Below are 72,089 nucleotides of genomic sequence, written 5' to 3'. Positions count from 1 at the left end.
TATAGTGAAAAAGGTTTATAACTAGGAGCCTTTGAAGAAAGGGACAAAATAGAAGTCGTTAAGTCGAAAAGCGTAACACTCCGTGTACGGTAACTTAAGCAGGATAACAATTTAAATACTAAGAGTTCCAACTCACATGTAACCAAAACCCAGGACTCGGCTCGCGAAGATAAACCGGTCTGAGCATATAGTCATACATATATAGGTATATAGGAAAACCCAAAAGAAAATCCCAAAATACAAAGTCACAAAACCTGAATCTCCAAAATCACCTCTAAGAGGAATTAATACAGCATACATATAATAGGTGGAGATAATAAGTATCTAAATAAATACAAATAACCAAATTAAGCCCAAGAGATGAAGATCTTCGCAACATCAGAAGTTTCCAGCATGCCTCAGCGAGGTGCTGCCTGACCTGCATATGAAAAACCACAAAGCCCGCATGAGTGAGAACCGGAAGTTCTCAGCATGGTAATAGTACCCACATATCTAACATGTAATGTCCTGGGAAAGCCGAAGGCAATCCTAGAACTTCCAACAGATAATTAAAGCTTAAAGCATAAATAAACCATGAGATTTAAACAGGCAACTAGCTAGGGTCTCCAGAGCTATCTACCACTCCCCCTTTTTAACTTCTCCAAACCTTTCGACCATCAACGAAACCAAATGCAACAAACACAATTATTACAAATAGAGGATTCATAAATAGGATTCAAATAGAGCAGGTAATCAAGTAGCATTTAGTTATGCAATCACTTAGACAATCCAAACAAGACATATAGATGCATATAATGCATGCCTGTCTTAGTGGCTGATGAGTCTCATCTGTCGGTTGCAAAGCCAACCCGACATGTCCTGGTAGCTAACCATTGGATAGAACACCAAACACGGAGCAAGTGGGACAATGCCACAACCCTTGCATCTTACCCGTGTACCCGGAGCAGGGGACAACTTCACCCTGCCTCTTACCCAGACAGTGTTACATTCTCAGCTCGGAGCAAGCAGCAACAGAACACAGCCCTTGCGTCTTACCCGCAGCCTTTTTCGGAGCAAGTGGATAACACCACTACATCTTACCCGGAGTCACATACAGAAACACACTTTCATTATCATTACCATTCATTCATTCATTCATTCATTCTCAAATCATACCCAGAGCAAGTGGATAACACCACTGCCTCTTACCCGACGTTCTCACCTCTTACCCGGAGCAAGTGGTTAATACCACCGCATCTTACCCGGAGGCATATCACAATCAATCTAAGTTCATTTTCTTTATTATTCCAATTCCTTCATAATTGCTAATTCATAAATTCCTTTTCCATACATTCTCAACATCTCTACACTTCTTAATCACATACCCGGAGCGAGTAGTTATTTTCCACCGCCTCTTACCCGACACCTCTTCTATCATACGCATATACATAGTCCATTCTAACAGATAATTCTCCTCATTTCTTCACCAATAACATTCTCATTAACAATTATTAATCATCAACAATACTAACTATTCTCAACAACTATAATAATTCTCAACATTAATAATGACTTATCATAATATCCCCTTTCTTCGCCCATAAGCTAGCTTCCTCTCAATTACTAGGCATTCTATATTGATCTAAGATTTAGAGGATGAAATTGGGGGTTTATAAGCATGAAACAACATCCCGGAAGGTTACAAGCTTGTTGGAAAAGTGAAATACTTGAAAACAAAAGCTTTATAAACGAACAGGGTCGTGTGCGTGCGCACGCCCAGAAGTGTTTTCAGAAAGTGTGTGTGCGCATAGGGTTGTGCGTACGCACAGAAAGTAAAATTTCCAACGTGTGCGTACGCACAGAGCTGTGCGCACGCACAACTTGCAAAAACCTTAATGTTGTGTGCGCGCACAGGGCGTGCTGGCGCTCCCAGCCGCAACCACTTCCTTGTGTGTGCATACGCACAAGTGTGTGCGTGCGCACATGTCCAAAAATCCACAGGGTGTGCATGCGCACAGGCTTGTGCGTGCGCACACAAACCAAAAATCACAAATTCTATAGAATTTGCAGAATTTCAGATTTTTGGCCCAAACTTTCAACGATCATATCTACTTCCATAAATTCCAATTTCAACCAAATTTAAACCATTTTAAAGCTTATGAAATTATCTTTCATTTGATATAAAAATCATCAAATTCCAAAAACAATAGCTTGAGATATGATCCGTTGAAGTTCACTAAAATTTCATTTTTACCAATTTCATAAACCTCCAATTTTCCAAAATATACACTTCCCAATTTCATTCAAATCAACTAAAACTCAACCATTCCAACATTAATCATTTCCAAACCTCACTCAACTCTCAGCCCATCAATTCTTCCATAACTCATCATCATAAAGTGATTTACTTCAACAATATATATTCATCATAACAGATTATCATCATCGAATACCAACACAATCATCGTTCAACATAACCATAATTCATCAACCTATCCATATCCCCTTTCTTCGCCCATAAGCTAGCTTCCTCTCAATTACTAGGCATTCTATATTGATCTAAGATTTAGAGGATGAAATTGGGGGTTTATAAGCATGAAACAACATCCCGGAAGGTTACAAGCTTGTTGGAAAAGTGAAATACTTGAAAACAAAAGCTTTATAAACGAACAGGGTCGTGTGCGTGCGCACGCCCAGAAGTGTTTTCAGAAAGTGTGTGTGCGCATAGGGTTGTGCGTACGCACAGAAAGTAAAATTTCCAACGTGTGCGTACGCACAGAGCTGTGCGCACGCACAACTTGCAAAAACCTTAATGTTGTGTGCGCGCACAGGGCGTGCTGGCGCTCCCAGCCGCAACCACTTCCTTGTGTGTGCATACGCACAAGTGTGTGCGTGCGCACATGTCCAAAAATCCACAGGGTGTGCATGCGCACAGGCTTGTGCGTGCGCACACAAACCAAAAATCACAAATTCTATAGAATTTGCAGAATTTCAGATTTTTGGCCCAAACTTTCAACGATCATATCTACTTCCATAAATTCCAATTTCAACCAAATTTAAACCATTTTAAAGCTTATGAAATTATCTTTCATTTGATATAAAAATCATCAAATTCCAAAAACAATAGCTTGAGATATGATCCGTTGAAGTTCACTAAAATTTCATTTTTACCAATTTCATAAACCTCCAATTTTCCAAAATATACACTTCCCAATTTCATTCAAATCAGCTAAAACTCAACCATTCCAACATTAATCATTTCCAAACCTCACTCAACTCTCAGCCCATCAATTCTTCCATAACTCATCATCATAAAGTGATTTACTTCAACAATATATATTCATCATAACAGATTATCATCATCGAATACCAACACAATCATCGTTCAACATAACCATAATTCATCAACCTATCCATATCAAGCCCAATCTCAACTTCAAATCAACTTGTACATATACCAAGTATCATCATCATATAAAACTCACATACATCATCAATCAAGAACTTCAATTATACCTTCCACAAACCAATAATCACATAATCATACAACAATTTCAACAACCAATCAACTATCATCACAAATTCAATTCCTATCCTATGGGTCACTAGCCTAAGTTTTCACACCACATTACATTTTAAATACAGAAAACTGAAATCATACCTTGGCCGATTCCCCGCTTAACTCGGAACACTTTTAATTTCACTTTTCTTCAAGCCCTTGGGGCTCCAACACCACCAGGCTCAGATTTCCAGCCTCACAACTCCACTTCCAAGCTTCTAAAATCACCAACAAGCTTCAACAAGCGTCAACATTCACATACACAACACCTAACCCACAATTACCACATCCAAACACAACAACTCAATACCCAAATGCTTAAATTTAGAAATTCCATTAGGGTTTGAGATCTCTTACCTTTACCCACTGATCCTTGAGCAATACCCACAAGGAATCAAGTCTAGTGGACCCCTAAAACATGAAAATCATCAAGGAATTGAGTTTCTCAAACCTTAAACCTGAAATTCATATACCAGAAGAAATGGAGCTAGGCAAATGCGATTTACTTATTATTTTGTTTGGATAGAATTGAAGAGCTCGACAAGCCCAACGCGTGGCCACAAACGGCTCGTCAATCGGAGCACCGGATCAAAAGTTATGATCAATTGAAGATTGAAGTGAAATTTGGAAAAGGGTTTCTTACTCTTCCCCTTCCTATCAGCATGTTTCTGTTTCATGTGGGGAAGGAAGGGTTGTGCCCTTTACTTAATTGGCTATTGGGTTGGGCTAAGGGCCCAATACAGGCCCGATTTGGTCCAGTTTGGTCCGTTCGGCCCAATTTTGGGCCGATTTCTTAAAATTGGTGTCAAAATTCTCGTTTTAATGTTCTCTATCATATTAAACCATAAAAATATTATTTCTTATTTTCTAGAATATATTTTAATTTATGGGTTAATTAGTCATTAATTAACCGGATTTTACACGTCGCATATTAGGCTATTAACCCCCTTAGTCATCAAAGCATTGGAAGTTAATTCGACATCCGGGACTGGCATAGATGGGAAGTCCCTAAGACTCTTAGGCTGTGTTTGTTTTTAAGAATAGGACAGGATAAGACACTGAGAACAGGACAGGACAAGACACTGATGGACAGAGACACAAAATTTTGTGTTATTGTATTCTGTTTGGTGATAAACTAGAACAAATTATGAAAATTCAATTTATTCTCATTTTTTTTCATTCAAAAAATTTGAGATGAAAAATATAACAATAAAAAATATAATTATAAAAAATTAACAAGAATAATGAAAGAAAAATAAAAAATAAGTTGTGTCCCTTGTTAATGTCTCTGTGTCCTTCCTGTTAGGATGGACATAAAATATACTATTTCAGTGTCTCTGGATACATTGTCTCTGTCCATGTCTCCTCTGCCAAAAACGATTTTGTGTCTCAGTATCCCTGTCTCTGTAAACAAACGCAGCCTTATTGTAACTTTTCAATTTGTTCTCAACGTCAATGACAATAAAATCCTTTAACTCTTCTTCTATTAAATGTAGATCTACAAAGAATAATGAAACTCAAAAGTAAGTGACAACAGGATTGAAGCAAATGTGTTTGTTACTTACATGATATTATAAATGTGAGGGAGAGAGAAAGAAAAGGAAGGCTAAGAAAAAGAAGGCTAAGAGTTATTATAGGAAAGTTTTATTTCTATCCGTTGAAATTATAGTATATAACCACTATATAAACGTTTGTAGAATTTCAATTCAATCATCATCAACAATAACAACTACATTCACATCTTCTTTTCATATTATTATTATTATTATTATTTTATTTTATTTCCTTTTCTCTTTAGTAATTATATAGCGAGTGCATTATTGTGAGTAGTGTTCAATTTCATATTACTTTGTAGCTATTAGAAGTCAAAATTCCGCTGTAAACTCAACAATTGGTATCAAGAGCCAACGTTATATTATTCATTATTTGAGTGGTAAAATTCAATTTTAAATATAATGACTTCTACTAGTGGTAATGTCAAAGTAGGCAAATATGAAATCGAGAAGTTCAATGGGAAAAATGATTTTTTCTATTGGAGGATGCAAATGAAAAATCTGCTTATATCACAAAAGTTACACAAGGCACTGGCAGGAAAAGAGAAGAAGCCGGAAGAAATGAAAGATGAGGATTGGGAAGAATTAGATCTTGAGGCACGGGCTGCAATAATCTTATGCCTTGAGAGGGATGTTGCTTTCTTGGTGAATGAAGAAGCAACTGCAGCAGGCGTCTGGACAAAGTTAGAGAGTAACTTCATGACGAAAACTCTAACTAACAGGATCTACTTAAAATCCAAATTGTATACATGCAAGTTGGAGGAAGGCACCTCAATCCAAGAATATATCAATAAGTTTGATAGGATTATATCAAACTTAAAGGATATAGATGTCAAGGTTGATGATGAAGATCAGGCACTCATATTGTTACTTTCATTACCAAAGTCCTATGAAAATCTGGTGCAGATATTGATGCTAGTGGGTGACACTCTGACCATGGATGAGACGAGGGCATCACTTTTATCGGATGATCTACGTAAGGTTGCTACAAGTGTAATGTCATCCTCAAATGGAAGAGAGTATAATGATCAAGCACAAGGGTTGTTCGCAGTTAGAGGAAGGACTAATGAAAGAGGAAAAGGTAATAAGCGTGGAAAGTCAAGGCCAAAATCTAGACCTCACACGGAGAGAACATGCTTTAAATGTGGTGAGCCTGGACATTTCAAAGCAAATTTTCCAAATAAAAGGATAACTTTCAAGAAACAGAACAATGACAACCCAAAAGAAAAGCAAGAAGCAAGCTACGTCTCAAATGATGAGGAAGATTGTTACTCTGTGACAGAACAATCTTATGAAATTTTCGATAAGTGGATTCTTGATTCAGGAGCATCTCACCATATGTGCCCAAATAGGAAGTGGTTTACTACCTATCAAAGCATAAATGGTGGCACAGTTTTAATGGACAATGATCATGCTTGTAAAACTGTGGGGTTGGGTATTGTAAGAATCAAGATGCATGATGGTGTCATAAGAACCTTAAAGGATGTGAGACATATTCCAGACTTGTGAAAAAATCTGATCTCCATAGGTTTGTTGGAGAAAAATGGTTGCAAAATAGTTGCAAAAAATGGGGTACTGAAAGTTGTTCGTGGTTCTTTGGTAGTGATGAAAGGAGTTCGTCACGGTAATCTTTATTCTCTTTTGGGGACAACGGTTATAGGTGAGTTAGCAGTTGAAATTGGTGGAAGTAGAGATCAAACAGATTGCACGAGAAGATGGCACATGCGGCTTGGACATATGTCAGAGAAAGGTCTATCATTGCTTTGTGGACAAGGTTTGCTGAAGAATATGAAAAAACCACAAATGGAATTTTGTGAGCATTGCGTGTATGGAAAGGCACATAGGGTGAAGTTTTCTACAAGCAAGCACAAAAGCAGAGGGTTGTTAGACTACGTGCATACTGATATTTGGGGCTCAGCTAAAGTTACTTCCAAGGGTGGTTCCAGGTATTTTGTTACTTTTGTTGATGATTATTCCAGGTATGTTTGGATTTACTTCCTCAAACATAAGAATGAGGTATTCGACACTTTTAAGCGGTGGAGAGCAATGGTTGAAAATCGAACGGGTAGGAAGTTGAAAACTCTACGATCAGATAATGGCACAGAGTACACGGATGGAGCTTTCAAGGAGTTCTGTGATCGAGAAGGCATTGCAAGACACTGGAAAGTTAGAGAAACACCACAACAGAATGGAGTCGCCGAACGACTAAATCGTACGCTACTTGAGAAGGCAAGGTGTATGCGCTCTAATTCCGGGTTAGGCAGAGAATGGTGGGCGGACTCGGTTGCTACAGCTTGCTACATAGTGAACCGATCCCCACATTCTTCTCTAGATGGAGACACACCTTATAAGGTGTGGTCAGGGGAACATGCAGATTACGAGAAACTCAGAGTCTTTGGATGCACAGCCTATTATCATGTCAAAGATAATAAGCTTGATGATAGAGCTAAGAAGGAAATCTTTTTGGGGTATCCAAGAGGGGTTCAAGGCTATCGCCTTTGGAGTGTAAATGATTCTAAGTTTGTAATTAGCAGGGATGTTACCTTTGATGAACGATCTATGGTAGCTTTGTCTAAAGATGTGGTGCCAGATGATGGTGATGTTGGAAAAACTTCAAATACTCAAGTGGTGGAGATAGAGTCTAAATACCAACAAATAGACTCTAATAATATTCAGGTGGAGCATCCTAATGCTACTCGAGATGACGCAGAGGATGAACTTGATCATGAGAAAATTCAGCGAGAAAATGCACATGCATTACAACAGCAGCAGCAGGATTCTTTGGCATCTACTAGGCCAAAGAGGAATTATAAATTTGTTCAGAAGTTTGGGTCAGACAAGCCTTTGAGACATTTGGGTAGCTAAACTTGGTAGATTATGCACTCTCAGTGGAGGATGATGAGTCGGTCACCTTCAAACATGCTATCAAAGACAAAGATAGAGAGAGTTGGTTGGTCGCTATGGAGAAAGAGATGCAATCTCTTCATAAGAACAAGACATGGGATGTGGTCCCATTGCCCGTGGGAAAGACTGCAATTGGTTGTAAGTGGGTGTATAAAAGAAAAGAAGATCCTACTAAGTCAGATGGTACAATATTCAAAGCTAGGTTAGTAGCAAAGGGATTTGCACAGAAAGAAGGTGTTGATTACAATGAGATATTTTTTCCTGTGATAAAACACACTTCCATACGAGTGCTTTTAAGTCTTGTCGCTCATGGTGATCTTGAGTTGGAACAACTAGACGTGAAGACTGCATTCTTGCACGGTGATTTAGAGGAAGAAATCTACATGTATCAACCTGAGGGTTTCAAGGTTGAGGGTAAAGAAAGTCAGGTATGTCGCTTGAGGAAATCGCTATATGGATTGAAACAATCTCCTCGGCAATGGTATAAGCGATTTGACTCCTTTATGTTAAAACAAGGTTTTTCCAGAAGTAATTATGATTGTTGTGTATACATTCGTAAGCTTCCTGGAGGTGATTATATCTATCTTCTATTATATGTGGATGACATGCTTATTGCCTCTAAGAGCAAGGTAGAGATAGATATGTTAAAGGTTCAACTTGGTAAAGAATTTGAAACAAAAGACTTGGGTGCTACACGAAAAATATTAGGCATGGAAATTAAAAGAGAGAGATCAAGCCAAAAATTGTTCTTGAGCCAAAGAGGATACATTGAGCGCGTCATTGAAAGATTTGAAATGAAAAATGCTAAATCGGTGGTAACGCCGTTGGCTCCACATTTTAGGCTCTCTGGTAAATAATCTCCCACAACAGCAGAGGATAAGGCTTACATGAAAAATGTACCTTATGCTAGTGCAGTCGGTAGCCTAATGTATGCTATGGTATATACACGCCCAGATATTTCACAGGCAGTAAGTGTTGTTAGCAGGTTCATGGCAAACCCAGGTAAGGCACACTGGGAAGCAGTCAAGTGGATATTAAGATACTTGAAGGGCACCATTGACACAGATTTATGCTTTAGTGGAAAATCATGTCAAATCAGCGGCTTTGTTGATTCTGATTATGCTAGTGATCTAGATAGAAGACGTTCTACGATTGGTTATGTATATAAAATACAAGATGCTCTAGTTAGTTGGCGATCGATGTTACAAGCTACAGTGGCACTATCTACTATAGAAGCTGAGTACATGGTAGTAGCAGAAGGGGTGAAAGAAGCATTGTGGCTAAGAGGTCTTCTAGATGATTTGGGGTTGAAGCAAGATTGTGTGGATCTGAATTGTGATAGTCAAAGTGTAATTCATTTGGCTAAAAATCAGGTTCATCATGCTCGTACCAAGCATATTGATGTTAGATATCACTTCGTGCGTGATGTTATGGAGAAAGGTGACATTTCTCTTGTAAAAGTACACACGGATGAAAATCCCGTTGACATGTTGACTAAAGTGGTGTCAGGAAGCAAGTTCCAACATTGTTTGAAATTGCTCAATATTTTTCCATGTTAGGCAGTCATTTTCAAATGATGCAACCGAATACGAATACCATTCTTTGATCGTCCAAAATTTGCGTAGATTTCAAATTGTGAACGAGGTGGAGAATTGTGAGGGAGAGAGAAAGAAAAGGAAGGCTAAGAAAAAGAAGGCTAAGAGTTATTATAGGAAAGTTTTATTTCTATCCGTTGAAATTATAGCATATAACCACTATATAAACGTTTGTAGAATTTCAATTCAATCATCATCAACAATAACAACTACATTCACATCTTCTTTTCATATTATTATTATTATTTTATTTTATTTCCTTTTCTCTTTAGTAATTATATAGCGAGTGCATTATTGTGAGTAATGTTCAATTTCATATTACTTTATAGCTATTAGAAGTCAAAATTCCACTGCAGACTCAACAATAAAAATAATAAAAAGTGAATTATAAAATTATTTTATTATATTTCTCTAAAAAATTTAAAATAATTAAGTCAAGAGACATAAATATTTGTAAATGTATTCAGGCGTGTGAAAATTCTCATTCATTAACTTGACATCATTATTATAAATTAAAATTTGAAATTATCAAATTAATTTTGCTTTAATTTATCATTTTCAAAATTGAAATATTATATTTCTTAATCTTCAAGATTTCTAAGTTGATAATTTTAAATGAATATAAACTAAGGTATGTAAAAAAAGTGTTAAATTCAAATTTAAAAGCCTAATTAACTTTTTTGGCTTGAGCTAATAACTATCAACTGTAGTAGTTTTGCTTGGAAAAGTTAATCTTGAAAACATATATGAATCTAGTCAATATAACCTTGTTCTGGTGTTGGTAAGTTTATTGGTGAAGGTATAATTCATTTCTAGCAAATGGTGGAATAGGCTTTGGTTTTTCTTTCTCTCTTTTTTTATTAGATGAGGTATATAACAAGAGGAAATGATACTATAATCACCACCTTAAGTCATTACACATACTCAATTGCTTACCTAAGAATTTCAGACATTGTTATGTATCATGGATTAGTAGCTTCACAAAGTAGCTTTTGCAGCTTTGTTTTAACTTTAGGAGCGAAGAAATGTGATGTATCATTTTTAACTTTAGGAGCGAAGAAATGTGATGTATTAATGTGGATCTTGGAGATGTAAAAGTGACTCTGAACAGTGGTTTTGCCGTTCCACCGGGATGCTTTGAATAATTACAGCACAACAATAAGGGGTTCCACACTTCCTTCTTCAAGGTGTGGTCGGATTTGATCCACCATCTCCCCAAACAAAGTATACCCAATCCTGTTGTTCCTGTTGAAAACATAAGGATGCATTATGGTATTTTATAGTCTGGAAATATGTGAAAAGTCAATTTTCAAAAATAGCACATACTCTAAGTCTTCTAACACAACAGCCATACATTTGGTTTCCTTGCCTGTACTGGTAACCAAATCCCCTGGATCTTCCTTTCCAACTACTTCAGCAATCATGTCTAAAGAGCAGGAACCATCAATAAGTTATGACTATCAATCTTAAAAAATAGATTTCGAACAAAGTTCACACAACAACTTTTGAAACAGTGTAAGTAATACTCACCAAACAGATATGTATCGTCCAATCTTTCAGCATTCAACAAATCCGAAATAGACCTGAAACGGAATGCTTCAAGAGGATAGCTTGGGTTGTTTACATGTGTGACCGTTATCCGTTGGAAAAACATTAGTATCCAGTTGCTATTGGTAGTCCTTGGCTTAGTTTTGTTGCCCACAACTATGAAGTTACGCATAACGTACATTTGGAACTCAAAGATATTGCCTCTCCACCTAGCAACAACACACTTGGGTATGGATGCATGAATCCTATCGCCCTAAAATTAGCGGAGAAGGGAGAAATAAGTATCAGTAAATTAAAAAACAAATACTTGCACAATAACTGCTATATATAAAAAGATTGGCTACTTTACTGTCCTGGAGGATCATCTCTATTGATCAAATTTCCTTTTCATTGTACTTGTTTGGAACCTCCCAAATTATCACCAAATATACGTTGAAACTCCATGCCAGTTTTCTTGGGTTGACATCGAGCGAGTAGTCAAATGTTTTGGCCATTACGCTTGATTTTCGGTGTATGATTTTTCACAAAAAAACGAGACAGAGTATTTAGAGGGAGGGTTGACTCCTTTTTGTTTCTGAGATGGCTGAAGATAGAGAAAGAGTATTTAAAAGAAGACTTTAGTCTTTCTTGTTTCAAAAAATGGCTGAAGAAGATGGAGAGAGAGAGTATTTAAAGGGAGGGTTAGAAATTAGAATAAACAATTTAAAATGCCAAATAAAAGAAGAAAGCTTCGGGTGCAATAACATTATAAAGTGTAATAGTCTATTGAACCCAGATCCCTGTTGCACAATGTGTAATGTATAATAATCTATTAGATAATATAAATTATTCTCTTTTTATAATTGCCACTTGTCAAACATTGGAGTGTAACATTTGTCGTTCATTGGTAGCTCCACTTGTCGAGTAAATAACCCTAAATTTGCTCTGATGTCTCCAAATCTACTGTTCGTTGCCTCTTCCTCTTCTCCTCAAGGATAGTTCTTCTTTTTTTCCTAGCAAGTGTAGCTGATGTTCTGTCCATTACTCCTCCAAATGTTGTGACCTAGTTGTAAACTTACATTCCTATCTATGTCAATGTGGTTTTCCCTTTCTAATGTCTCTGTAGACTTACATTTCTATAACATGTATGATACAATATCTCTCTATTTCAGAGCTTACTCTAATGCTAAGCTGTGTACTAAATATAACGATGACATGTCAGTATTTTAAGTGTCTTCTTAAATTTTGTTCTTAGAAAAACTTAGAAAGCCTATGCATTGAGTATTGGACTATTGACCTAACAAATAAAAAAATCTAAACTAATTTAAATATTTCAAAAAATTCCAATTAGTGTGTCTCACATAAATATGAACTTTAATTTAACTCTTCTACAGTGTACTAATTAATAAATAAAGAGGAAAATTAAGCATTCTTAAATTATGGGACACGTAATACTTAGTTATTGAATTAAACAAAACTTCTTGCTTGTTTTAGATTATTAATATATTGTGTAAATTACAGTATTTGAATGCATAATATCATCCTTTTAGTTAAGTACCTCCAAATTATTAATTATTGGTTAAAAGAAAAAAGTAGTCTTGCTTTGTTACTATAATGTGATCTATTATTTGTAATAATATTGCTTTAATTCCTGTTATACATTACCAATTAAACGACTTTCTCAAAATTTCCTCTAAAATTTGATACCTTGCTTAGTCTTGATGTATGTTTCTATCAATGCATTCCTCAGTTTATTCATTTAATTCAACAACTTGGTTCATTCAAACATTTGTACTCACTTGAAACTGAGTTTTTACATTGTCTTTTTTTTGTGACTGTATATTTAACCAATATAATCCTAACAACTGATATCATTAAAACTTAATAAAAATATACAGAATTTGGAATAAACCCTTAATCAAAGACGCTAATGAGGACAACTCTGAAACTTGAACATTAGAGGACACATTACTTAGAATTTTATCCTTCTAAAACATATAGAACAACTGACATCTAGTTCTAATAAGACCAAAAGGACTGGAACAACACTTCTCCAAAATGAAAATACCAAAAGAGTAGAGGACAACATAGTTGATACCCTAAATAAGCACATTCAACATTCTCGTAAGCCTGCCATACTCAGAACTATGATTAAACCATGTAAAGCCCTTCGGAGTGGAGAGTAACCGTCTTGACAGATAAATCCTCATGCCAAGTACGAACCAAAAGATTTTCCCTCCTCAATGTCATGTATTTGAGCTTCGAAACCAAGATGTCGGTCATTTCAGCATCATTTGCTCTCCCATAACTATTTCTGGACTCCAACACTAAAAGGATATCATTCCCCACATATAAGGTTAGGTTAAATGGGATCCCAATACCTGATATCTTCAGCATTTTTTTCCAAAACAACACATCATCTCCAACGCAGCTAAGCTGCCAGACAGAAACAGTCCTAGTAAAGTCGATGTTCCCATAGAACAATGATAGGTTAACTTTGCTTGCTCCGGGATCTTTGCCTCATTAAAGATCCTTTGTTGTAGAGAGAAGAATAATATGCTGGTAGGCTCTGCATAACCAACTCCTTCCCACCCAATCCAATAGACAACCCCTTTGTCTACAATAGACTTAGGCCCAACCTTCAGGACATCACTGATAAATATTCCTGAATGTTTCCAGTCCGCTTCAAAGGAATTGTACAACATCGATGAAATGTGCCTCTCAGAAAAATATTTTTTGTAGACATGGACAATGTGATACTCAATGGAATCCACCAAGTATCCGAAAGCATAAAGATTAACAGCGTGACAGCAGTGCCTCTTGGCCTCATCAGATACGTAGTTCACGTATTGGGTGAAGGGAATCAGTATCATGAGGCTGGAGTTAAGACCACCCTGGCAGTACCTTATGCATAGGTTCCCATTGTCAGTCCCAACAATGGAATAGTACCCAAATTGGTTTATGTTAGCTGGAATATTTAGTTGAAGCTGATGTCCATGTTCTACATCAGCCATCACAAACCATTGAGAGTTGGAATCTGATGGAGGGTAGCCAACTCCAATAATAAGACTCTGATTCCTATCCTTGTTTTCCTTGAAATTTTGTTTCACGAACAGTGCTGTGGAGAGCTTGAACCTCCATGTTTTGTTCAATGTCCTGCACCTTCCAACAGTTTTCAGTTCTGACTTTACAAAGATCTTCCATAAAAGGTCATCAGCAAGATGTGAAAGGGGTAGTTTGGTTGGTGTGATGTCACTCATTTTTTTCAGAAAGCTAAACAATTGTTTCTCTCAATAAAAGCTATAGAAGAAGATTTTTGTGCTCCTCCATACTACCAATATGTGTATTTATATAGACGTTTTGGGCAGTTCAGTTTTTCCTCCAACTCTCCTATTAGATATCTCTTCCAATTCATATAAACTATTACAGTTGGAAGTTATTAGCTTAAGTCAAACAAATTTAATTATGACCCATCGTTAGCTCCAACAATAATTGATAATATATAATTCTAGAAAGATCCTTCAAAATATTTTGGAACATCAAAACACATTTGTTCCTAAATATTCATTATCAAAAAATATTATATTCTTCAATTTTTTTTTTTTCTTTAGGGGTGGTAGTTATAGTGTGTGTTTGGATTGTGGTTTGTCAAATTGGAGTTTGAATCAAAGTGATTTTATAGAATTGATTCTGGATAGAAGTTTGTTTCAACATGATTTATGTTTGGCAACTCTAGATCAAAATTGATTTTGATAAAATAAATATTGTTTAGATAATATTAGTTAAAATCACTTTTAGATAGATAATTACTAAAAAAAATATGATATTAAATTACAACGATATTTTTTTATACATATTTAATTTTTTTTTATACTTTTTCCTTAGATGTTTTTATATAGTATATTTTTAGTACTCTTAGTACTCTTTTTTAGTACGCTACAATTTTTTACTATTATTATTATTTATGGTTAATTTTTTGTTTAATTTATTTTACTTAATGGGATCAATAAATTATATTATAAAAAGAAAATAATAAATATAATGTACAAAAATTACAATTTTTAAAATATATAATGTGAAATAAGAAATTAATAAAAAATATAAATAATAAATAATAGAAAAAAAGAGCTCATATAAAGAGAAATAATAAGAATTCTATAAATAATACAATAATATGTATAAAGGATAAAGTTGGTAAAAGAAAAATAAATGTTGAATGTCAATAGCTAAAAGCTCGTTAGTGCAATGCAGAAGCTAGAAATCGTTACTTCTTGTAAATGTGGTGCATTTATAGAGAGAAAAATTAGTCAAACCAAAAATTGAAGCTTTCAAGAAGTCATGAAATATTAGTTTAATATCTTTACTATAATACATGGTTAGATATTAGATTGAAACTTTTTGCATTTAAAATATATAGCAATCATATTATTGAGTTTTTTTTTTATTTTTTGGTAAATAAGTATAAAGAGTTAGATGTGAAGACAACGATACTTGGAATCTACTATAGCAGTTTTGAGAATGATTATTTTTCTACATTAAATACGAAAAAGTTAACATGGTTACATGTGGTTTCATATAGTTGATTACATGGTATCTGTCCGCCGAATTTAGATTGAAATATTTAATAATTAACCATACAATTAACTTTTTTTATTGTAAATAAAATTTTACACTATATGCTAACCTAGGTTGATGTCTAAAGCCTACTAATTCAACTGCATATATCCTAGTTACATGCAAAAGAAATTTTTCATTGATCATTTTTACATAGGATATCTGACAACATTTCATAATAATGTATGTCCAACTTAGTCTTGGATTTATTACACACATTCATCAAAAAAGCTTTTACTTTTGCAAATATGATTCTGTTCTGATTTACACTTTAAATAAATGATATTGCCTTTAAATACTACTATAGTATAAATCCAACAGCTTACACTATGCTTTGTACTTTATTTCATTATATTATCTTGTTATAGCAAAATCTAGCTGCATGGCTATTCACAAAAAATACAATTAGTTGTGTAAAATAGGTTATGTTGTTCTTCACACTTTACTCTTTGATATTGTCTTTAAACACTGCTATAGCAAAATCGATGGCAACCTTTTTTGTTTTTTATCCTATATAATTATATTGTTTTATTAGACTATCATAGCAAAAAAAAAGATTTATGCTCCTTTGGGTAACATCAAATCTTTACCATTGCTGAATTTGTCTTTATTTGATTCATTTAGTTACCATAAATAATGAATTGTCAAGCATTCCATAGCAAATAAGAAAAAAAAAAAAGAGTTTTTCACATTGTCACTTGAAGTTAAAATCTTGGAATTGCATAACATAACCCGTCAACACTCTACTTCATTCCATTTTAGTTTTTAGTATATCAAAAAATATGTAATAAGAACAAACAGAGTATATGAACTCCCTCACTTGTTATCTTCTTTTTAAAGAAATATCTCCCTTTTGAATTTTATAAATCAGTCAAAAGCATACATAACCTCCTAATAATTTAAATATAAGTCTTATTATTGATAGCTTTTCTATTTGGTTGATATGATGACCTCTAATTTAGAGTTACATTGGAAATACATAAAAAAGGATCATGGAGACAAAGAAGGATTAAAAAAAATAATTTAAACCCTCTTTATTGGTTTTGAATTTTTTTTCTTCCTGAATTTATCAATCTTCGAAAGAGTGAAGGAAAATAAGTATAAAGGTATAGAGATATACAATATTAAAAAAATCATACTCAATCTCATCTAAATTTAAATATACATATTTTCTAACAGCACACTATTTTAAAACTCAATGCTATATTATATTATTATTTTTTGACTATATATAACCAACCTTATTTTCAAAGAATGCAGCTTTGGAATTGAAGATCATCTTCAAACATATTTACCTGAAATTTTCTTTATCTTCAATTACGATTTTTATTGATTTTTTTAATGAAACGCGTCTCTAAATAATTGAATCAATGGGTATTTAACACATAATCTAGGCTATAAAAATATATGATTAAGCAGAAAGTGCATGCTGATAGCATTTCAAACTGTTAAGTCTCTCGCTTTATTGTTTTCTTCATTCTTTGTCTTATTTGAAAATAAAATTGTACATTGTGTTTGTCTTAGATTAATGTGTAGAGCCCAGTAATTTAATTATATTTTTCTGTTTCAATTTTATATCAAAAGTAGTTTAGGATTTATTGCACAATGACAAAAAATGCAATTACTTCTGCAAACTTAATTCCATTCTACTTCACACTTTACTATATGATATTGTCTTTAATCACTGCTATGGCAAAATTCACTTTACTCCATGCTTTACACCTTATCCATTATATTGTTTTAGTAGGCCAAAATAAAATCCATCTTTAGGCCTCTTCTCCACACAAATACACTTAGTTGTGTAACTTTAATTACATCCTTTCTCACACTTTACTACTTAGTATTGTGTTTAAACACTGGTATAGCAAAATCTAGGGCATTACACCCTGCTTCTAACCCTACATAATTATATTGTCTTATTATTAAACTACAAAACCAAGAATCCATCTTACCACATATTTATTTGTGAAAATGACATCCCATCACTTATATTATCCAACAAACACTGCTATGGCAAAAATCAGAACCTTACTCCATGCTTTACACCCTATCTATTATATTGTTTTAGTAGGCCAAAGCAAAATCCATCTTTAGGCCTCTTCTCCCCACAAATACACTTAGTTGTGTAACTTTGGTTATATCCTGCCTCACACTTTACTACTTAGTATTGTGTTTAAACATTGGTATAGCAAAATCTAGGGTATTACACCCTGCTTCTAACCCTACATAATTATATTGTCTTATTAGACTACAAAACCAAGAATTCAGCTTACCACATATTTGTTCGTGAAAATGACATCACATCACTTATATTATCTAATGGGGTCTGTCTTCAATTTGAAAACCACAGATTGACCTAAGTGTAAATTCTTCAAGGGGACTACCTACTTGTATATAGTATGGAGAGAATTACCTATTTTTGGCAAATTCTAGTACTTTGAATGCATCCATATAGCCAACCCATTACTTTGGTATCCTTTGGTTATTATGACTATTCTAGTGATAACGCTTATAGTCCTCCAGATTATAGTCCCATGTACTTAAAAATGGAAATTATTCTAGTGATAACTCTTGTATCTCTTGAAATTACTCTGGCTTTCCAAGCTATTATAATATAATATTACGTTAACTTTTTGACATGCAGTGTAAAAAAGTTGATATCTTGGAAATTAAAAATGCATGCTTCATTTCTTCAACAGTGCAGAGCCATTATCTTGGAAGCCCTGATAATTCCATCGATCATATAGAAATTCTCTAAGACAGTCTTAAATGCAGTGGTATCCATCTTATTATTGAAGGTTGGCCTAAGAGAAGATGGCAATATATAATTAAAAATATATTGTTTATTATTCTTATAACTCTATGGTTTAAAATTATTTTTTATTATTCTTATTTTACTAACAAAAAAGTCATAATATATAATAATATCTTTATAATCTCTATATATAATAGGAGAGGACGAGGAGTAAGTTCATAACTTCATATACATTTCCAAAATTAGCTTCTTCATTAAGAACTATTACAGTTGCAAGTTATTAACTCCAGCCTGAAAAATTAGTTAGTATTTATTGTCAATCCCAACAATATTTATAACATATAGTACTGAAAAGTTAAAATATTAATCCATCTGCAATATATATATATATTCCCAGGTTAAAAATATTCTACCTATAAACCCACAATATATATTCTTCAATTATAAATACATTTCTTTCTAAATATCATTGTGGAGTACGGATATGATAAATAATTTATTCCAAACAGACTTAACAATATAGCATTGGGAATTTGGCTTAGGAGCATCCAAACAATAATATATAGATAATGAATAAGCCAACTGCATAACATTGTTGACCACTTTCAAACTAAAACTTAGGAGCATTTAAGCTTAGTAATCCAAGAAACCTTAGCTAACAATAAGGCTGTAATATGAAGTTGGCTTAACAACATCCAAAAAAGTTAACAAAATGACTCTCAACTATTTTTAGTGGCTGAGCACTTCCAAAAGGTCCTATCTCAAGAAGTTTTTCCATTCTATAAAATAAGATAAGATAACTAATACCTACGAAACAACATATGTTTTGATATCTTAAAAACATAAAATTGCTACTAAATAAAATAGATGCATATAAATGAAAATTACTAATGGCATAAACAGCTCAGTTAGCCACATCTATCAGTTGGCTCTTTTGCTTCTTGCCCCCCTTATGGCTGAACCTATTGGTTGAGAGCTGCCCTTCTTCATCATGTTCATTAATGGTTGTTGTGCTTGACTTTACACCATTGAGAGCTCTTTTAGCAGGGGTCTTGTACTTGAGGCTTGAAACATCCTTCACAAAAAGTAATAGATATCAAATAGTATTTAGGATCAACTTCACAATGAAACATATATTAAGTATTCTTAATCTTTCTTAGTATTTATTTAGAAAATATACATATTTAAATATACTTATTTTTCTTCACTCTTTCAAAAATGCATAAATTAAGGAAGAAAAAAATTTCACAACCAACAAATAGGGTTTAAATTGACTTTTTTTTTAATCTTTCTCTATTGGAAGTTGTCAAATTAGCCGAATAGAAAGGTTGCCAATAATAAGGCTTAAATTTAAATTATAATGAGATTAAGTATGCTTTTGACTGATTTATAATAAGTAAAGGAGTTCATATACTGTCTATGATGGTACTGTTCAGTAGTTAGTTTCTTTTGGTTCTGCATCTATACAAAAACTAAAGATATAACCTACATATCACTGGTTGCTAAGCTATAAAATAACACATATCTTAAATCCTAAATGCATTTATGTATGAAGAAAAACTACAGATAAAACTATCTCCATAGCATAACACACAGATTATTGCTATCAGTCTTAATATCGGCCACATTTTCTGCGATCTCGAGGGAATCATTGCATCCGATTTCCTACAGATATGGGAATGAGAATTCTAATTATATAATTAGTGAACAATTGATTTTTAAAAAACACAATGTATAATAAACATTAATAATACTTTATTAACTCACAGTGAGATTAACAGATGAATTAGTATTTGATTCTTTTGGGAGGTTCTTTTCTATGATGTCCTCATCATCACAAACTTTGCCAATAGTATAAACTTGGTCATATTGATCGATGTTGGCTGATTTTATATTAATCTTAAAGAGAAACTTTCTATCCAGCATGTTATCAAGGGTGGGGGGTATTCCACCTCACCAATAGGCTGCGATCAAATTCACAAAAAGAAATTACTTTGCATGGATACATCAACATTTTAAAGTTATGAGGTCATGATTGTGCACTTACTTCCTCTTCCTTTATTTGATCTGCCCTCTTTCTGCAAAGTTGAATTGCTTCCCTATCCCAAAGGAGCAAAGTCATACTGTCAGTACCATCATAGACAATCACCTCAACCTTGTACCTGTCATTCAACCCGTATTCATAAGTTATACCCTCCATTTGTTTTTATACAGCTAACAATAAAATTGAAGATGAAATACAATCTTCATATTATAGTGCTCTTCACTTAACAAATTTATCATCTAGTGATAAGTTTTATTATCTAGTTTAAGTGCCACACCTAATTGAGGCAGTTCCTGCTGTGTGTCCACAACCCTTACATTCATATCTTTCAATAGTAGAAGTTTCAACTTTTTTTGGGCACTTTTTACATGCTTTGTAGAACCAATCATTCTTCCCAGCATTGATAGAAACAATGGTTGTAGCAATCCAACATATAGCTACCTATTTAGAACTCGATTAGGCACTTCAATCAATTTCTAACATTAAAATATATTCCTATAAAAAATTTAATTAGTAAATGTTTCCATTAGTTTACCTCTGCAGCATTTAGGGCCTCTTCGATGGTCTTCACTCCAACAGACCCCTGCTTCAGTTCATCAGCTGCATATCAAGCTCCCTGAGATAAAAGTTGACTAATCCTAATTGAGTTTAGTGGTGCACCACTCAGGAGCCTACACAATTCAATGAAATATTGAACTTCTCAAACTTTTGACTCTCTTTAAATGTGTTGGATATAAACTGGTTAAAGTTTAAAAAAACAAACCTGTTCCTAAAACAAACCACCTCTTTTAAATCCCTCTCAATGTGGATCTTGGAGATGTAAAAGTGACTCTGAACAGTGGTTTTGCCGTTCCACTGGGATGCTTTGAATAATTGCAGCACAACAATAAGGGGTTCCACACTTCCTTCTTCAAGGTGTGGTCGGATTTGATCCACCATCTCCCCGAACAAAGTACACCCAATCCTGTTGTTCCTGTTGAAAACATAAGGATGCATTATGGTATTTTATAGTCTAAAAATATGTGAAAAGTCAATTTTCAAAAATAACACATACTCTAAGTCTTCTAACACAACAGCCATACGTTTGGTTTCCTTGCCTGTACTGGTAACCAAATCCCTTTGATCTTCCTTTCCAACTACTTCAGCAATCATGTCTAAAGAGCAAGAACCATCAATAAGTTATGACTATCAATCTTAAAAAATAGATTTCAAACAGAGTTCACATAACAACTTTTGAAACAGTGTAAGTAATACTCACCAAACAGATATGTATCGTCCAATCTTTCAGCATTCAACAAATCCAAAATAGACCTGAAACGGAATGCTTCAAGAGGGTAGCTTGGGTTGTTTACATGTGTGATCGTTGTCCGTTGGAAAAACATTAGTATCCAATTTCTATTGGTAGTCCTTGGCTTAATTTTGTTGCCCACAACTATGAAGTTACGCATAACATACTCTGGAACTCAAAGATATTGCCTCTCCACCTAGCAACAACACACTTGGGTATAGATTCATGAATCCTATCGCCCTGAAATTAGCGGAGAAGGGAGAAATAAGTATCAGTATATTAAAAAACAAATACTTGCACAATAACTACTATATATAAAAAGATTGGCTACTTTACTGTCCTGGAGGATCATCTCTATTGATCAAATTTTCTTTTCATTGTACTTGTTTGGAACCTCCCAAATTCTCACCAAATATATGTTGAAACTCCATGTCAATTTTCTTGGGTTGACATCGAGCAAGTAGTCAAATGTTTTGGCCATTATACTTGATTTTCGGTGTATGATTTTTCACAAAAAATCGAGACAGAGTATTTAGAGGGAGGGTTTACTCCTTTTTGTTTCTGAGATGGCTGAAGATAGAGAAAGAATATTTAAAAGAAGACTTTAGTCTTTCTTGTTTCAAAAAATGGCTGAAGAAGATGGAGAGACAGAGTATTTAAAGGGAGGGTAAGAAATTAGAATAAACGATTTAAAATGCCAAATAAAAGAAGAAAGCTTCGGGTGCAATAACATTATAAAGTGTAATAGTCTATTGAACCCAGATCCCTGTTGCACAATGTGTAATGTGTAATAATCTATTGGATAATATAAATGATTCTCTTTTTATAATTGCCACTTGTCAAACATTGGAGTGTAACATTTGTCGTTCATTGGCAGCTCTACTTATCGAGTAAATAACCCTGAAGTGCTCTCCTATTATATATAAAGAGATACATAGTGTTAACTCAGGAACAACAATTAGACTTACCAACTTCATGAAATTTGTCTCCACTCCAAAATTTAAGGTCCTAAGAAAGAAGAATTAAAGACTTCTTTTTATTTATACATAGACCTTTCTGTTTTGGAAAAAAAAATTTGCCAAACTTTGAGAAAAACTTTATGTGTAGCCCCTTTAATGTTTTGTTGTGAAACCATTTGATTGAGGTTACTTTGTACCTGTCTGATGGATTAATCATAGTTGTTTGACTCATTTATTTTGAATAGTAATATATTATTGTCATGGTTTCTAGTTGTTTCAATTATCATATTTGCTTTCTTATATCGAGTAAATGTTCATAATTCATGATGAAGCATATTCTTAATTCAAGAACAAACAGAAAAATATGAAATCTAGATTTTCTTTCATATTTCATTTATGAATTACATTAGTTTCAGGCTACTTATAATTTACAATACAACACCACCAATAAAACTAGCATTACTAAAATAAGCATAACTAAAAAATGGAGTATTAATTTTTGACTATTTCACATCATCCTCCAACCTCACAAGTCTCCAATTAAAATTCATCTTCACTTCATGATTGTCACTAACAGACTCTGACTTTCCAGCAGGTTCATCTTGTCCAAAATCTGCTCACACCATCTCTTTTCATTTGTCTGAAATCAACAAAAAATTAAATTATGATCAAGCCATAAAGAAGAACATTCACATCAGCACAATACTAACATGTTAACTCATGTTATAATGGAACAAGTAAAGAATGATTTGTTTGGATTTGAATTTGTGCTAGACTCCCTAAGAACTGGATAGCAATCACAACCACACCATTCCAGCACCCGCGAGTTTCTGCTCCTATTATGCGTTTTCGTCCAGTACCCACTTGATGGCGAGTGGATAAAGCTTCCAGTTGCAATGCTCACACCACCCATCATTAATATGAAGATGAATGAGAAGAAAAGGAGGAAGAAGGTACAATTCAGAAGATTTGGGAACGTTAAAGTTAAATAAAGAGGAATGGACGAAATTAGGTCCAAATTGCAATCCTCGCTAGCTAAGCTAGTCATTGCACACTCCAACGTGGGAAAGTAATGCCACCTTAGCGCTGTGACAACCGTGTCATCAACGGAAAGATGTTCAGAGATCATTATGATGCACGGAGCTCTATCTAGGGACTACAATAATAAAATTGAGATCTCGAATACCACATTGGATAATGCTGTGAATCTCAGTGATCATTATGGAGATTTACTCACCAACACATAACCTAAGGAATACAGTCTTCTCTCACAACTTTGTTGGAAGCATATCGACGGAAGCCGCTAATCTCCTCTCACCAAGGACCACTCCCGAAGGCAGTAATGATCTACTCATTTCGAGTAAGGTTTTGCTTAAATGTTTGTCCTAACTGCCAATTCGCTTCCTTGGCCGCCTCCTCCCCGCTGTTATACCCTCAGTCCTTGGTTCAAAAGCTTTCATTCTTACTCCCAATTAACGTTCCAACTCCTTCCTTCTTCAACTTATGATGCCTGATGTGCGTACTCTAAGAACATTGTGCTATGGTGACAACGCTTCAAGACCCGTACTAAAGCCTCTGCAGAATCCCAATTCCCAGATCGCCTCCTTGTCCTTGTTGTTGTTTCACTCAATCCTCACACACTCTCACTCACTGTCCTGCAATGAATTTGCAGAACTCACACTCGAACTGTTGTATGTTCAGAGAAAAAGAGAGAGAGAGTTGAACACTAGAGAACTGAAGAAGAAAAACTACATTTTAACACTATTCAATAAACTGTTAAATACAATAACAGAAAAAAAACTAACCACTCACTCCACTACCTTAAGAATAGGACTCCACTTCCTTAAAAATAGAAACTAGCTGAACAAAAAAGATTAACTTGCCTCTGAGGCCACTAATGACTTTGACCCTATTAACTGAATCATACACATAAGCATAGAACAGAAATAAATAAATATCAGGTCCTAATACATTATCTAACATTTCTCCTCCTTGGATTAGAGACCTGGACACATTCCAACTTCATGAATCAATTAACTAAATCGACTAACAGCAAGAGGCTTGGTGAAGACATCAGCTATCTGATTATCTGTCTTGCAATACTTCAGCTCCACCTCTTCCTCCTGTTGTGCTTCACGCAGATAATAGAATCTCAGCTTGAAATGTTTAGTCTTGCCATGAAAGACTGGATTCTGAGCAATTGCAATTGCAGCTTGATTGTCCACATACAACACAGTTGATCTTTTCTCTTGCAGCCCCAAATCACAGAGTAACTTCCTGAGCCATACTGCATGCTTTGCAGCTGCAGTTGCAGCCACAAATTCAGCTTCAGCTGTAGACTGTGCTACAACTTCCTGCTTCTTTGAGCTCCAGGAAAAACAACCTGATCCAAGTGAAAAACAGAAACCCGTTGTACTTTTCATGCCTTCCACCGAACCACCCCAGTCACTATCTACAAAACCAACCAGCTTCATCTCAGGAACTGCTTTGAATTTCACACCATAACTTTGAGTCCCCTTTAGATATCTCAACACCCTTTTTGCTGCAGTAAGATGTTCCTTAGCTGCACAATAAAGGAACCTCGATAGAATACTCACTGCATACTGAATGTCAGGCCTAGTAGCTGTTAAATACATTAGACAGCCTACTAGACTTCTGTACTCATTCTCATGCTCAGAATCCTGCACATTACTCTTGCTTAACTTCTCTTTCTGATTAACAGGAGTAGTGACTGTCTTGCATTCTCCCATTTCAAACCTCTTTAGGACCTCTCTGATGTACTTTCTCTGACAGATGAATATCTCACCTTCTTTTTGCTGAATCTCCATGCCAAGAAAGTAAGACATTCTCCCCAAATCTGTCATCTCAAACTGCTTCATCAGTCCTACCTTCAGCTTCACTATCTCACTCTCCTTCTCTCCTGTAACAAGCAGATCATCGACATAGATAGACACCACCACAAGGCCTCTCTCACTCTGTTTGTAGTACAGAGTGACTTCACTTAGACTCTTCTGGAACCCAAGCTGATGCAGATAACAATCAATTTTGCTATACCAAGCCCTGGGAGCTTGTTTCAGCCCATACAAGGCTTTCCTCAGCTTATACACTTTGTCTTCATGGCCTTTAACAACAAATCCTTCTGGTTGGTCTACATAGATGTCCTCAGATAGGTCACCATTTAGGAAAGCTGATTTCACATCCAGCTGATAGATGGTCCACCTTTTCTGTGCAGCAACAGCTAGTAGCAATCTGATGGTATCCATGCGAGCAACCGGAGCAAAAGTTTCAGAGTAGTCCACCCCCACTCACTTGAGCATATCCCTTCACAACCAACCTGGCTTTATACTTGTTCACAGTGCCATTTGGGTTCAATTTTGTCTTAAAAACCCATTTGACACCTATAGTCTTCTTGTGATCAGGCTTAGACACAAGTTGCCATGTGTTGTTCTTGTTGATCATGCTCAGTTCTTCTTTCATAGCTGAGGCCCACTCCACACTTCCTTTTGCTTCCTCAACTATTCCTGGTTCTAGGAGAGCCACATTACATCTGGCATAGACCTCTGCCAGTGGTCTTGTACCTCGCATAGGCAAACTATCAATCAATTCATCTTCAATCAGCTCACACTCATTCTGTAGATCTGCTTCCTCATTTAACTCATCCTCATTCTGCACATTAGCTTCAACTACAATATTGTCAGCCATTTTCTTTTCAAATACTGCCCTCTCTCAATTTTTATCTTCACAAAAAATCACATCTCTACTCACAGTAATCTTTTGTGCATCAAGACAATACACTCTATAGGCTTTAGACTGAGAACTATACCCTACAAAGATACCAGCCTCACCTCTATGATCAAGCTTGTCTCTACTGACTGAAGGAGTCAAGTAATAGCATAGACAACCAAATGTTCTTAGTCCACTAACCTTTGGTTTGTACCCGTGCCATGCCTCGAATGATGTCTGCTTGTTGAGAGCTTTGGTTGGTAACTTATTCAACAAGAAGACAGCAGTATTTACTGCTTCTGCCCAGAAGCTCTTGGGTAGTTGTTTGCCTTGTAGCATACATCTTTCCATCTCCACAATGCTTCTATTTTTCCTTTCACTCACCCCATTTTGTTGGGGAGTGTAAGGAACTGTAAACTGCTGCTTTATGCCAGAGTCCTCACAGATGGCTTTGAACCTTTTTGAGGTATACTCACCACCATTATCACTCCTCACTGTCTTTATTTTACAATTTGCTTCATTCTCCACCTCTTGTTTGAACCTCAGAAATACTTCATCAACTTCTGACTTTTGTTTGAGAAAGTAGACCCAGCAAAATCTTGTGCAGTCATCAATGAAGGTCACAAAGTACTTGCTTTTGTTCAGTGACTCCTCAGGCATAGGCCCACAAACATCTGAGTGAACCAGTTGAAGCTTCTCCTTGGCCCTCCATCTTGTTTTCTGGAATGGCTTCCTTACTAGCTTCCCTTGCAGACATACTTCACAATCAGACACTTCACTTCCCAACTGAGGCAAGTCTTCAACTAAACCATGCCTCTGCATAAACTGCAATCCCTTATAGTGAAAGTGACCCAACCTTCTATGCCACAACTCCTCCTGACCCTGCACACATGCCATAGCTTTGCTCTCTTTGCTTGCAGGATCGAATGCAAATGTTTTGTTCTGCATAGGGATCCTAAACAAGAGTTTGCCCTCCTCATCTGCAATAGCACATTCATTCTTATCAAACACAATCTTCATGCCCTTCTCAACTAACTGTCCCACACTCAGAAGATTCTGATCTATCTTGGGAACATAGTAGACATCAGACATCAGCTTCACTCCTCCAGGGCCTTCAAGTAACACATTGCCTCTTCCTTCAACCTCTAGATGATCACCGTTCCCAATTCTCACTCTAGTATTGACTGATATGTCAATATTAGTGAAAATTGCCTCATTTCCTGACATGTGATTGGAACAGCCACTGTCCACCAGCCATCCATCACGTGAGACTTGAGACACAACGCCTGAAGCAGCAAACAATTGCTCCACTTCACCTACAGCTGCTTGAGCCTCTCCTTGTTGAGAGCTCTTTTCTTTGCAGATTCTCTCTATGTGCCCTATCTTCCCACACTTCCTGCAGACTACATTTGGTCTTCTCCAACACCTAAAGAAAGGATGACCTTTCTTTCCACAGTGTTTGCAGGCTTCATCACTCCCTTTCCTCACTTGTGCATCACTTGAACTAAAACTGGTCTGTTGAGCACCAAACTGCTTGCCTTGCTTCTTCTTCTCACCACTTCCATGCTTCATCCTAGCCTGCATTGCACCTTCAACTGGCTCATCTCCTCTTCTCAGTACCCTCCTTTGTTCTTGTGCTTGAAGAGCACTAACTGCTTCAGCAAATGGCATCTCTGAGATTTCTCTTGTGTTCTCAAGAGATGCTATAGTAGCTTCAAATCTTTCAGGTACAGAACACAGGAGCTTCTCGACAAGTCTTTCCTCTCCAAGATCAGTACCCAACAGTGCCAATTTATTGGTTAAGTCTAGGAGTTTATCAGCAAATTCTTGAACTGATTCATTTTCCTTCATCTGCACTCTTTCTAGCTCCCTTTTAAGGTTCATTGCTTTCATTCCTTTAATCTTCTTATTGCCCTCATATTCTTTTTTCAAAAAATCCCAAATATCTTTTGCAGATTCTAGACTCATAATCCTATTAAAAATAATAGGAGTAACAGCAGCATAGAGACTAGATCTTGCTTTGGCTTTTCTAGTCACACGTTCTTTGTAGAGCTTTTGTTGATTTGCAGTTGGATTGGCAACCAATGGAGGCACCACGTAGTCATCCTCCACTGCCTCCCACAGATCAGCTCCTTCAAGGAATGCTTTCATCCTCACTTGCCAGACATGATAATTGCTCCCATCAAGGATTGGAGGAGCAATGCCTGCTAGCCCAATAGTTGTTGATGAAGCTTCCATCACCACAGCCCTTAAGATACTTAAGGCTCTTGATACCAATTTGTTGTTGTTTCACTCAATCCTCACACACTCTCACTCACTGTCCTGCAATGAATTTGCAGAACTCACACTCGAACTGTTGTATGTTCAGAGAAAAAGAGAGAGAGAGTTGAACACTAGAGAACTGAAGAAGAAAAACTACATTTTAACACTATTCAATAAACTGTTAAATACAATAACAGAAAAAAAAAAAACTAACCACTCACTCCACTACCTTAAGAATAGGACTCCACTTCCTTAAAAATAGAAACTAGCTGAACAAAAAAGATTAACTTGCCTCTGAGGCCACTAATAACTTTGACCCTATTAACTGAATCATACACATAAGCATAGAACAGAAATAAATAAATATCAGGTCCTAATACATTATCTAACAGTCCTGCCAACCCCTTCATGAACCATGAATCCTTCAATGAGCATCTCCACCTTCACCCAGTTCCTATTAGTTGTTCAGAAACTAAATTTGGTCCAGCCCAGTAGCATATATGAGTTAATGCCCAAAAGTTAATAAAAACATTGAGTAATAAAACCAACACGCCATGCGTCACTCTTCTTTCTTTGACATGCATCATCAGCATGCCATTCTCATAAAACCTTTTATTTATTCATGAAGAGTAGTGGTTTCTTTTTCCAACAAGTTTAGGGTTTAAACTTTAATAATGCCTTTTATAAAAGAGCATCATTTTAATAAAATGTTAATATGAGCTATATTATCTTAGAGCTACTTTTTGTTTTTCAATTTCAACGTTGTTAAGAATTTAAGAATATGCTGCTAATTCACAAACTAGATGTTAGAAATTACTCTATCCCGTCGTTATCCTAGTCTTGTGCAGAATGGAAAAAGGGCAAAATGCTAACAAGACAATATAAACTTAACTTTGCACTATATCTACAAAGTAGCATCCTCTCAACATCACGACTGAGGGATCCAGAAAGAAAAAAAGAAAAAAGGGTGGAAGAACCACATCTTTTTTATCTGCTATAAATTTGTGTTGAACACACCAAAAAAAATAATAAATAAAAAATGGAACAGTTATAGACATTCAAAAACCTTCCACACTAGCCCTCCTAGAGGCCGAGGACGACGACTTGCGGCTCTCCTGCCTATCGAGCTCCTCCAGGGAGAGGGTAGAGGAACACGCACGCGGAGGAAGGAACGGGACTCCGGACCATCTTGGAGGTGAAACAGATGGCGGGGCCACTGTTGGTGGGGGAGACGGGGAGTAACTCAGCCTAGGAGCAGGGCTGATGATGCCGTTAAGACTTGGGGATCTCGACATATGTTTTCCGGAGATTGTGGCTGGTTCTTGAAGCGGGAACCGGCAAGAATACTTTAAATCCTGTATCATTTTGAGGTGCTTGACAACAGTCCTCATGGTTGGTCTTTCGGACGGCTCCTTCTGAAGGCATCTTTGGGCAATGTCAGCTACAGTTCTCGCCGCTTTGGAGGGAAAGCGACCCTTCAGTTGAGGATCCATAATCAATGAGAGTCGATAATCATCGGCTAGGAAGGGACGGCTCCACTTGACCAAATTTCTCTCTTCCTTGGGGTGACGACTATCCAGATTCTTTCTTCCAGTAAGAAGCTCTAGAAGAAAAATTCCAAAACTCCATACGTTGCTTTTTGGTGTGAGCATTCCTTTTTCCAGTGTCTCCATTGATAGGTTGCCAACAGCCTGTAAAATAACTAAATTCATTAATACATTATACAGGAACAAATTTAAGGGAATATTTCATCCAGACCAACTGAATCAGAACAACGTTTAAGTCAAAGGACCTACGGATGAACTGCTCGATATCTCTTCCTCGGGAAGTTGTCCAACGCAACCGTACCCTGAAAGCTTGGCACTGAAATCTTTGTCTATCTGTATGTTAGCTGTTGAGAATTCATTATACATTGCCTGCAGATATATAAATTGGCATATCAGCAACCATATCAATTTGCCATTTAACTGAGAACTGTAATACACTAAAATGCCGTTAGAAAGAAAATATCAATCACAATTCATCCTAGAAATAATTCATTTCAGAAAGCAAAATTACTCAGGCACTGTGGTACTCGCGTCACGATATCTAAAATGCACATGCAGATACAAGAGGCAGACAAGACCACACAGGTTTCTTCAGTTTAATGTATTCAATTCGGCAATTACCTGAAAAGGCCCTTCTTCATGCAAGAAAGTAAGACCTTGTGCAGCACATATAGCGATTTTCATTCTTGTGTTCCAATCAAGAGACGGGCCATCAGATCTCACGTACAACAGGCGGTCCAAGCTTCCATGGTATAGCCTCTCATAAACCAGCATTCTTTGTTCCTTACCTTCACGCGCATGAAACCCTAGCAATTTACAGAGGTTTGGATGCTGCAAAGATGCTATAGTATTGACCTCACTTATGAATTCCTTTAAGCCCTGAAAGAAGAAACACACATTAAGATCACTACACAGAAACACGTTCTTTTTGTGGTAATAATGGGAATTAATAAAAAACCTCGCAATATAAACTAACACGAACTGACAATTATGTTTTCAACTAGCAAGGTATTCAGCATTTAACAAGGGTTTCTATTCAAAATTTCAAATGCATGATCAATAGAGGCCAGGATGATGAATAAGGCCAACATTGCTCAAAAACAAGTTGGATGGGTCAGCTAAACTTTGAAGAATATGAGCCTAACACATAATACAATTCATATATGGAAAAATATGGCCATTCTCAGATAATACGTAAGGCATTTTTTCTCCATAGTGTTGATTATCATGACGTTCATTCAACAATCACTATGCATAGGATAAACAACAAATGAAACTTAAGTGATACAATTTAAATAAATAAATAATTACCTGATTTGATGGGTGTAGACGCGTGACAGTGGCTTCAAACTTCTTTGAGCTTGAAGAAGAATCATCGCCAAAGGAAGCTTTATATATGGTGGAGGAAAGGCATTCCGACATGCATCGATCTAAGGAGAAATTGAGGCAAGCAGCTGCAATTTCCTCATACTGAAAGTTTCGAAGTGACCCTGTAGGTGGAAGCGGCAAAGGTCCAGAAGAATTTGGAGGAACATTAGCTGTCACTGACTTAAAGCTGCCCATTGCGTTCAATGAACTGCCACCCTTAGGAGATGGAAGCGGTAAAGGTTGTGGGCTAGACAAATGCTGCTCCTTCATTGATCCTCCTCCTCGGTGTCTCAACTCTTCTTGTTCCTCATACTCAACCGAAGCTAAAGCATCTTGTTCCGCTGTGTCAAGAGTTGATGGAGCAGATAATGCTCTTGTTCTATTGTAAGTCATTTTACTAGGTTGAATGGGTTTAACTCTTGTCCTAAAACTAGGAGGTGCAGATTGGAGCGTGCGAGTATGAGGTTCAGGCAATATTGTAGGTACATGCTCACTGTGGCTTACTCGTTTTACATATGCAATTTGGTCATGCTTTTTCTTCTTGCTTTTCAAAACAGTAAAACACCCCATCCTTTGTACAGGTACTAGGTTGTTCTATAGAACTACTTTGCTTATGTCTGCAAAAAGCAAAATAAAAAAGCAAATAAATAAAATATAACCAAAAACTAATTTAATGTGGTTCAACAGCATATTGTTTGACAATCACAAGAACCAAATCTAGTTTAACAGGATAGAGTTTGGTGCATGGATTAATCAATGAAATAGTGTTACCATCACAAACACCATTGTTCCACAACCCACAACAAATGATGCTGGCATGCATTATGCAAAGGCATAGTTTGGCACCTAATTTTGATTCTCTCAAATTAAAAGGGACTAAGCATAAAACATTTTCCGATCAACATATATTACTCCTAAATTACTAATATATATATATATATATATATATTAGTCAGTATCTAATCCTTTTTAATGTTGATTCAAGGAAAGAGAATTTCATAACATAAATTACTAATTGAATAATAATAATAATAATAATAATAATAATAATAATAATAACTTTCCAAAATTTTGAGGACCAACAAAGAATAATCAAATCCATAGATGGAGTCATCATGCACATAACAATAATTGAGAAAGTAATATTCTAATAAACCTCAGTGCCAACTTGTTTTTATCCCATTCCCTAGCCTATTTCCACAACAAAAATAAAATAAAATAAAACCATAAAATAAAATTTCAAGTATTTGGAGGTGAAAAAGCAAAAGACATTTTTGGGCAAATGAACCTAACTACCTAATTTGCTGAAACTCACTAGCTCCACAAGAACAGCTCAGATCCATAACATCAAATAAATCCAACACAAAAACAAGTTACTCCGTTTCCTTTCACAACATCAAAGTAAAATAAATTTATAATTTTTTCAAAAATGAAATACACAAATTTCCCAGATTAAAATAACTACATCCTCACCAGAAATTTCACACACAAAACTCCCCACAAAAAAAGGCAAATGATGTTAGAAAAAATGAACACGGAACTGAAACACAAATAGTTCCAAACAAGCCAAGAAACACGCACAAATTCACAAACAAATCCATTTCTTTTAAAAAATATATATACATAAAGAGGGTTAAAATTATACGAATCTAAAAGCATGTAAAGGAAATTGAACTAACCGATATGCGAGATTGGAGCTCATGCAAGATGCAACTTGGAGTGAAGAAAGGGGAAAATGGAGGTAAAAATGGGAACTTTTGTGGTTTTGATTCTACGGAGAAGAAAACCCCCTTATCGAGTCAAAGAAAGCAGATTGGAAAAGCTGGCTGGGAAGTGTGAAGATTTTAGAGAGAGAAAGTGAGACAAGAGAGAGAAGAAAGTATTCAAGGAAGAGAGAGAAAGAGAGTAGGGGAATATTATTTAGAATTTATTAGAGAGAGATAAAAAGAGAAAGAGTTTTTGAAAAAAATAACTTAGTATATTATTATTAGTTATGTATTTATAACTTATAAGATAAGATGTCATGTTTTTATTAAAAAAATCCTAAATTTTAATATATTTAATCTAATTTTAACGGTTAAAATATAAGAGAAAGTCTAGCAGATCAGCAACTTTTGTGTTTTATAGTCAGTATTTAACCATTAAAAGAAAAATAAGTAATTTTTTACTATTAGATATAATCTCACACCACTAAAAATATTATTAATAGCTAATTAATGGTTACAAAACACAAAAGTTATTATCCCCTAATACTCCTCAAAATATAATTTAGTCATATTTTTTGTTTCATCTAATTATAAAATTGTATTTGACTCTTCTTTTTTTTTCCCTTGTTCAAACATCCAATAACTCTTGATTTTACCGTCTTGCCTTAAAATAAATCTAATATACTAAAGCTTAAATTTATTATTCGGAAATCTTAATAAAAAATTGACTATGTTCTAAATATTTATTTAAAAATTTTTTTTTATATGACATAGAATAATGAGCTCCAATGAGCAGTGGTCAAACCTAACCCAGAGGGACCTCATTTATTTAATTTGAAGTGATTATTAAAGTAATATTATCATCATCATTACAATCAACACACACAAGCACAAGATGTGCTTTTCCCATATTTGCATTCTCAATTTTGCCCTTCTTCTTGCGTTTTTCTTAGGTTCATTTGGATCTCATTTTTTGGTCTTATCCACATCGAAATGACCATTATGGAGCTCTATAAAAAGGACAGGTGAAATATTTTAGAAAAGATTATCAACAATTGAATCACCTCTATTCATGGGTATTTAATCTGATCCAATTTGATCGAATAGAATTGTCAATTTGATTTGTAACGAATGAGATAGGATATGAGTTGAATTTTAATTTTATTCGATCAACCTGCACCCTTTATATGTATATATTATATATTTATAAAAATATGTTTTAAGTAAATATTAAACTAAAGATCTCTTATTAAATGTAAAAAATTTTTAACCATTAAAAATATTATTAATTGATAATTTAATATATTTTTTAATATAAAAATCAATTTTATTTTAAATTATCATTAAATTATATAATAATATTATTTTTTTTGTAACTTACCGATAAAATTGAATATTTCATAGGTTAAGAGTGAATAGGGTTAGAGTTCAACCCGTGAATAAGATAAAATTGAGTTTATATAAAAATCTTAACTCGTAAATAGAATTAGGGTTAAATTCAAATCCTATTTTACTATATCCTATTTCTTGTCACCCCTAATTATGAAGTTCCATAAAAAAAATGGGTAAAATAATTTAAAAAAGATTATCAATAACAATCGAATAAATGTCCATTTTTATTATGAACAAACTTTAGAAGTCCAATTATAACTTTTCATAACAAAAATATGTAATATGTGGTTTAAGGTTTTCACAAACTTTTTAAATTTTTTAAATTTATACTAATCTTGTAGGTAGAAACTACTAGGTTTCTCTATTTAGATCATGATAAAGGATTACAATATTTCACATTCTTAAATTAATTTTTTGCTTATAAAACGATCACTTTTATCAATTATATATATTTAGATGATGTTTTTTCTTTAGCTATCTAAAGTTTCATAACTAACCTATGAGTTCAACATCAATTGTCAATTATATTACTATTTGTGTATGTAGGTTAATTTTTGCAAAATTTGATTATATTCATAATTGATTATGTATAAATTAATTTTGAAGTTTAGTAATTTATATTTTACGAATATTATAAAAAAAGATTTGACCAAAATTTTTTAAAAAGATAAAATAATTTACAATGTATTAAATATACTAAAAACTTAAAATTTTTTATAATTATACCCTTAATATGTGTTTTTAAGATATAATTTAATTAAATTTTATTTTTAAATTCATTTTGACAAAAATTAATAATATTTGGATAGTAATACTCAAAATGATTTTTTAATATAATTACGAAAAATAAATTTACTTAAAATGTTATTTTGTCCAACTTATCCTTTAATTCTAACTAATTTTTATGGCATAATCAAATTCTAAGTGAAATTAATTCTACAAAAGTAAAACCAAATACATGGAGGGTCCATTTAAAAAATTTTAAAATAATTTTTTTGAGTTTTTTATTTATAAAAAATAGTAATATTATCAAATTGTAAATTTTTAAAAAGTTATTTAAAAATTTATAAAAAAAATTAAAAAAATAACTTCTCTCATAATATTACTACTTTTTATCATATTTTTATAAAATAAATATTTTTAAATTTAAAAATTCAAACACAAAATAACTTATTTATAAATTATTTTTAATATAATTATTTATTATTTAAATTATTTTTTTAAAAATAACTTAATTAAACTATTTTTTTAAACTGGGCCGTAGTAATAATAGTTAAAAGTAAAAGCTTATCTTTCCATTAACAAAATTAAAGCCCTACTAAAAATCCCAATCCACTTATGCGTTTACAAAGAAGAAAATGGACTAAGCATGCAATTGCTAGGAGGGAGCGTAATATATTTTGTTATATACTTGTATTCTACTTAATAGTTAATACTTCTGAAGGCATAAGTTTATAAAATAGCTTTGGATGTTAAATAGACAATTTGGGGACATCTTGGACATTTCATTTTCAGGTACAAAAAATATTTTAAAAATAAAGGTAGCAAATAAAATGGAAATGTTGGTGGGTCTGGTGACCATTTTGGTAATTCCACCAAACTCCACGACTTTCAACGAAGTTCATCTCGACTGAGGTGACAGCCCAGTCAAAGTTATGAAATATTTTATTATTTCGTTTTCTAATAATAATTGAAAAAGGAGAAAAAAGTGGCATGTGTTGGTCAAAGAGAGCCATCAAGATAGGTCTTTGACTCCAAATATCCACCGCACGATCACGCTATGCACTCAGATCGACGGCATTAATAATTTAGTGGGGCCCACCTGACATCAACATTGTTCATCTTTCCACGCGCCAGGTACGCGTGGCGAGAAGTTGCAAATTCAATTTGGAGGAGTGGGTCCCACTTGGGAAGCTCGAGTGCCCCAACACAACAACTAGCCTTTTGTTGTTTCGTGTTATCAAGAAAAATGGACCAAAGTTTGACCACCTTAAAAATACTACCAAAAAAATAAATAAATAAAATACCGAGGGATAAGTCACTAAAATACCGAGGGATAAATCATAAATCAGATAAATCTACCCAATGCAGAATTGGATTTTTTTATTTATAAATAAAATAAATATTTTGCTTAGCAATATGCTTATCACTTAATGTATTTAGGATGCATAAGATAAAAAACAATTAAATATAAATTTCCTGTATTGTATAATTAGGATGTATTACAAGTTTAAAAAATTATCTCAAGTACACTCGCCATATATTATAATATGTGAAGAGATGACGTTCAAATACTCATATCTTTTATTTAGGGTTAAGTACTGAAATCGTCCCTAAAGTTTGGGGTGAAAATCAAAATCGTTTTCGATTTTTTTTTATTATTAAAATCATCCTTAATGTTACAAAACGTTATAAAATCGTCCTTTTCCACTTTAATTTTATTTTTTATCATATTACCCTTCATTATTAATAAAAATAATTAAAAATAATATTAAAAAATTAAAAGAAACTCCCCCTCCCCTCCTGTCCCGTATGTCACAGTAAATTTTAGAAGGTTAAATTTAACAGTGTTTGTAGAGTTTTCTAGAGTATTTGAGAATGCTCTAGATGATTCTGGAACGTTCTAGAATGTCCTAGAAGTTCCTGGAATATCCTAGAAGGTTCTAGAAGACTCTAGAAGATCATAGAGTATTCTAGAAGAGTGTAAGATGTATATAGAAGTATAAAGAGTGGTATGGAATAATCTAGAAACAATTGGAAAGTTGTGGTAGGATAGATATTTGTAAAGAAGGTTCTGGAGGATTAATCTGGACCGTTGATTAGATTTGATCTTAACCATCCATTGAGGAGGTGGATGGCTATAAATAGGAGATAAGAGTTAGTGTAAGGTGTGTAAATCATTTGTAACCCACACTTGAGCAATAAAGTGTTCTTTCACCAAAGCTTCCTTTCTTGTGTTCTCTTGTGTTCTTAGCTTTCTTGCTAAGTATTGAAGATTAGGCTGACTTGGTCTTAGCTCAAGAGGTTGAGTAAGTCCGAGTGCCGGCACGGTAGCGTTGGAGTGTGTCCAAGGCCGTGACAATTTGGTATCAGAGCAAGGTTCGAGAGGGAGCACAAGTGGTTTATGGGTATGGCTTCAAATATCACCATGGAGCATGTTGAGTCTCAAAGGGGAAGGGATACTATTCCTTCTCAATGGGGAGGCAAGAAGGGTCGTTCTTCAAGTGAGCCTAGAGGTAAGGACTCTAACTTCTTAGAAGAAAGAGTTTCTATGTTGGAAAATGTTCTATCCTCTATGGATGAGCGGTTCCAAAGGATAGAACATGACAAAGAGACCCTCGAGGCTCACGTGTTAGGAGAACTAGATGCTTTCAAAGAAAGTATGCTCCAAATCGAAGAGAAGCTTGAGAATTCCTTGAAGCTATTTGAGGAAGTTCGAGTTTGGTTCGAGGAGGCAAAATCTCGACCAATCATTATAAGGGAGACGACAAAGATTGATCTCCCTAAGCCAAAGGAGTTCAAGGGCGTAAGGGATGCTCGCGAGGTGGAGAACTTCCTATGGCAAATGGAGAGGTACTTCGAAGGCCAAGGGGTGGTCGAAGAAGTAATAAAGGTACGCACTGCAGCTCTCTACCTTTCTGATAATGCTACTTTGTGGTGGAGGAGAAAGTGCGTAGATATGGAAAAGGGTACTTGCAACATAGCCACATGGGAAGATTTCAAAAAGGAATTGAAAAGACAATTCTTTCCTGAGAATGTGGTTTATGAAGCAAGGAAGAAGTTGAGGGAGTTGAAGCACAAGAGTACGATTAGCGACTACGTAAAGGAGTTCACTACTCTCACGCTTCAAATTCCCAACTTAGCATCAGAGGATGCATTGTTCTTCTTCATTGATGGACTCCAACCTTGGGCAAAGCAAGAACTACAAAGAAGGAATGTTAAGGATGTCGATGAGGCCATCGTGGTGGCTGAATCACTCACTGAGTATCATAGGGGAGACTCTAAACCCAAGTCTTCCTCCAAGCCCAGTTCTGCTAAAGGTGGGGGAGACAAGGGGAAGAGCTTCTCAACCAAGAAGGAAGGAAAATACTCTTCAAAGAAAGAGTACGAAGAAAAGAAGAAGGCTTTCGTGCCCAAAGGAGGATGCTTCGTGTGCAAGGGACCGCACCAAATGAAGGATTGTCCCAAGCTAGGGACTTTGGCATCTATCGCTGAGGAACGAGAAGCTCAAACTCAAGTAACTGAGTGTGTTGGATCTATCCAACACATAAATGCTGTGAAGACCAAAGAGGCAAGTACTGCAGAAAAGAAAGGCTTGATGTATGTCAAAGCCTTTATCAATAAAAAACCTGTCATGGCTATGATCGACACTGGTGCTACACACAACTTCATCACGCCTGATGAAGCAAGGAGGCTTGGGTTGAAGATCACCGAAAAGAATGGTTGGTTCAAACCCGTGAATACCAAGGGTGAACCCCTTAAGGGAGTAGCAAAAGGGGTTGAGATGACTCTTGGTTCTTGGAAGGGCCTTGTGGATTTCTCAGTAGCACCCATGGACGATTTTAAAATAGTCATCGGGCTTGATTTACAAAGAAAGGCAAATATAATACCTATGCCATACTACAATATAGTATGCGTCATGGAGAAAGGGTCTCCATGCATGGTCCCTACAATCTCAAAGGCTGGAGGAATTCCGATGCTCTCGACCATGCAACTCAAGAAAGGTTTCAAGAAGGAGGAGATGATGTCTTTGGCTTTACTACAAGAGGAGTCAACAGCCAAAGGAGAAGATGCTCCCCCTAAAATCAAGGAAGTCCTTGAAGAAAATAAGGATGTGATACCTCTCGAGTTGCCAAAGCAGTTACCACCTAGAAGAAAGATGGATGACAACATTGAATTGGAGTTAGGAGCGAAATCGCCTATCTCAAAACGATACAGAATGGCGGCCATTTCTATGGTTGAAGGAGATATTGTGCATACCATCAAGGAAGGGTTGCATCACGATCCATTAGCCAAGAAATTGGTGGAGTTGGCTAGAGAAGGTAAGACCAAAAGATTTTGGTTAGAAAACGACCTTCTCTACACAAAAGGGAGAAGACTATACGTTCCTAAATGGGACAATCTGAGAAGGAAGTTGGTAAGAGAATGCCACGACACCAAGTGGGCTGGTCACCAAGGTCAGCGAAGGACCTTAGCACTCATTGAATCTTCTTATTATTGGCCTCAAATGAGAGATGAAGTGGAGAGCTATGTGAAGACTTGTCTTGTGTGCCAACAAGATAAGATTGAAAACAAGACACCAAGTGGGTTGTTGGAACCTCTGCCTCTATCGGAGCGTCCGTGGGAAAGTGTCTCTCTAGATTTCATCTCTGCCTTACCGAAATCTGATGGGTTTGGATCTATTCTCGTGGTAGTGGATCGATTTTCGAAATATGCTACCTTTATACCCGCCCCTACTGACTGCACTACAGAGGAGGCAGCACGACTATTCTTCAAGAATGTGGTGAAATATTGGGGATTGCCTAAGAGCATCATTAGTGATCGAGATCCACGCTTCGCAGGACGACTATGGACAGAGTTGTTCAAACTCCTTGGGTCGGAGCTTCATTTCTCAACAAGCTTCCATCCTCAAACCGATGGGCAGACTGAGAGAGTGAATGCCTTACTCGAGTGTTACTTAAGGCATTTTGTGAGCGCTAATCAGAAGGATTGGACAAAACTCCTCGACAAAGCTGCCAAGAGGATGAAGAAATGGGCAGATAAGAAGAGGAGGCATGCAAGCTATCAAGTGGGAGACAAGGTAATGATTAAACTTCTTCCACAACAATTCAAAGCCTTTCGCAAGGTTCATAAGGGCTTAATCCGCAAATACGAAGGGCCATTTGAGATCATTGGACGTGTTGGGGAGGTTGCTTACAAAGTACAACTCCCTCCCTCTATGAAGATTCACCCGGTCTTCCATGTGAGTATGCTTAAACCATATCATGAAGACCAAGATGAACCGAGTAGAGGTAACTCGAGTCGTGCTCCACCCGTGGTAATTAGATCCTTTGATAAAGAAATTGAAGAGATCCTAGCTAATCGCATCGTGCGACGAAGAGGGGTGCCACCAAGTATCCAATACTTGATCAAGTGGAAAGGGCTCCCGATAACCGAAGCTAGCTGAGAAACTCGCGAAGATCTGTGGCAATTCCAAGAACACCTAGAACGCTATCATGAACAGAACGCGACGAGGACGTCTGCGCATTAGGTGGGGGAGAATGTCACAGTAAATTTTAGAAGGTTAAATTTAACAGTGTTTGTAGAGTTTTCTAGAGTATTTGAGAATGCTCTAGATGATTCTGGAACGTTCTAGAATGTCCTAGAAGTTCCTGGAATATCCTAGAAGGTTCTAGAAGACTCTAGAAGATCATAGAGTATTCTAGAAGAGTGTAAGATGTATATAGAAGTATAAAGAGTGGTATGGAATAATCTAGAAACAATTGGAAAGTTGTGGTAGGATAGATATTTGTAAAGAAGGTTCTGGAGGATTAATCTGGACCGTTGATTAGATTTGATCTTAACCATCCATTGAGGAGGTGGATGGCTATAAATAGGAGATAAGAGTTAGTGTAAGGTGTGTAAATCATTTGTAACCCACACTTGAGCAATAAAGTGTTCTTTCACCAAAGCTTCCTTTCTTGTGTTCTCTTGTGTTCTTAGCTTTCTTGCTAAGTATTGAGGATTAGGCTGACTTGGTCTTAGCTCAAGAGGTTGAGTAAGTCCGAGTGCCGACACGGTAGCGTTGGAGTGTGTCCAAGGCCGTGACACGTAACTCCCCCACTCCCTCCTCCAGCCCTCGCCATCCTCACTGCCACTCCCCAGTCCCCCACCCCACTAGCCCCACTCCAACCCACGTCGCCACTCACAGTCCCAACTCCACCACTTTCCACTCTTCACCCACCCTCATCGCCACCCCCATCCCCAGTCTCCAACCTCCATCGTGAAATCCAGCAACTCCCCCTACTTTCACCCACTCACCCACACCACCCCCACCGCCACCCCCTCCCGTAACCCCCTCAACCCACTCCCTCACCCCCCACCCCTCACCCCACTCTCGACTCCCGTAACTCCCTCCACCCCCTCAGCCCACTCCCTTACCCCCTCACCCCCTCACCCCACTCTCTCACCCCCTCACCCTCCCGTAACCCTCCACCCCACTCCCGCCCCCACTCCCGTAACCCTCATCCCCTTTCTGATGCCCCTATTTTGAAAACCCCAACCCCAATTTCAATTTCAATTTTTCTTAACCAAAACAGCAAACAAAATTTAGATAGAATTAATTAAGAATCTAATTGCAAACTGGGAAAGAAAACGCAGAGACAGGGAGGTAGCGACAGGGACAGCTGATGGGTCGCTAGCGGTTTGGGCATGACGGAAGGAGGAAAAGGACAGAAATGGTGGTCTGTGATTCGGTTCTATGCTTGAGAAGGAGAGGGGCTCTGTTCCGCTGCTCTGAAAGTTCCGTTTCAGTGAAAAGGAGAACGAGCTGGATGTGATGGGTCTCGCACATAGCAAAGGAGAACCGGTGGCGATGTGGGTTCTGGCGATGTGGTCGCGGCAAAGCATGATGTGATGGTGAGGACAGCAGCTGCTAGAGGCGGCTGAGGTGGTCGCCGGTGGTGGTTCGGCCATGGCGAAGGTGAGAGAAAGAGGTTGCGTGACTTGTTGGAGGGTGGTTGTGGTTCAGAGAAAAAGAAGAAAGGGATGAGGGGTGGGGGGCGAGGGAGTGGGCTGAGGAGGTTACGGGAGGGTGAGTGAGGGAGTGGGGTGAGTTACGGGAAGGGTGGGAGGGGAGGGGAGGGGAGTTGTTTTAATTTTTTAATATTATTTTTAATTATTTTTATTAATAATGAAGGCTAATATGGTAAAAAAATAAAATTAAAATGGAAAAGGACGATTTTATAACGTTTTGTAACGTTAAGGATGATATTAATAACAGAAAAAGGTCGGAGACGATTTTGATTTTCACCCCAGACCTTAGGGACGATTTCAGTACTTAACCCTTTTATTTATCATTCAATAAGTGCACGATTACGCTATAGGATGTAGCTTACAAGCTAGGTTTTTTAATAGACGATCAGTACGTCAGCAGATGTCTGACGAACTTTGAACAGTACATCGATGGAGGCCATCCGACATGAGCTTGGTTCGAGGAATTGTTGGGTGTGTTGCCGCCACTGGACTACATCGATAATTTCACTGTGAACTGCACTTGAATGCAGGAAACATTCAATAACCTTTACGGGGATGCAGATGAAAAGACAATCTGGAGGTACGCGAGAGCATGCATAAGGATGCTATTATCGACGCAGCTATTCGGTGACAAGTCTGGTACCCGCACGCATATCAGGTGGCTGTTGTACGTGGCGAAGTTAGAGGACATGGATAAATATAGTTGGAGATCTGCCACTCTATCGTAGTTATACAGGTGCCTATGCCATGTGGCCAACAAGCATGTGGTTAAGTTAGCAGGATCACTACAGCTCCTCTAGTTATGGATCTTCTGGAGGTTCCCGGATTTTAGGTCGGATGGGTTTGATGCCTTTCACTGGCTGTTGGCCACAAGGTACGCAATTATTTCTAGTTATTTTTTGGCCATTTCTTCAATTTTTTGTCACTCGTTGATAACATTTATTGGGTGGCAGATAGTCAGGTTTTCAGCTGACATCGAACGAGAAGGGACCTCGAGTCGTGCATTTCAGATTGAGGATATATTTACTGCGTCCTGGCGATGTGAGTATCAGACAGTTAAGTGTTTTATTCTTCAGTTATTTTGTGTCGTTATAGGTCATGAAGCCTTATATTGGACCGAATTTTCCTTTTCAATTCACTTGGATGCCGTACAGCTCGCTGAACATCGTGCAGATAGTGCATCCCGAGATACTAGAGCCACGACACACAACATTATGGAGGTTCGTGATGGCATTAATCTACTTTACTATCATAGAGTGGCATCAGTTGGATTGGGTCGTTCTACTTTAGCTTGGAGGAGTACAGCATCAGTCGTGACCCACACTGAACATCGATTTTCTAATGTCGAAGGATGACAGAGGTAGCGATCGATGGTTTTCCACTAGTTTATAGAGTTGGCACACTCTATGGGATAGCAGGGTGCAAAGAGTGTTATGGTTTGATGTTGTTTTAGTCAAACTCAACCTCGATCTTCGCATAAGCAGCATTCACTAGAAACCTCCTAGCATCCTTGCCCCTTAAAACTGAGGGCAAAGTTCGCCATCACGTGTCGGATACTAAATGCCATGTATGCATTAGGCGGAAGCTAACCCCCATCAGGAGCCTCTAGTGCAGCCTTGATCCCGTTGTGCCTATCCGATATGACTAGAATATCTGGTTGAGGCGTTACGTGCTGCTGAGGTGGGATAAGAAGAACGACCACGACTCTGCATTCTCACCCTCCAAAAGTGCGAATGCAACAGGAATAATATTGGAATTACCGTCCTGAGCAATCGTAATTAGTATTGTACCACCGTATTTTTCGTACAAGTGGGTACCGTCGACACTAACTAGGGGCTTGCAATGTTGGAAGGTCTCGATACACGGTGGAAATGTCCAAAAAAGATGGTGAAAATAAGCTTGCTCCTCATTGATTTGGCCACCTAGTTGCACAGGACTCATCTTCAACACTGCCACACTACCCAGCATTGTCATCTGCACACCTAGCACCCATCGCGGGAACTCATTATATGACTATTTTCAGTCTCCATAAATCTGAGCCACGGCCTTCTGCTTAGCCATCCAAACCCTCATGTAAGTTGGTCTAAAACCAAAATGGGCCTCTGTCGCATTCTGTAGTACCTTGATCGAGACGGCAGCATTGGCTCTAATCATAAGCGATATGAAAGCTGAGATCACACGGTAATCAAGCCTCTTGTGATCACTGAAAATCGAAGTGGCCAGACAAGTATGCGGTCTATTGTACCGTTTTACTTCCCAAATACTCCTGCGCTGCCGGCGACTAATATAAATCAACCAGGTGCACCTGTTGCCGAATTTCTTACACTTCCCATGGTACTTGCGATAATCGGATTCCAACACTTTATACTCAATCCCACGTCGGATGCTGTAAATCTTCAAGCTCATCACGACTTTCTTTTTATCCTGAAACTGCTAACCAACTTGAAACTCAGCTAGTCCTCATGTATCATGTGTGTCTCTTGTCCCAAAGCCTCGAGGCACGGCAGGTTCTCCCTGCTATCTCATGGCATCCAAGTCTGAAGTTGAAAAGTGCGAGGGATACTGCGGAGTTCCTAAACTAGCCGCTCCACCACTCCCAGCTGGAGTACTCCTTGCATCCTCATTATTGCTATCATCGGCAATAGTGGTGGGCTCCACATCATCATCATCCTCATCTTGAAATACATCATCTACACCATCCAGTGCTCCACTCTTTTGGAATTCTGGTACCACGTCAGGAATGCTGGCCATCGCAATCGCAACATCACTGAAGGGTCCAGTGTCACCCACTTCTCCGTCACGAGTGCGATTTATATCAGCAACAATGGATGGCGAGGCAACCAAAACTGCCTCAGGCTCAAGTACGGGCAGAGACAAAGAGGCTCTAACATGTCTCAAACTAGAGCAGGCTATCGTGGCAGAAGGCTAAGGATTCCACTTAGAACCTCCTGAACTAGAGACCACATCCACAAGCTTGGCCAACAGCTCAGGGGTCCTCACCTCCAGGAGTTGCCGGCAACAATGGAACAGAACTTGCAAATCTTCGTCACTGCCTATGACGAACGAATCATACTTCACATCATCTCACAAAACGGAAATCAGAATTTTGTAGAATAACTTCTCCACCCGTTTCACGCCTTGCAGCCCCAGTCTTCGGATTATAGTATTCTGAAACTCGGTGAAACTCGTTGAAGGTTTGAGGAAAACACTAAGTGAATCCTTATCAGTAAACTTAATTCCGGAACATATTTTTTTTATCGATCCTCTATAGTGCACCAAAACTAAAAAACTCTCATCACTAGCCATTGTGAGGCTCACTATGATGAAAAATTCACACTCAACAGCTATTTATATACGTTTGCACCATGGTAAATCAAATTAGCTTCCATCCATTTATATAAGTTTGTATGTTCATACTAAATCGACTTGAACCGTGTAGTTTTATTTATTGGCTTCCCTCCATGTAAATCGAAGTACCACCAATAGATTTACTTGTTTATTATTAGCATGAGTAAATCGAATTTGCCTTAATCGATCTACTAGGGATTTGAGTAAATTGAATCAACCTCCTTCGATTTATATTTGTACCTACTGTTTCGATTGATACTTATTCGATTTAGTACTAGCATGGCTAATTCGAGTCTATCTATATCGATTTATATAAGAATGTCCATTAGGGACATGTGCATAACTTATTTTGATTTAAGTGATCTACATAATTTTTTTAATGCCTATGGTTTATATGGGTGATTTTTCCTATATATTTAGAGTGTTATGTATTTAGAATAAAGTAAAAACCAATTTAGCTAATGTACTTAAAATTTGTTACGATTTGATTTAATTTAATTTGTTTATTTTATCTAATTTTATTTAAATAATTTAAAAATTTAAAATTATCAAAATTTTAATTTTAAATTTTGATAAATATAATTTAAATTAAATATTTAGTTCAATTTAATACAAATAAGTGTATTCGTATTATTATACTCATATAGTTAATTATCTTTATATATATATATATATATATATATATATATATATATATTCGATTTTGAAAAAAAAATGATTTAAAGTTTTTAAATTAAAAAATTAACAATTTAAAATTTTAAATGCATTCAAGATATGTGCAAAACTAATTTAGGATTTGATATGTCTATACAATATATGTTGGATCGACTCATTTAGTACGGTTTACCAAATATTCTCAACAAAATCCTGTCAAACAATAAGTCTATTTTTGAATTGACTCATTATTCACATGAAAACTTGAGAATTATACGTATTTATTACCACATATATATTTTCTATCAATTGGCCAAACATCAACCGTCCTTTAGGCCGATTAATGGTTAGGCCGATTAATGGTTGAGTAATTAAATAAAAAATAAACATAAGGTTCAATAATTTTATTATTTGGTCAAATAATAAATTTTTTTGGGCCGATTATTGTTCGCATAAATAATAAGCATTAACTTATTTTTAACTAGCTACCCAAGCATATAGTTACCATAAAAAATGCGTATGTAATTCGGCCAAATATAGATCTTTTTTTGGGCGGACTAATATTCACATGAATTACATATCACTATATTCCTAATGTTTTAAAATAAATTAATTTTCCAAAAAAAATGCTATTTTGACAGCATAATGTTCAATCAATTTATTTTAAAACTAAAACTTTATAAAAATGATGGATATAATAATTTAAATTGTTACTAATTTTCTTATGTAACAAAACTAAATGCTTATATAACACAAAAATAATAAACAAAATAATTAGGTATAATATATAACATCTATATACTATTGTGAATCTTTATTAGTTATACATATATCCAGGTACAAAAATTATTAATATCATTGTGAAATAAAATTAAATTCACAATATATTATAAAAGGAATTAAACTTGCAACAAAACAAATATGTATAATACTAAAATAATAATTTTTAAAATAAAAAAATAAACTTAATCCTTAATGTTCTTAATTTTATGCATATGGATGTACATAAATTATATATATAAAACTTAAATCCACATTCATGTACATAAATCAGTGTTGTAAGATAATCCAATACAATTTTGATGCCCTAATATAAAAACGAACGACTTGCATGCAATCCAAACTATAGAAAAGCACAATAAAAAAATTCATCGACTAAATCATGATAAGTATGGGTTAATAATCAAATTCATCTCTAAAAGATCATTTATTCTTTAAATTAGTCCTCAAATTTTATTGAAGTCAAAACTTTAACCCGATAATATCTATTTTACTAGCTGCACAAACTCCTCCTTGTTACAAAAATAACAGCCAACCCTCGATACTTCGATATGCATCATTCCCATCATCAAGGGACCAATTTTAAAAAGAATGTTATGGTTCATATGGACACTTTCTGCTCAATATAGTTATTTTTTCTCTTGCCATGAATCACCTACTTTGTGATAGGCAATTATCGAGATTATTTCTTGAGCAACTTATGACTATATTTGTCCCTATTCCATCCTGACGAGAAAAACTTTACAATGCACTTAAGACTCATGAAATATGGAATATCCCTCATAAAAAGAAGCATAAATTTTATTGCTCTTTTGTTCTGAGGAGACAGTTACATTACAAGCAAAAAATCCTCTATACAAGATGCAATATCAGCATAGTAGGGTACTCAAAGATGTAGCCCACAGATGAAAAAATTTGTCTCAACAATCTTGCCAAACATGACTCAAACTCATAGGATAATCCACCACTTTCTCATAACACTTACAATTATGAAGAAGAATGAGATGCAAGAGTTTATCCACTCTTATCTAGCCCAACACACGTGGATGCAATAATTGACGATGACACTGAAGAACCAACTGAAGAGCCATTAACTGCTTACGAACAATTTGGTGATTATTATTTTCATCAAGAAGATGAGATCATGCTTGCTCTTCATATGGAACAAATAGATGACATTACGGAGCATGAGCCCATCACTAAGTTCTGATCTTTAGTCAACAAATAATTATAAGTGTGCAATAAATGTGCAATAATGGAGTTAATAGGATCTTTATTCTTATCCTCCACGTGCCTGTATCTTAGTGGTTTGTCTAAAGTTGCTTGTCCTTATATAATGATGTAGCTGGAGATAAGATTCATTCTTATCTGCCACGTATATTGTCTTTATTAGAAGAAAACTTCTATATATAGAGGCGCGCATCCTTGTAAAAGAACAACTTAGTTCCAATAAAAAATTCATTGTGAAATACTCATCATGAATACTTGTTAAAATTCTCTCTCTCTCTCTCTAAAAGTTTGATTCTTTAATATGCCTATCTTTACTTCTTAATTTCACGTATGCTCTAGGCTTGCCTCTTATCTGAGGATCCTGCCTATCAGAAATGAAACTGATTAGATCTATGAAATTTTCTAGTATTAGAAAGGAAAAGAGTACCAGATTCTTAGATTACTTTGTTAAGAGTTCCACTGACGACCTCTGTGTTGAACATATTATAGGTCTGTCGAAAAATAATTATAAAACATTCATAGAATCTGATCTTTTCTTGAATGTGACCTTCTCTTTTATGAGTATGCTTGGATTTACCCCATAGTATTAATAATTTTATATTTAATATTATTTATAACTAAAAATACTTTTTAAAAAACTTATATATCAAAAGTTTTTTTTCTTTTTGCATGAAATTCTAATTTTTATAATATATTATTAAAGAATAAAGCATAAATAATATGTATCATTTGTTCTAATATTTCTTATACATGTATTTAAAATAAATTAGTAAATAAGATATATAAAATATTCATATTAATAAACAATTTATTTAACATATTATTTTAATATTATGAGAAAATAAACAAATATTAAAATAATTTAATTTTTATATATATACTTTTTTATTATTCAATTAGGATTTATTATAAATTATATTGAGGTATTTTTTTATTTAGTAATAGATGTAAGAATTAAGAAAAAAATTTAAAAAATGAAAGAAACAATAAAGAAAAGATTTATTGAGCAAAATGGTTAAAAACAATACAAAAAAAAATAAAAAAAAAGATGCATTGACAAAATGGTTGTCCATAAAAAAAAAACCACTTTGTTAATGTTGAAAATGCAAAACATGAGACTTGAACCCCAAGTATGTGATAGAAGTAGTGATTAACAACTAGCTACTAGGGGTGTTCGTGGTGCGGTTTGGTTCGGTTTTTTAGAGAAAAGTCATCCGATCCAATCGTTTAATTAATATATGGTTCGGTTTGGTTCGTTTTTTATCGAGACTATCCGAACCAAACCAAACTAATTAAATTCAGTTTGGTTTAGTTCGATTTTTCAATCAATTCAAAAAAAATATCACCATACTATGTCACAATGTCATCACGTTGAAATCAACAAACACAAATACAAAATAACTAACAAAGTCTTGATCCAATGAAATTAAACGACAAAAAAATTAACATTCAATAATTAAAGAAGTTTAAAAGTTCAATAGTCAACACAACAAAAAATAAATATAAATTTCCAGTGTTTCGACGAGGAGCTGGCGCAGCAGGCAATGCAGTCGGAGATCTGATGCTTGTAGATTCATTTGGAAGAGGAATTGGCGCAGCATCAATCCATCATCATAACACAAAAACTCTTTCATGACCATTTATATGCTATTTTTTATTTTTGTATCCTGTAAATTTCTACAGATTTAAATAATAGGAAAGGATCTTTCTAGCCCATAAACATCATGATTCACTGAACATTAAAAATACCTGCAGTTTGATAGGTTCTCCAAAGTTGTTCATATGAACTCTTTTCAACTGAATGCATAAAATCTGCAAACAGAGATCCAAACATTTCAAGCAATTGGGAGATCTAAAGCTAATTGTATCATTGAACAAGTATGTCTAGCTGATCGAAGAAATGGAACACATAATCTTGGTAGATTAATAAAGCTTTTCAAGTTCTACCAGATTAATAAAGCCACAAATTTACAACAAGAAAAGCAATCAATTGCAAGATTCTGACCACTGTTTATGCATCCCGCAGCTGCCTGTACCATCTCGAAACAATTACCTCACTTCGTTCCATTAATGAAAGATACTTGATCGCAACATTATGCCAACAGTAGTGGTAGTGATAGTTCTCAACATGCTCACCAACAATGAACAAATACATTGAACAATCAGAAGCAATTTTCCTAAACAAATACATTGAACAGTGAACCACAGAACCAATTTTCCTAAACAAATACATTGAATAATCAGAAGCAATTTCCCTAATCAAATACATTGAACAGTGAATTCCTATGCTCAAAGCAAATTCTAAATTAAATATACATATGTAAATTCCTTGCTACTCCATACTCCATAGTTTAATGATTAATAGTATTTTTTTCTAACATATCAATAGGTTCCCACAGAACACATGTTGCTCCTCTTTCTAACAAAAGTCATTAAACAAATTACTCAAAACAATAGAATGATCAAGCAGATTAAATTTAAATAAAATAACCATCCTCTAATATAACCATCCTCTAGTAGTTACTGCCACTCTAATGCAAGGAATCTAACATACACATACGCATTCATTTCAACAAACATAAAAAAAAAAGCAAAACAACAAAACTAGATATTAGATAATTGGATAATTCATAAAATGCATGCAACCACCCAAAGCAAGGAAGAGCTTTCTATGTTAATTGTTAAGGAAGAGCTTTCTAGGTTAATTGTTAAGGACATCCTCTGAGCTTGAATATTGAACCATGAACAGTAAACAACATAACAACAATCAGAAGCAATTCCAGGAAATCAACAACAAGTAAATTAAACCATGAACAACAATCAGAAGCAATTTCAGTAAATCAACAACAAATAAATTAAACCATGAACAAAAACCAGCAACAAATATATACTGAAACAGAAATTGAACAACAATATACAAAAATCAACAACAAATTAAACCAAGAACAAAAGTCAGCCACAAATATACACTAAAATAGAAATTTAACAACAATGAATAAATGATTATTGAACAGAAATTGAATACCTGAATTGGAGGCTCCATATCTGACTTGACTCGGTGGCTGGGTGGCAGGTGCTATCCGCGTCTCCGCGAGGCCAGAAACGATGCTGTGGGTGGCGGCGGGGGTGGTGCTGGCTCCGCGACGATGGTGTTGGCTGGTGCTGTCTGCGAGGAGGTGCTGGGATGAAGGGTTCGGCGGTGCTGTGTGAAAGACTGAAACTCTGGAAGGGTTCGGCGGCACTGGGAGGTGGTGAGAGGAAGGGGTTCGTCGGCGCAGGGAGATGGTGGAAGGAAGGGGTTCACGCAGGTTGGGAGTGGGAGGTGCTGGCTGTTGCGAGAGTGGGAGTGGGTTTTGAGAGTAGAGAGCGCAAAGCATGGGAGGGTTGGCGGCTACGTCAGGTCACATTGTGGGGGGGGGGGGGGGGGTGGGGGAGGGTTGGTTTTGTTTGAGTTTTTTTAAACCAGTTCGATTCGGTTCGGTTAGGGTTTTTAGTGTCAGAACCAAAAATCGAACTGAACCGCAATAAAAATAGCAAAACACAATTTTTTTTTGGTTTTTTTGGTTTTCGATTTATTCGATTTTCGGTTTTTTCAGTTCGGTCGATCAGTTTTGTTCGGTCCGAATTAGTTTTGAACACCCCTACTAGCTACTAGTAGGTGAATTATTAAACTCAATACATATCAATAAGTTGTTTTCCCTAAATTTGTCTCTGGTTAAAATGTATATCTTCTTCTTTGTTAACAAGTTGCCACTTTTAAACATCAATTACACGAGGAATGCAATACGTAATCCTTGACACAAATTCTCCATAAGAAAGCCCCATGTGTCTTTAAACTCTCTAGAGTGTTGGAACAAAAAAAATACTTATGATCTTTAGTTTTGGATAGTCACATAGGTAATTGTTTTCGATATTGTAATTTTAATCGGCATCCTACTATAGTAAACTAATAAGTCAAAGAAAAAAAATGAGATGATCTACCAAAACGATGGCGTATATAGATAGACAATTTCGCTAGAAAATTAACAGGGTCTAACCAATAATAAATTAACAAATATTTTTAAACTGTATTCTATACTAATTAATTATCATTAATTAATGATTATTTAATTTTTTTAAAAGATACAAAATTAATAATTATTAATTACCTCTTCTTACTCTAATTCATCTTTTATCATTTATTACACAAACCCTAATTCCTCTTTCCAAAAAAAAAAAAAAACTTCGAAACTCCAAAAAATAAAAATACCAAAACATAAGATAAAGAATTATCTAAAATCCTAAGAAAAAAACATACAAAACATAGGAAAAAGAATCATCCAAAACTAATAAAAAGAATCATCCAAATCCTAAGAAAAAAAACATACAAAACATAGTGTTCAGTTGCTCGGTTCCTGAACAGGTCAGAGGTGCTGGGTACTTTGGATTGACGGGGGATCTAGATCCCGATCGTTCGCGGGTGACTGGATCTCACAGACTGGTGTGGCGGAAAGAGGAGGAGGGCTCGAGGATCTTAACGACTGGTTGGTGTGACGTGGGGGGAAACAACCTGCAAAAGGGACTCTGACACTCAAGTCAGAATCCATACAAGGTGGCAGAAAAAGTAAAGGATAGGTGTCATACCTCTGGAAAAGGGTAGGGCCTTTCCCTTATATAGTCTGTGCTGGGGTGGGCTCCTCATGGGCAGTCCCACTTTCCAGGAAGTTTCCTTCCCCAGCTGCTAGGTGCCTCATGGAGGGATGCTTGGATTGCCCACCGGTTCGGATTTTGTTAACCCGTCGGGTCGGCCAGCCGCTCAGACCCGGCATTGGGCCAGCTGGGCTGGGCCGAAACAGTACCCCAACGTGCCAGCCATTGTCGCGTGCGCCACTTTCACCTTGGTTGAGTTCTCGCCATATCGGTCGTTCGTGATGGGGGCATGCCATTTACGCGTGAGTGGGTTTCGTCCGTTCCAGAGATGTCACTCGTTGCTTCATTCTCCGCACCTGGCATTTAATGCCATTATGACTGCTTTGAAAATCTGGATGAAAAGTCCATTTTACCCCTAACCTTCGCGCTTCTCAGTGACAATTATTCCTTTATTCCTAGTTTCTCTTTCCCATTTTCACGTTCCATTTCTTCATTTTTGAACCGCTTCTGCTTTGCTTCTTCTCATTTTCCTTTCGAGTTTCCTGGATTCCATTGCGCTGGTCCGCCTCTAATTCCTCAGAATTTTCCAATATCACTTGACAACTTCCTTTCTGGTAAGCGTCTCCTCTTTCATTGCAAATGAATGATTGTTGTTGTTACTGCTGCTGTTGTTTTATTGTTGTCATCTTATTGCGTTTCTATAGTTCTTAGGCTATGCATGCATTTTATTTGAATCACATTGCTTGTTAGTTAGGCTTTAGAGGAGGTTACCATTAGATTTCTGGTTTTTAGCCTTTGTTTGACTGTAGATAGGCTTACTGTATAGCGTTAGTTTCAGTTTTCCCGGTTTTCCGACCTACTAGCCTGACTTCGAGTGGTGCTCCCACTGTAGGTATAGCGCAACTTCCCCTTACGAGGCCCTGTGTTGACCGATACGCCTGGGTTACCTAAGACGTGAAGGATATGTCCTCTCAAATAACTCTGGAGGAGCTCACGGAGTTCTGCCAGACCGACCAACTATGCAGGGGAGGTTCCGAGGAGGAACGCTACCAAGTGTTCATCCCTATGGACCATGAGCGGATATGCCACATCAACCTAAACACTCCTCGAATCACCGACTGGATCTGGATGTATAAGGCGATGTTTACCGCCCTGGGGGTTCGCATCCCCTTCTCCCCCTTTCTGATGGCGCTTCTAAATTGGTGTGATGTGGCGCCGTCACAGCTTCATCCAAATAGTTGGGCCGCCATCCGATGCTTCGATATAGTTTGTGAGTACTTGGAGTTGCCGGCCTCCGTAGAAGTGTTTTTGTGGCTCTTCGTTTTGACAAACCCTTCCAAAGAGGGGAGGCACAAGAAGGGGTTCATGTCCTTCCGGGCTGCCCAGAACAGGCGAATCTTCGGGGTATTCAAAGATTCCTTTCATGGCTTCAAAGAGAAATTCTTTAAAGTACAGCCTGCCGAAGTTCAGCACCCCTTCTGGTTGACCTTGGAAGGGGAACGGCATATTCCGACCTACTGGAGCTTTGGGGCTGGGTCCAATGCCTTTACCAAAGTAACATACAAAGGGCTGACCCAGCAGAACAAAAATATAGCTGGCGTGTTGTTGGCTATTTTTAATAAAAACATTGTCAACCCGCACCTTTTGATGGGTGACCGGGAGATGGGTAGAAGCTATGTAGGTTAGTGGTCGGCTGGTTCTAGTGTTGCCCCCTATCTTTCTCTTCTCCTTTTTTTTTTACTAACAAGTTGTTGTGTGTCGTTACTCCAGTATCCATGGCTGCCGAGAAAATCGGACTTGAAGATTTAATGGCCCAGTTTCTTCCTGGGCATAGTGAGGACAGCTCCGCCACCCATACTGCCGACCCCCGTCCTCCCCTACTGCTGAAGTGCAATCAGCTCCACCTCCCCCTCCGGAACCTACCGGCCCCAGTGCAATGGCCACTCCTAGCAGCAGTGTGGTCCCTCCTGAGGTAGAGCCTACCGGGGAAGGTCTCGACGTGGCGAGAGTCGAGAACCCCCGTAAGCTGAAGTCAACCTCCAGCCCTGAGGGGTCGCTTACCATTATGGAGAAGAATTTCGACGCCGGGGGTTTCATTGACTCGCAGCTCATGTCGGGCACCGATGAGTTCTTCCATGAGGGGGATCTTGGTGCCTAGGATAGGTGGATCTACTAGTGCATGCTGAGAGCTGCGACCATCGCAAGGAGGGCGGAGCCCATCCTAATCCAAGCCGGGGTACTGGACGGGAAGTACCGTCAGTCCTTGCGAGAGGTCGAAAGATTGAGAGCTGAGGTGGGAGCCTTGAAGGAGAGATTAGCCACCTCGGAGGAGAAGTTAAAAACTTCCGACGAGATGGTGGCCTGACTTACTAACCGAGAGATGACATTGGAGAGTCAACTCAACTCTGCTCGCGGTGAAACTGTTGCAGCGGAGGCCGTCAAGTCGGCGAGTGATGCCAAGACTGAGGACGCGGGGCTGAAGGGGCAGGTTGCTGGTTTGAAGAAGAAGAACAAGGAGACTGTGAGGAATGCTCGCGAGGTGATTTCCGGGACCGAGGAAGCGATCAAGGCCCAGGTCAAGCTGCTTTCTCCAGAGTTCGACACCTCCGCCATTGGAGCTTTTAAGACTATCCGGGATGGTCAGATTGTTGACATCTCGAGAAAGTAATATGTAATTAGTTGTACTTTTTTTGGCCGTGCTAACCTTGTAAAGTGTTGTTTTGAAATTTTTGGTAGCTTGTGTAAACTGTTTACCGTTTTACTCGACGTTTGATATTTGCCAAGCCGACTTGTGGCTCTTTAGATATTCGGATTGTGGCCTTTATTTTCGTATCCGCTTCACAATTTCGTTGGCTCCCTGGGTGATCAGTCCCGTGATGCCGTAACCTTACTGAATTAGTTAGTTAAAAGCAGAACATCGGTAAAACGGAAATAAGCAAGAAGTGGTTTTTACTTAATCATATTTTCGGGAGCAATATTATTACTTCCTCAACCAAGCCAAGATGCATATTCTTTTCTTTGAATGGTTCCATGCTTATAGCATAAAAAATAATATAGACTACCCTTTTAAAGCAGATAGTAGTACATCTCATTCTGCGAACGTTATTTCCACCTGGAAAATCCAGGAGGGGGAATTAGTTAAGTCAGAATTTCCCCCAACAGAAAAGTTCATTCTTACAAATAACTTGGATACTAAACAAAATCCCGTCATGGCTTCACCCTTCAAAACCAAAAAATTAGATGAACCCATTGGGCCTAAAGATATCAAGAATATCATGGAACAGACCAACTATACTAACAAATATCTCCAAACCTTAGGCCAAAAGCTCAGCTTCCCAAATAACAGTACCCATGATTCTCCAAAAGCTCTAGAAAAACCCCGGTTTAAACCTTTTAAGATCAACCCAAAGATTAGACAAAACCTCAAATCTTTCATTTTCAAACAAGATTTAGGTACCTCTAAACTTGTACACAAAATAGATCATCTTCTCAGCCAAATGACCGTCCCTGACACTCCGCAAACCACCGAATCATCCACAAGAGTTACTAGGCAATCTGCTAAAACGTCCATTAATGTTCTCCATGAAGAGTCGCAAGACTCAGACAATGGATCATATTCACCTAGAATCAACCCTATCATGACCACCTCCATTACAAAATGAAAAGGTCTTACTAAACGTCATCAACACTATCATCTCCAAAATATTGCTCCTGACCTAGCTTTGGAAGACAGAGAGCTAGTGATGTGTGGAAAACGATCCAACACAAAACTCACCGGCAAGTGTACTGGGTCGCATCAAGTAATAATAACTCACATGAGTGAGGTCGATCCCACAGGATTGAAGGATTGAGCAATTTTAGTTAGGTGGTTGATTTAGTCAAGTGAACAAATTTTGATTTGAGTGATTTGTATCCAACAGAAGCTAAATTGTATGAAATTTAAAGGGAGAGGGGGAATTGACAGTAAATTAAAGAGCAAAGGAAATAAAGAAGCTGAATCTTAAATTGCAAGTAATATAAATGACAGAAACTTAGATTGCAAGAAATGTAAATGACAGAAGCTTAGAGTGCAAGAAATGTAAATTGCTTGAATTATAAAAGGGTTTGGGAGCTGGGATTTCAGAAATTAAACAAGAGAAAGTAAAAGACAACGAACAGAGAAGTAGAGGATGAATTAAAGTGCATCAGATCTAAACAGAGAAGAACAATTGCTTGAAGAAACTAAACAGAAAGTAAAATATAGTTCAATTGCAATAGCCAAAGGGAAGTTGAAGATCTCAGGGGTTGGATGAGACTAGAGAACAAGTCTAGATCTCAATTCCTTCCTTGATCCAACAAAGAACAATTGCAAAAGAAGTAGAAAATAATTGCAGAAGAAGTGGAAGATGAAAGCAGTAAAGAGAACCTGGATCCAAATCACAATTCCTTGAATTATGCAGAAAAACAAACAGAAAGAGATTTCAAGGTGAGATTGAAACAAAATTTCTTCAATTCTCCACCCAAGATCCTAAAACTAAGAGTAAAGAGTGCAGAAGTAAGAACAAGGAAGAAGAGAGATCAATTCTCCTTTCCAATTCCTAAAATAAAACTCAGAGATCCCAAAATGAAAGTAAAACTCTAAAAATTCCAAAGTGAAAAAGTACTAAAAGAAGGGTAAAGGTCCTCTCTAAATCAAACTAGCTTCTATTTATACACTTCCTATTTTTGGATTTTAGAAATTGGAGTGGGCTTTTTAATTTGGTGAAGAATTGAATTTAAATGGAATTTTGGTTGAAATTTGGCCCAGGGGTGATTGCTCCCAGTGGTGTGCTCGGTTCATGGGGAGAGCGCAGCATTGGTGCTTGTTTTCTTGGCCCTTTGTAGCGTGACAAGCTCCCTAGACAGCATCAGGATCGCGCTCAGCTCTTCCCAAGAGCACAGCATCATGCTGCTTGGGGCTTATCTTGTGCGCGCCAATGTTGCCTTGGTCCGTGTCAAATTATGCTCCCAGCCTTGTCAATGTTGCGCTCAGCTCTCCTTGAGAGCGCAGCATCCATGCTTCAAGGGTAAGGCTCCAGATTCGAATCCTTGGGGAAGCATTGCTGGCCAATTTCTTTGCAAAGAGCGCTTCTCTCCTTCCCTTAACACATGGGTTCGAACCTTGTGGAATGCATTTCAGCCAATTTTGGCTCATTTTCTTGCAAGGGTAGCGCTCCATTCTTCCTTAGGCACATGGGTTCGAAACTTGTGGCTTTCACTAGCAAACTTTTTCCTTGAATTTATTTTTCATGGAGCCCGATAATGCTCTTGGCATGAACTGAGCATTGTGCTCCTTCCCTTGCTTCCTTGGTTCATTATAGTGCTCAGTTCACAAGGAGAGCGTAGCATCCAAACCTTGCTTCCTTGGTTCATTATAATGCTCCTTTGGAGAGCATTGAGCTCTTGGAGAGAGCGCTGTGGCTTCCCTCCTTCAATGTGCCACGCTTCCTTGTTTCTTTTGCCACACTTCATAGGCCACGCTTTCTTGTTATTTTCTTTTCTTCACCTACAAATAATCAAAACAACCAATCAAAGTATCACCAAATTCACAAGGTTTAAAATTCATTCAAAAACCAATTAATTCTAGCTTAAACCTCATGATTTTGTGTTAATTAAAGGGTGGTTGATTGATTCAATAAGACCATGCAATTCCACTCCAAATTACTTACTTACAATGCAAGAAAGTGCATAAAACCTAATGAAACAAGTGAAAAATGCTTGCAAAGCTAGCATATGATGATTTGTCATCACAATACCAAACTTAAACCTTGCTTGTCCCCAAGCAAGCACTAATCATAAGAGAAAATGAAATGAAATAGAGAAGTATGCATGTCCTTATTTAGCAGATAGTTGAACTTGGTTCATGGGGTTTTATGCAGGCAATGGCAGCTCATTTATTACTTGCTGCTATATAAACAATGTTTCCTCAAAGGTTCACTAAGGTTGCTGCTACAATGCTTTACTTTTTGCTTAATCCCTTGCTAGCTTTTCCTTCTTTATTTTGCTTAGAGAGCTTACTACTTATTGAAAGCTTGGTGGCAAATGTTGCAGCAGCCTTTTGGCTTAATTTTGCTCAACATTTCTTCACCACAGACACATGGCTCACATTTTCATCCTAGGATCATTGATGCCCAGCATCTCTTTGGATTACTAAATGTTTTGTAGCTAGGTTGCTCTTGATAATGGACTTTTGGTTGGCAATCCCAAATCAGTTGATCTAAGTGGCCAAGTTTCAAAATACTCCTCAGAACCTACTTGTCCAAGCATATCCTAGTACAACAACACCACAGACATGTGTCCTAGGGTCCAAGCTATTGGTGTCTAGCCTTATTGTTTGTTTCTTTGCCAACTCTTGGCTTTTCTTTTTCTTTTTCTTTTTGTTTTGTTTTTGTTTTGATTCATTCTCAAGGAATTTTCATTAATTGAAAGATTATAGCAGCAAACTAGCTCATACTTCAAGAAACATGTCATTATGCAGCATTTATTTTATGAGCTAGCAGTTGGATCAAACACATACTACCACTAACTTTTATTCTAACTTCTGCAACATTGAACAATCACTTTTCTAAATCAAACATTTTTTCTTTTATTCAAGTAGCAGGGAAACAAAACAAAATTCAAACTAATGATGGATGACAAAAATTATGCATATCTTAACAAGGACTCTATTAAAGCATGAAAATGCAAAACATAAAAGCATTGGAGGCATGTCATGTTTCAGATATGCATCTTCCTTAATTAAAAACAATAAAAAAAAGAACTTCACCACCTCTATTTGTCAGGCATTTTCATTCTGCTGGATTTTCCCTTCTTCTTTTTCTTCTTCTTTGTGTAATCCTGAGCCTCTTCAACAGGGCACCTTCTATCCCAGATAGGATCTATCAGACCTGAGAGTCCAGCTTCTTCCAATCTCAGATGCATACTTGCTGAATGCGTCTTGGTTCTTGCTCTCTGGTGGTCCACTAACTCTCGGCATTGCTCATATGGCTTGATCTGTGTATTTAATGCTGGCATGCTGTGGGTTAAGTAATCCAACTTTGCCTGGGTGTCTTCATCATACCCTATCCTCACATAGTGCCTATGCTCTCCAATGGTATGATGTATGTTCTTCCATTGATACAAGTTGTAAGTGTACTCCCTATACTTGGCATGAGTCAGGAATATTTTGTCGTATGACTCTTGAAGATTTGTTGATTGTTCTCTTTGCCCTTCAAGAACCTTTGTTTGGAATTCTTGTGGTTGAGCCATCATTTGTTGCTGCCAGTTCTCTTGTCTCTCCTCCATTCTGTGCTGTCAAACTTCATTTTGCTCTCTATCCTTCAAATATTGCTCCCGGTGCTCTAGATATTGCTATTATTGTCTCATGTTCTGTTGGGATATTTTCTCAAAAGCTCTCTGCAACTGGCTCATGTCTATGGCACCAGGAGTTTGCTCTTCCTCCATTTGTGGTCTTCTTCTCCTTTGGGGTCTTTCTTCTTGATCATTATCTTCAGTAATGCCTTTCATACTTCTCTTTGTGATTCTCTTTCCCTTTTTACTTTCTCTGTGTCCTCATCTTCAAAGAGCACCCCAGCTTTGATGCATAGCCTCAGAATGGTGCTTGGATGACCAAGCCTACTTGATTTATTTGTACTCTCAGCCATCTCTTGAATACTGTCGGCTATGAGTTGTGCTAGGTTGATTTCTCCTCCGTGTAAGATGCAGTATGTCAAGAGTGCTCGCTTGATTATGACCCCTGAGGTGTTTCCAGTAGGAAGTATAGATCTCCTTACTATCTCATACCACCCCTTGGCCTCAGGAGTGAGATCTATTCTTTTCAAGTGGCTTGGAACTCCCTTTGAATCTCTTTCTCAGTCTGTGCCTTCCAAACATATCCCCTGTAAGATCTCATCGGGGTCATTCTCTCCCTGCAGTCTAGCCTCAAAGCTAGGCTCTTTATAAGTTATGGTTCTCAATTTCAGGGCCCTTGTAATTGATGATGGACTAAAATCCACTTCAACACCTTTGACATAACTCTTGTAAGGGATGCTGCCTTTGCTCTCTTTCACAGCATTTGCATAAAATTCCCTGATCATGACTGCACTAATGTTGATGAGAGGATCGCATAGAAGTTTCCACCTTCTTTCCCTAGTGATTTACCTCATGATGGGGTACTCCCCTTCCCTCAGCTCGAAGCCCTTCTCATGAATGATATGCTTTGTTTTCATGAGCCTATGATATCTTCCTTCATGAAACTGAGATCTAAATTTTCTTGTATCATAGGTTTGGGGTTCGGTCACCATTAGTTCCTTGCCCTTTCTTCTCCTTGAACTTGATGAGGCCATGGGTTTAGAAAGAATAGAGAAGCAAGGGTGAACTTTGGTTGAAGTGAGGTTCGGTTTTCTTGTGAGAGGAAGGGAAAATGATGTGTTGTTTGGGGAAGGGAGTTGTTGAATGTGTTTTTGGCCAAGTGAAAGGTGAAGCAATGGTTTATAAGTGTGAGGGAGGCTTGTATGAGTATGTAGCTTATGAAGTATCTCAACCTATTTATAGGCAAGGCATTAAAGCTTTGGGCAAAAACACACTTGGAGAGGAATTCGGTTAGGACAATGAAGGGTGAAGATTGAGTTAAACAATATAAAAGACTTATGAGATGAACGGCCTGCATGCATTGTTGAAGATTGACGAGGATTCTTTCCCCATTGGATGCATGCATTTCGGTGTCCAAGGGTGCATGCATGCAGATTTTGTTTTCCAAGGGGCACGCTTCTCTAAGCACATGTGATCACTTCTCACTTGACTTGTCATAGCCGTGACCCTCCCTTTTCTTGTCCTTTTCTCAATCTTCTTTTTCCTATTCAACCAAATCAACAAAATGGTGAGCCTTAGGATAGAAAATATAGCATGGTGGTGTAGTGATGGACATTTAAACTATTTATCATGTTCTTTATTCATAAAGAACCAATTGTGTTTCTTAATTAATGAACCAAGATTTGGTGAACACCAAACTTGTCCCTTGTTAAGGAGTCAATATAAAATGCAAACAGTCCATCACAATTGGTATATTATTCATAAAGCACATTTTATTTCCTACCATGAATTCCTAAAATGAAAACTCTGTATGATCTATTCATGCATGACTTTGATTTCATGAACAGAAATTAATTCTTCTGAAAATCAATGCATGTGTAGACACCGAACTTAATGTTTAGCCGTATACTTTATCAAAACGATTAAGCATATAGTCTAAGAAAGCTTGAAAAGCCAATTTGGAGTGCCTTCAGGCACACCAAACTTAGAAGTTTGGCATATGCTCCAAAACAGTGCATGCAACTATCAGGTAAGTTCATACGATTCAAATTCATGCTGGAATGATCATAGATTATGAAATTTAAAAACAAGGCAAAAATCTTAGATCATGGGTTGCCTCCCATGGAGCGCTCTTTTATTGTCACTAGCTTGACATTGGCCCCTCATTAGGGTGGTTGATGACTGTAGTGTCTTAGCTTGTCTCCCCTCACTGTCATCTTCCTTTTAGTGCCTTGATGCTCAATTTTAGCATGCTCTAGTAAGAGTATTTTGCTGATAGTGTAGTAGTGATAAGCTTGTTGGCTTGCCCCCAATTGTTGGTAGATTAACTGCAGTTTATCCCCTTTTTGGAATCCCTTGTCAATGTTGCGCTCAGCTCTCCTTGAGAGCGCAGCATCCATGCTTCAAGGGTAAGGCTCCAGGTTCGAATCATTGGGGAAGCATTGCTAGCCAATTTCTTTGCAAGGAGCGCTTCTCTCCTTCCCTTAACACATGGGTTCGAACCTTGTGGAATGCATTTCAGCCAATTTTGGCTCATTTCTTTGCAAGGGTAGCGCTCCATTCTTCCTTAGGCACATGGGTTCGAAACTTGTGGCTTTCACTAGCAAACTTTTTCCTTGAATTTATTTTTCATGGAGCCCGATAATGCTCTTGGCATGAACTGAGCATTGTGCTCCTTCCCTTGCTTCCTTGGTTCATTATAATGCTCCTTTGGAGAGCATTAAGCTCTTGGAGAGAGCGCTGTGGCTTCCCTCCTTCAATGTGCCATGCTTCCTTGTTTCTTTTGCCATACTTCATAGGCCACGCTTTCTTGTTATTTTCTTTTCTTCACCTACAAATAATCAAAACAACCAATCAAAGTATCACCAAATTCACAAGGTTTAAAATTCATTCAAAAACCAATTAATTCTAGCTTAAACCTCATGATTTTGTGTTAATTAAAGGGTGGTTGATTAATTCAATAAGACCATGCAATTCCACTCCAAATTACTTACTTACAATGCAAGAAAGTGCATAAAACCTAATGAAACAAGTGAAAAATGCTTGCAAAGCTAGCATATGATGATTTGTCATCATAATACCAAACTTAAACCTTGCTTGTCCCCAAGCAAGCACTAATCATAAGAGAAAATGAAAAACAGAGAAGTATGCATGTCCTTATTTAGCAGATAGTTGAACTTGGTTCATGGGGTTTTATGCAGGTAATGGTAGCTCATTTATTACTTGCTGCTATATAAACAATGTTTCCTCAAAGGTTCACTAAGGTTGCTGCTACAATGCTTTACTTTTTGCTTAATCCCTTGCTAGCTTTTCCTTCTTTATTTTGCTTAGAGAGCTTATTACTTATTGAAGGCTTGGTGGCAAATGTTGCAGTAGCCTTTTGGCTTAATTTTGCTCAACATTTCTTCACCACAGACACATGGCTCACATTTTCATCCTAGGATCATTGATGCCCAACATCTCTTTGGATTACTAAATGTTTTGTAGCTAGGTTGCTCTTGATAATGGACTTTTGGTTGGCAATCCCAAATCAGTTGATCTAAGTGGCCAAGTTTCAAAATACTCCTCAGAACCTACTTGTCCAAGCATATCCTAGTACAACAACACCACAGGCATGTGTCCTAGAGTCCAAGCTATTGATGTCTAGCCTTATTGTTTGTTTCTTTGCCAATTCTTGGCTTTTTTTTTCTTTTTGTTTTTTTTATTTTGATTCATTCTCAAGGGATTTTCATTAATTGAAAGATTATAGCAACAAACCAGCTCATACTTCAAGGAACTTGTCATTATTGATGAGCGGATAATTTATACGTTTTTTGACATTGTTTTTAGTATGTTTTTAGTAGGATCTAGTTACTTTTAGGGATGTTTTTAATAGATTTTGTGTTAAATTCACATTTCTGGACTTTACTATGAGTTTGTGTGTTTTTCTGTGATTTCAGGTATTTTCTGGCTGAAATTGAGGGACTTGAGCAGAAATCAGATTCAGAGGTTGAAAAAGGACTGCTGATGCTGTTGGATTCTGACCTCCCTGCACTCAAAGTGGATTTTCTGGAGCTACAGAACTCGAAATGGCGCGCTTCCAATTGCGTTGGAAAGTAGACATCCAGGGCTTTCCAGCAATATATAATAGTTCATACTTTGGCCAAGAATAGATGACGTAAACTGGCGTTCAACGCCAGCCTTCTGCCCAAATCTGGCGTCCAGCGCCAGAAAAGGATCCAAAACCAGAGTTGAACGCCCAAACTGGCACAGAAACTGGCGTTCAACTCCACAAATGGCCTCTGCACGTGCAACACTTAAGCTCAGCCCAAACACACACCAAGTGGGCCCCGGAAGTGGATTTATACATCAAATACTTACTCATGTAAACCCTAGTAGCTAGTTTATTATAAATAGGACCTCTTACTATTGTATTAGGCATCTTTGGATTACCTTATGATCCTTTGATCACGTTTTAGGGGGCTGGCCATCTCGGCCATGCCTGGACCTTCACTTATGTATTTTCATACGGTAGAGTTTCTACACTCCATAGGTTAAGGTGTGGAGCTCTGCTGTTCCTCAAGGATTAATGCAAAGTACTACTGTTTTCTATTCAATTCTTCTTATTTCTCTTCTAAGATATCCATTCGCACCCAAGAACGTGATGAAGGTGATGATTATGTGTGACGCTCATCATCCTTCTCCCTTATGAACGCGTGCCTGACAAACACTTCTGTTCTACATGAAATAAGCTAGAATGAGTATCTCTTAGATCTCCTAACAGGAATCTTCGTGGCGTAAGCTAGAATGATGGCGGCATTCAAGAGAATCCGGAAGGTCTAAACCTTGTCTGTGGTATTCTGAGTAGGATTCAATGATTGAATGACTGTGACGAGCTTCAAACTCGCGAGTGCTGGGCGTTAGTGACAGACGCAAAAGGAGGGTGAATCCTATTCCAGCATGATCGAGAACCGACAGATGATTGGCCGTGCTGTGACAGAGCATGTGAGCATATCTTTCACTGAGAGGAGGGGATGTAGCCACTGACAACGGTGATGCCCTTGCATAAAGCCAGCCATGGAAAGGAGTAAGACTGACTGGATGAAGATAGCAGGAAAGCAGAGGTTCAGAGGAACGAAAAGCATCTCCATTCGCTTATCTGAAATTCCTACCAATGATTTACATAAGTATCACTATCCCTATTTTATTATATAATATTCGAAAACACCATTATCACTTTATATCCGCCTGACTGAGATTTGCAAGGTGACCATAGCTTGCTTCATACCAACAATCTCCGTGGGATTCGACCCTTACTCACGTAAGGTATTACTTGGACGACCCAGTGCACTTGCTGGTTAGTTGTATCGAAGTTGTGACAATTATGAATTAAGATCAAAGCACCAAGCTTTGGAGCCATTACCAGGGATTGTTCGAGCCTGGACATCACAATTTCGTGCACCAATTATGCAGCATTTATTTTATGAGCTAGCAGTTGGATCAAACACATACCACCACTAACTTTCATTCTAACTTTTGCAACATTGAACAATCACTTTTCTAAATCAAACATTTTTTCTTTTATTCAAGTAGCAGGAAAAAAAAACAAAATTCAAACTAATGATGGATGACAAAAATTATGCATATCTTAACAAGGACTCTATTAAAGCATGAAAATGCAAAACATAAAAGCATTGGAGGCATGTCATGTTTCAGACATGCATCTTCCTTAATTAAAAACAATAAAAAAAAGAACTTCACCAATCTCAAATGTAAATCCCTGTCTGATTTTAAGTGGTATAAAGATACCTTCTTAACCAGAGTCTTCACTAGAGAAGATAGCCAACAGTTGTTCTGGAAAGAAAAGTTCTTAGCCGGACTCCCAAAATCTCTGGGAGATAATGTTAGGGACAAAATCAGAAGCTTAACTCCGGATGAAATTATTCCGTACAATTCTTTAAGTTATGGCCAATTAATTTCTTATGTCCAAAAAGTGGCCTTAAAAATTTTTTATGATGAAAAAATTCAAAGGCAACTAGCCCGTGAAAAGGTCCAAAACAAAAAAGATCTAGGTTTTTTCTGTGAACATTTTGGCCTACCCTCCTGTAGTAAAAAAAAACAAAATAGTCTTATCAAAAAAATCGATGGCCTGATCAAAATCCACGTCAATAGAAACCTAGGAAGCATTACAAGCCCCCTCTTAGACAAAGGAAAGACAAAGATAAGGAACCTCACAAAAACCAAATTATCTGCTTCAATTGCAAAAAACCGGGTCATATTAGTAAGTACTGTAGGCTCAAAAAGAGGATCAACAACCTCAACCTTGACCCTCAGATTGAGGAGCAGATTAATAACCTTCTCCTTGAAAGCTCCGAAGAAGAATTAGAGCATGAATTTTCGGAGGACTTAAACAATATCCAGCATGATGATGATATATCCTCATCATCTGATGAATATTTTGAGCTCAATGTCATCACACAAGAACAAGATCTTCTTTTCGATGCCATAAACGCTATCTCTGACCCTGAACAGAGAAAATACTTCCCTTAGAAGCTCAAACAAACCTTAGAAATAAAAAATAAATCCAAAACCAAAACCATGGTTATAAAAAACAAGTACGATATCAAACCTATTTTCAAAAAACTCGAAAAATAAGTTTCTAAGCCTATTACTATTTAGGACCTCCAAAATGAGATTAATATTCTCAAGAAAGAAATTCATCTCATCAAACAACAACAACAACAACACCAGAATTGCTTGTCTCAGATTTTGGACGAAGATTCTGATAACACTGAGGAAGAACCTCAGAATGATCAAAATCTTCAAAACCAAATTTTTCAAAATGAAGAGGATGACCAAATTGTCCAACTCTTAAAGGATGATCAAGAAGATGAGATAGCAGAAATTCTCTGGTTAGTCAGTCAACTTACCGTCATGAAATTCTATATCAATATTCGAATTGTCATCCAGGACTTTGTTTTGGAAACTGTAGCCTTGTTCGATACAGGTCCAGATAAAAATTGTATTCTAGAGGGTTTAATCCCAACAAAATATTTTGAAAAAACTGCAGAGCACCTTAGTACAGCTAACGACGAACGTTTACAAATTAGGCACAGGCTTTCTGAGGCTGTCATAAAAAATGATCTTTTACGGATAAAAACATTTTTCCTTCTTATGCAAGATTTAAGAAATCAAGTCATTTTGGGGACACCCTTTATTAGAGCTCTTTTTCCTTTAATGATGTCATATGACGGTATCACTACCTATATAGGAGGAACCCCAACAATCTTCCAATTTGTTTCAACTCCTGCCCATAAGACCCTCAACCTGCTCCAATTCAAAACTAACCAAATTAACTTCTTGAAAGAAGAAGTCTCCTTCAAAACCCTTGAAACCCAGTTACAAAAGCGTTAAATTCAAAAAAAGATTAAGTCCCTTCTTCAACAAATGCAAGAACAATATGTTTCTAAAACCTCTCTCTCTTATTGTGTTTCTAAAACTCTGCCTCAGAATATTGCTGAGGTTTTCTTTTATAGACCTAGATTCTATTGTTTCTACAGTACAGGTTATGTTAACTGGTACTATTTCTACAGTACAGGTTCATACAGTCTTTGGTTTTTACATAAATTTTGAAATGCTTACATAATTAATTTTCAAATGCTTATCTAATCTTCTTCTAGGTTGATCCCAAAGCATTCGTCTTCGTTTTGATTATAATCACTTGAGGATTCTGCTGAAGAAGTAGGATCTTCTTTGTGTGCTTTATCTTCTTCGATCATCTGCATTATTTGCTGGAGATGTTTTGCTAGTGTTTCTTTTGATTGGGCTCCTGCTAGCGCTGTAGCAATTTGGGCTTTCTGATTGAGAATATTGACTTTTCATGATCACATGGCTTGGCGAACTTAGGGTGTTCGTTGAACCATTTTCGGACTATGTCCGGGTGAGCCATGGTTGCATCGAATTGAGACCACCATTTAACATAGGCATTTCTTTGAAGCATTGGTGGTGCTTTTGGGTGCTCCTATTTGCCGTACCTGTATTGCCATGAGAATAACCAAAAAAGTGAAAATGTAGAGAAAAATTGAAGATCCGCAGGGATGCTTGTTTCTTGTTGGTCAAATTTTTTGGTGAAATTTTTGAACCCCTCATCAGCAGGTGGGGGCAAGATATCTGGTAATGGGCCAAAATAATCCCACCATTGGGTAAACCATTTTGGAAAATGATAATTGGTATTTTTCTTGAAGTAAATGAGCCAGGAATGTCTATGCTGATTATTTTGTAACCAAAATACTCTTGTCCAGGCGTCCACATAACCCCAATAAGAATATCCTATTGGGTCAAAAGGTTAGAAAAATTTCTTGGTATTATTTGGATTTTTTCCAAATTGAGTAAGGCTGAGTACTTTTAGAATTTGAATGGTTGAATGGGTTATGTTGGTGGTATCTTTAGGATCTTTGTAGTGTTTTACCGAGACAGAATCTGAATCCACTAGTATGAATTCATAACACTGTCTGATTTTGTTTATGGCTGTTGGTCTAAAATGGAATCCTTGTGGAAAGACTTTAGGGATTACCTTAAAAGGTGATTTTTCCAGAATTCGGGTTCCATTAAGAGGACAGATGAGAATTTGTTTTTTGAAATTTATGTGGATTGTGGTTTTGGTTAGGTGTTTAGGGGCTGGGTTTGAATTGATTGGGGTAATTTTTTTTGGGTGATTGTTTTACCTTTTGGATCATTACATATGGTCTTTTGGGCTGCTACTTGTGACAAAAGGTTGGTTAGGTCTATTTCATCATCATCTGAGCTGTCACATATATCAGCCCAGGATTTTTTGTGAAGTTTTGAAAGGCCTACATCCTGTAAGGCCAACAAGATTTGGATTGGGAGTAGGGATGACAATACCACACGAACCCGCGGGTACCCACCCCCCTACCCGCTCGGGGCGGGGTCGGGTTTAGGTAATACCTGCCCCGCTATATATATAATATATATAATTTTAATATATAATATGTATAATATATGTAAAATAATTAGTAAATGATTAATAATATTGTATCATACTTAAATTTTTATTTTAATTTATGTTATGTATGTGATGATAGTTATATAAATTTTGAAATTTAATTTTATTTATTGAATTTTAATAATTATAGGGGCAGGTAGGGGCGGGGCGGGTTAGGGTTCAACGTTTTACTACCCGCGGGTAAAAACGGGGCGGGTTCTATGCGGATTATTGTACGGCGGGGCGGGGTCGGGTAGAGCAAAAACCCGCCCCTACCCGCCCCGTTGCCACCCCTAATTGGGATAGCATAGTCTGCCTTTGTTTGTTTTGCTGTTTGGCTACTTGGAGGTCGAGTAGATGACTCAACTATATTTTTTGTGATCTGAGTAGATGACTCAGTTGGCTCTTGGGTTATTAGGGTAGGTTGTTGGGTAGATGACCCAGTTGGGGTGCTTAAGCTTGATTTTTTACTTGGCCCTGGTAGGGCTAGGCGGATGCTTCTGCCTCTTACAGAGGCTAATGTTGCCCTTTTAGGCATGTGGCGACGTTCCCTGCAAATATTCACGGGTAAGGTAATCAGGGAGAGAGTTTGAGATTCCTTGAATGTATTCAATTTCGAAATAAAAAATGCTTAAAATTGCTTGCCAGCGAGCAAAAATATGTTTAGATGCAAGATTTTTTACATCTTTTTGTAAAATATCTTTGGCAGATTTACAATCTACTCTGATTAAAAATTTTTGGTTTAATAAATCTGATTGAAATTTTTAAATACACAAAACAATTGCTAAAACCTCTTTTTTATGGTTGAATAATTTTGTTGGGAGGTATTCTAATGCTTTGATGTAAATACAATGATACATTCTTTATTATTAAGTTTTTGTTTTAGGATGCCATCGTAACCTAAATCTGAAGCATCCGTCTCAACAATTTTGAAAGCCTGTGGAACAGGGAGGTAAAGACAAGGGAGTTCCTTGACACTGAGTTTGAGTTTTTTGACAATCTTAGTATGGATATCTGGTGCACGAAATTGTGATCTCCAGGCTCGAACAAATCCTGGTAATGGCTCCAAAGCTTGGTGCTCTGATCTTAATTCATAATTGTCACAACTTCGATACAACTAACCAGCAAGTGCACTGGGTCGTCCAAGTAATACCTTACGTGAGTAAGGGTCGAATCCCACGGAGATTGTTGGTATGAAGCAAGCTATGGTTACCTTGTAAATCTCAGTCAGGCAGATATAAAATAATCATGGAGTTTTCGAATTTAATATAATAAAATAGGGATAGGGATACTTATGTAAATCATTGGTAGGAATTTCAGATAAGTGAATGGAGATGCTTTTCGTTCCTCTGAACCTCTGCTTTCCTGCTATCTTCATCCAGTTGGTCTTACTCCTTTCCATGGCTGGCTTTATGCAATGGCATCACCGTTGTCAGTGGCTACATCCCCTCCTCTCAGTGAATAATATGCTCACGCACCCTGTCACGGCACGGCTATCCATCTGTCGGTTCTCGATCATGCTGGAATAGGATTCACCCTCCTTTTGCGTCTGTCACTAACGCCCAACAATCGCGAGTTTGAAGCTCGTCACAGTCATTCAATCATTGAATCCTACTCAGAATACCACAGACAAGGTTTAGACCTTCTGGATTCTCTTGAATGCCGCCATCATTCTAGCTTACGCCACGAAGATTCTGGTTAGGAGATCTAAGAGATATTCATTCTAGCTTAATTCATGTAGAACAGAAGTGTTTGTCAGGCACGCGTTCATAGGGGAGAAGGATGATGAGCGTCACACATAATCATCACCTTCATCAAGTTCTTGGATGCGAATGGATATCTTAGAAGCGAAATAAGAAGAATTGAATAGAAAACAGTAGTACTTTGCATTAATCTTTGAGGAACAGCAGAGCTCCACACCTTAATCTATGGAGTGTAGAAACTCTACCGTTAAAAATACATAAGTGAGAGTCCAGGCATGGCCGAGATGGCCAGCCCCTCTGAAACGTGATCAAAGGATCATAATGTAATCCAAAGATGTCAAATACAATAGTAAGAGGTCCTATTTGTAATAAACTAGCTACTAGGGTTTACATGAGTAAGTAATTGATGCATAAATCTACTTCCGGGGCCCACTTGGTGTGTGTTTGGGCTGAGCTTAAGTGTAGCACGTGCAGAGGCCATTTGTGGAGTTGAACGCCAGTTTTTGTGCCAGTTTGGGCGTTCAACTCTGGTTTTGGATCCTTTTCTGGCGCTGGACGCCAGATTTGGATAGAAAGCTGGCGTTGAACGCCAGTTTACGTCGTCAATTCTTGGCCAAAGTATGGACTATTATATATTTCTGGAAAGCCCTGGATGTCTACTTTCCAACGCAATTGGAAGCGCGCCATTTCGAGTTCTGTAGCTCCAGAAAATCCACTTTGAGTGCAGGGAGGTCAGAATCCAACAGCATCAGCAGTCCTTTTTCAACCTCTGAATCTGATTTCTGCTCAAGTCCCTCAATTTCAGCCAGAAAATACCTGAAATCACAGAAAAACACACAAACTCATAGTAAAGTCCAGAAATGTGAATTTAACACAAAATCTATTAAAAACATCCCTAAAAGTAACTAGATCCTACTAAAAATATACTAAAAACAATGCCAAAAAGCG

At 36.9% G+C, this 72,089-nt stretch overlaps 3 protein-coding genes and 1 pseudogene across 6 annotated transcripts; all 4 read right to left on the bottom strand.

Annotated features, from left to right (window-relative positions):
- Positions 1–10,735: 10,735 nt before the first annotated feature.
- LOC107636800 (uncharacterized) lies at positions 10,736–11,632 on the bottom strand. The gene is made up of 4 exons (XM_016340282.1): positions 11,570–11,632; positions 11,121–11,391; positions 10,917–11,016; positions 10,736–10,835 (listed from the first exon to the last, which is right to left on the bottom strand). Exons 1-4 carry the CDS (start codon positions 11,630–11,632, stop codon positions 10,736–10,738), a joined length of 534 nt encoding a protein of 177 aa, XP_016195768.1.
- Positions 11,633–29,628: 17,996 nt separating this feature from the next.
- On the bottom strand, positions 29,629–33,652 carry ATSIK (Protein kinase superfamily protein). Its single transcript, XM_016343127.3, has 5 exons — positions 33,357–33,652; positions 31,621–32,294; positions 30,931–31,188; positions 30,559–30,678; positions 29,629–30,453 (listed from the first exon to the last, which is right to left on the bottom strand). The coding sequence occupies exons 2-5, from the start codon at positions 32,245–32,247 to the stop codon at positions 29,821–29,823; spliced, it is 1,638 nt and encodes a 545-aa protein (XP_016198613.1). The 5' UTR covers positions 32,248–32,294; positions 33,357–33,652; the 3' UTR covers positions 29,629–29,820.
- An 11,374-nt stretch (positions 33,653–45,026) lies between these two features.
- LOC148569078 (uncharacterized) lies at positions 45,027–45,821 on the bottom strand (annotated as a pseudogene).
- A 4,055-nt stretch (positions 45,822–49,876) lies between these two features.
- On the bottom strand, positions 49,877–51,926 carry LOC107636801 (uncharacterized). 4 transcript variants are annotated; one of them, XM_021121571.2, is made up of 3 exons: positions 51,547–51,926; positions 50,271–50,333; positions 49,877–50,198 (listed from the first exon to the last, which is right to left on the bottom strand). In XM_021121571.2, exons 1-3 carry the CDS (start codon positions 51,896–51,898, stop codon positions 50,176–50,178), a joined length of 438 nt encoding a protein of 145 aa, XP_020977230.1. In that variant the 5' UTR covers positions 51,899–51,926; the 3' UTR covers positions 49,877–50,175. The 4 variants fall into 4 exon arrangements, 2 of the variants coding, with proteins under 2 accessions (XP_020977230.1, XP_016195769.2); XM_016340283.3 differs by having other exon boundaries at positions 49,877–50,188; XR_015881405.1 differs by lacking the exon at positions 51,547–51,926 and adding an exon at positions 50,527–50,665 and having other exon boundaries at positions 49,951–50,188.
- Positions 51,927–72,089: the final 20,163 nt, after the last annotated feature.

Source organism: Arachis ipaensis, chromosome B4, assembly GCF_059453495.1.
Source record: "Arachis ipaensis isolate K30076 ecotype BB chromosome B4, ASM5945349v1, whole genome shotgun sequence".
Taxonomy (NCBI): domain Eukaryota; kingdom Viridiplantae; phylum Streptophyta; class Magnoliopsida; order Fabales; family Fabaceae; genus Arachis; species Arachis ipaensis.
Note: the sequence above shows the minus strand (reverse complement) of the source record. Positions and strands in the feature narration are given on the sequence as shown.

Coding starts and splice junctions, on each gene's coding strand:
- LOC107636800 (XM_016340282.1), bottom strand. CDS start 11,632: ATGGCCAAAACATTTGACTACTCGCTCGATGTCAACCCAAGAAAACTG. Junction 11,392..11,569: donor AACTGGCATGGAGTTTCAAC/GTATATTTGGTG, acceptor CGCTAATTTTAG/GGCGATAGGATTCATGCATC. Junction 11,017..11,120: donor GGACGATACATATCTGTTTG/GTGAGTATTACT, acceptor CCTGCTCTTTAG/ACATGATTGCTGAAGTAGTT.
- ATSIK (XM_016343127.3), bottom strand. CDS start 32,247: ATGGGGTGTTTTACTGTTTTGAAAAGCAAGAAGAAAAAGCATGACCAA. Junction 31,189..31,620: donor GTCTACACCCATCAAATCAG/GTAATTATTTAT, acceptor TTCTTCTTTCAG/GGCTTAAAGGAATTCATAAG. Junction 30,454..30,558: donor AGATATCGAGCAGTTCATCC/GTAGGTCCTTTG, acceptor GTTATTTTACAG/GCTGTTGGCAACCTATCAAT.
- LOC107636801 (XM_021121571.2), bottom strand. CDS start 51,898: ATGCTTTGCGCTCTCTACTCTCAAAACCCACTCCCACTCTCGCAACAG. Junction 50,334..51,546: donor ATATGGAGCCTCCAATTCAG/GTATTCAATTTC, acceptor CTCTGTTTGCAG/ATTTTATGCATTCAGTTGAA. Junction 50,199..50,270: donor GAGAACCTATCAAACTGCAG/GTATTTTTAATG, acceptor TTAAATCTGTAG/AAATTTACAGGATACAAAAA.